The following is a 72,089-nucleotide window of genomic DNA, read 5'->3' as shown; positions in this document are numbered from 1 at the left end:
AACCAGGCCTGGGGGAGGAGCCTGTTGGTGAGTGCCTGGTGGCCGGGCCTTGGCCTGTGGGGCCCAGCCCGAACGACTTACACAGGACTGTCCCCAGGTGGGCCAACCACCTGCAAGGGGAATATCAGGGGATCGGTGCTATGTGGATTGGATGGCAGCCAAGGGAGGCCCTGGTGGACTGATCCCCAGCTGACAAAACTGGCTTTCAGACATGACATGTCACCTTTCTGGTGGGGAAGGAGCCTGAGCTTGTGCGTGAGGTTGAGAGATACCAGCTAGATATAATTGGGCTCACCTCAAAACTAGAACCAATCTCCTGGAGAGGGGCTGGATGCCCTTCTAGAGTTGCAGCGGGTAAGCGACACGGGGCTGGGGTGGGGCTACTGGTGGCCCCACAGCTTGGTGTATTAACAATTAGCAGTGAATGAGAGGGCTGTCTCCCTGCGCCTTTGGGTCGGGGAGAGGTCTCTGACAGTCAAATGACAGGTCGGAGTACCCAGCCTTCTTGGATTCCCTGAGTGGTGTGCTGGTTAGCGCACCACGAGGGAATTCCATCGTGTTGCTGGGGGACTTCAATGCTCATGTAGGCAATGACAGTGTGGCCTGGAGGGGGGTGATTGGGAGGAATGGACTTCCTGATTGATGTTCTGTTGATGGACTTCTGTGCAACGCATGATTTGTTCATAACAAGCACCATGTTTGAGCATAAGGGTATCCATAAGTGGACATGGTACGAACATGCCCAGGGTACAAGTCGATGATTTTATAGTTATATCATCTGATCTGCGGCCTTCTGTCTTGGACACTTGGGTGAAGAGAACAGAGCTGTCAACTGATCACCACCTGGTAGAGAGTTAGCTCAGGTGGCAGGGGACCGGTCAGACCTGACAGGCCCAAGCACATAATGAGGGTCTGCTGGGAACTTCTGGCAGAGGCTCCTGTTCACCGAACTCGCACCTCCGGCAGAACTTCAATTGCATACCGGGGGAGGTTGGGGACATTGAGTCTGAATGGACACTGTTCTAGTCCTCCATTGTGGAAGTGGCCATATGGAGCTGTGGCTGCAGGGTGGTCAGTGCCAGTCGTGGAGGAAACCCCCGTACTCGATGGAGGACATCAGATGTTGGGCTTCGCCAGGGCTGCCCTTTTTCATCGATCATGTTTATAATATTTATGGACAGGATTTCTAGGCACAGCCAGGGTGTTCAGGGTGTCCAGTTTTATGGCCTAAAGATTGCGTTGCTGGCTTTTGCAGATGACGTGGTCCTGTTGGATTTATCTGCTGGGGACCTCCAGCGTGCCCTGGGGCAGTTCGCGGCTTAGTGCAAAGCGGCGGGAATGAGCATTCGCACCTCCAAGTCTGAGACCATGGTTCTCAGCCAGAAACGGGTGGATTGCCCTCTTCAGGTCAGGGAGGAGGTACTGCCTCAAGTGGAGGAGTTTAAGTATCTCGGGGTATTGTTCACAAGTGAAGGTAGACGAGATCGAGAGCTGGACAGATGGATCGCAGTGGTGTCTGCAGTTCTGCAGTTCTTTGTGGCCAAGAAAGAACTGAGCCGGAAAGCAAAGCTCTCAATCTATTGGTCCATTTTTGTCCCTACCTTCACCTATGGTCATGAGCTGTGGGTAGTGACTAAAAGAATGAGATCAGAGTAGAACCGCTGCTTCTCCAGGTTTAAAGGAGCCATTTGAGGTGGATAAGAACCTGGCGTGGATAACTCCTGGGTGGCTACCTGCAGAGCTTTTCCATGCATGTTCTAGAGGGAGGAGGCCCGGGGCAGACCCAGGAAGTGCTGGAGGGATTATATCTCTTGGTTGGCCTGGGAACACCTCGGCACCCCCCCCCGAAGAGCTGGTAGAGGTGGCTGGGGAGAGGGATGTCTGGGTATCTCTCCTGAAGTTGCTACCCCCGTGACCCGAACCCCGGACTAGCGGATGGTAATGGATGGATATATTCCATCAATAATTTGCCATTTATCTGGCCTACAAAGATGCAGACCTTGTGCTACAGGAACCTGGCAGTGAGGAACGGGTTGAATTAAAACATATTCCCATTTAAGGATTAGACTTGGATGAGATTGGATTGGGAATAATGACAGAAATGGAAATAACCACAATATGAGCAAAGTTCTCATACATAGTTCTCATTTTTTGTTCTCAACAAAAAACAGGTAAATTGATCACATGGGAAGTGGTAGACCTTGGGACTAATATCCTACTAGTACTCCCAGGTAATGGGGGCAAAGGAAAACAAAAGACATAGCCTTTGAGGGGTAGCTAGAATGCATCAATACAAATAACCTTATATAGACCCCCACCTCATAAAGAATCTATAAGCCATAATAATAAATTTCTCCTGTTTATAAGTGAAATCTGCTGTGTATAAAATATGTGTGAAAATAAAAAGGGAAATGAAATCAAAGGCTTGACAGAGCTGACAGTGATAGAAAACAGACATTGTTTATTCTAGTGGAGGTACACTCATTTTACACTGCTCAAAAAAATTAAAGGAACACTTTTTAATCAGAGTATAGCATCAAGTCAATTAAACTTCTGGGATATTGACGTGGTCAGTTAAGTAGCAGAGGGGGTTGTTAATCGGTTTCAGCTGCTTTGATGTTAATGAAATTAACAACAGGTGCACTAGAGGGGAAACAATGAGACAACCCCCAAAACAGGAATGGTTTAACAGGTGGAGGCCACTGACATTTTTCCCTCCTCATCTTTTCTGACTGTTTTTTCACTAGTTTTGCATTTGGCTACAGTCAGTGTCACTACTGGTAGCATGAGGTGATACCTGCACCCTACAGAGTTTGCACAGCACAGTCCAACTCCTCCAGGATGGTGCATCAATGCATGCCATTTGCCAGAAGGTTTTCTGTGTCTCCCAGAACAGTCTCAAGGGCATGGAGGTGATTCCAGGAGACAGGCAGTTACTCTAGGAGAGCTGGACAGGGCCATAGAAGGTCCTTAACCCATCAGCAGGACCAGTATCTGCTCCTTTGTGCAAGGAGGAACAGGAGGAGCACTGCCAGAGCCCTACAAAATGACCTCCAGCAGGCCACTGGTGCGAATGTCTGACCAAACAATCAGAAACAGACTTCATGAGGGTGGCTTGAGGGCCCACGTCCTCTAGTGAACCCTGTGCTCACTGCCCGGCACTGTGGACCTCAACTGGCATTTGCCGTAGAATACCAGAATTAGCAGATCCGCCACTGGCACCCTGTGCTTTTCACAGATGAGAGCAGGTTCACACTGAGAACATGTGACAGATGTGAAAGGGTCTGAAAAGTCGTGGAGAACGTTATGCTGCATGTAACATTGTTCAGCATGACCGGTTTGGTGGTGGGTCAGTGATGGTCAGGGGAGACATATCCATGGAGGAACACACAGACCTCTACAGGCTAGACAACAGCACCTTGACTGCCATTGGGTATCGGGATGACATCCATGGACCCATTGTCAGACCCTACGCTGGTGCAGTGGGTCCTGCGTTCCTCCTGGTGCCTGACAATGCCCGGCCTCATGTTGCGAAAGTATGCAGGCAGTTCCTGTAGGATGAAGGAACTAATAGCATTGATTGGCCCCCACGCTCGCCTGACATAAATCCAACAGAACACCTCTGGGACATTATGTTTCAGTCCATTCGACGGCGCCAGGTTGTACCTTAGACCATCCAGGAGCTCAGTGATGCCCTGGTCCAGAACTGGGAGGAGATTGCCCAGGACACCATCCGGCGTCTCATTAGGAGGATGCCCCGACACTGTCAGGCATGCATACAAGCACGTGGGTGCCATACAAACTACTGAGTACAATTTTGAGTTGCTGCAATGAAATTTCGGCAAAATGGACTAGCCTGCCGCATCATTTTTTCACTTTGATTTTCGGGGTGTCTTTGAATTCAGCCCTTTGTAGGTTGATAATTTTCATTTCCATCAAACAATGTGGCATCCTTTCATTCCTAACACATTACCTAGTCCATATCAGTATAAATATCCAGCATGATTTTTCTCCCATTGAAATCTGATGTGTTCTCAGTGTTCCTTTAATTTTTTGAGCAGTGTACATAGCAACTGTTAACTGTTCAGTGAAAAGCCATTTCCTTTTTCTAGCATTTTTTTTTATTAATTCAGGATTAAACATTTCACTGCAAGTAAGGCATTGGTAAGATACAACTATATTTTTCTAGTTAGTGGTTAAAACTTAAGCTATTTTGTGAATGCTGTTTAACTTAAGTAAAATTTTAGCTAAGACTGTGACTTTACTGTGAAGCTCTGATCACTGTCTGACCCAAAAGTTGATGGTTTCATTACCACACATAGGAGAATACTGCAGAAGGTCCAAAGGAGACAAGTATCCCATAAGTGCTAACGAAGAGAATGGTGATGGTAGAGTTTAGGGGTTAGTATTCACTGACAAAGCTCTTTTCCTGGCAGGCGCTGCAACAGACCACCTGCTCTGCAACCCCAATCTGGCTTAGCTGACTTGGGGTGGGGGGAGCTAAATTTTCTTTTAGTGAGAGCCCAAAATATGTATTGAACAAATATGGCATAAGGAGCCTCCAGCTGAACAATGCAAGCCAGCAAAACATACTCCCTCTCTATCACCACCTTTCTTGACTGATATACCACCTTCCTTTCTCTCTGTAACTCTTTGTCCTATCTTCCTCATTCATATCCAGGGCTACTCCAGTCATTTGCTTAATGGGTTACCAAGGAAACCCAGCAGGCATCTGGGACATCGAGGAAGCTTTCCAGAAAGGTAAAGACTTAACCCTTTAAGCCCTTGTTTCATCACACCACCGTACATGCAATAGCTCACATGAAGCTAAAAGGCTTTTAATTGCATTAGAGCAAAGATGCCTCAGAACAGGGTCCTTTGCATGGAATTAATTCTCACATGGAAAATAGAAGTCAAGCTGAAAGTAAAGGTAAAAAATTTGCTCAGTTTGCAATATTACTTGTCCGCTTGCTATTTGCTAACAAAATCCTTTAATGGCTTCATCTAAAAATACCAAAATTCTCCTGAAATATAGTTACCAGTTAGGCATACAAGTCAGTTGGAACTCTCCAATTAAAAAGCATGTACTTACAAATTTACATTCAAACTCTTACTATACAGCATTTTGGGTCATTGGATCTTCTTGGGTTATGAGTCTTTAAATACCATACTGCCTGACCACCTCTCCCAGACCTAGCCCAGTCAGAGGTCATGTTTAACAGCATTTAGTGATCAGCAAATGTTGATAACTTTGTCCAGTCTACCTGTATTATGACTGCATTTTATTAATTTTTTGAAAGTCAAGCCATGTCTGGTTTCCAAATCCAGCCAGAACTGTGTAGTACAAGTGAGCCATTATACAATGCCATATATGTAGTGCAAACCCTTACACATGTAACACAATAACTCCCAAAGAAATTCCAGTGATGGCTGTCACCAATGCACCTCAATATTATTTACTGTAAGCAGCCAGGCACATGGCCTGTGAAAGAAGCCCAGTATGGCTGTAAGAAACAGAGACAGTCAAGCAAATTGCCATCACTCAGCAGGGGACCATGAACCCCTGTAATGTTATTAATATGAAAATACAAATCAATGGACCATATCAACAAAAAGAGACCACAAATGTAAATATATAAATGTATAACTTAGAAATATTTCTAATACAGAAATATTTGAAAAAATTATTGCGCTTCCTGAGTTATTTGGGATTCCTAATATATGCTATTATATATATGTTGAAATCCTTTCAACAATATGCATAATTCCAGCTCCCTCAGTGCATTTCAAGCTAATTTTTCCGCTTAGCATGACACAGTGTAGTTGGTCTCTATGTCACTAGGCATATCAACATCTGTGTCCCTTCTACAAGCGATATGCTGTGTGGAGTCTACAGCAGTAAAGGATTGTGTGTTTAAGGTAACATGGGGCTCCCAAGACAAGCAAATATTTAATCATTAGATGACTGCAGCCCATTATAAGACCCCCCACCCTCACGTCTCACCCAATAACTGGCCTGTTTGGTGCTCCCCCACCTTCATAAACAACAGAAAGCATGCATATTGCTGCAGCAGGAACAAAAATGTCACAAACAGATATCCACCCAAAACAGATGCATTCAAGCCGTCATTCCCATTCATGCATCATAATACAAACACAAAGGTTCAACCCCACCATAACCCCCTCCCTGCTTTCCAGCTGCCTGCAGCCGCAGACAACCTCAGATTATGATGCACATTCGGCAGTGATTTGATGCCACTATCCCTGCTTCTCCTGCAAATTCTACAAACTCACCACTTACCTACCACAAGCCGCTGACTCCACAGGAAGCGCTTGGCCGTCACAGGGGGATGACCGGCAGTATGCAGATTTCTTTCTTGCCAGTGATACAAGCTACTGCTTGAAAAAGCGGGAGGGAGGCAGGCGTAGTGCTGGATGTCTTCTTCAGCCCTCAAAAGGAGACAGGCACTGATGAAACAAAAGCCTGTACAACAGCAGCAGTACTATAATGACTGAGCAGGTCTAGGCAGAGATTCTATACAATAACAAGCATCCCTTCCTGGTGAGAGGGATGGATAAAGGAGGGAGTGAGACAGGGGGAGGGGGTGTGGAGCAGACAACGCTACAGAGCATGCCCAGTGAAAATCCCCATGTATAAAAAAAAAAATCACATAACAACATCTCCAAAAAGACACTCATTTGGGGGAGGGAGGCAGAAAAACCATGATGCTCAACGCTGCAGAAAAAAAGAAGAGGTGACGTCAAAGCCACTATCCCTTTCATGAAAAAGACCTGCAATCCTTGACTGCCCTCCCCCAGGCATCCCAGACAGCCAATAAGATTCACAGTGATGTTTATCACAGCATAGTGGAATGGATTAACCCCTTTCCAACCAAAGAGGCTGCATCAGAAAGCCTTTTACCAACAAAGGCTCTTGTGACATAAGTCATCTTAAATGACCATGATGAAATGGACAAAAACATTTCTTGAATCAGAGAAAGGTTTGCTGCAATGATACAAAATAAGCTATATAACAACAACTGCCCATATGATCTATGTGCCTAAAACATTAAAATTAAATAAATGGCAACAAGAAGAGCATACCTTCATCAGTGGGAATACCCCCCAAACTGAATGCAGTAGCAGGTGATTCCAGTGAAGAGTACATACCCAATACACAATTCTCTGAATGTAGTTAGAGCACAGTCCCTTTACAGATAGACGGATGTCAAAGTGGGCAAAAGTCAGGCAGGTTATAGTACTGTTTTTTTCCCAGTCCATTTGCAGTCCTGCACTTAAATATGAAATATATCCTGTCTTCATCTGAGAGGGTTGTTATATAGGCTGCTATATATTGCCTGTAAAACCTGAGAGCCAACCAGAAAAAGACACATGTATTATGCTTATTCTCCATTCTTTCAAACTTTTCAAAAATACAAAGCATCATACTAAATACTCTACATTGTATTACACTAACTGGATAATATTTCTCTAAGTGGTAAGTATATATTACAAAATATTAAAACCGACACCAATTAAATGTTAAAAGAAAAACTTTTTTATCTGACATTCTTTCATACAACTCGGAAAGGTTTCTATTCTTTCCTTAATATTGCATTGTATTATTACAGACTCAGATATACATTAGCCATTCTTTGACCCAATGTGAAAAATTACAGCAGCCTTGCGGCATCTTGACTGAAATCTTCCACCTGCTATCAGACAAAACATGACATTGGTATGTTTGCAAAAATTAAAAAATGAATGCCCTTCTGGTATTACCTAGAGCTCGATCTGAATCTCAGAAGTAAACCGTGAACGCCGACCTAAGATAACTTGTACGCGCGGAGGAATGAGTCACGCGGCACGTCTCTCAGCAGAAACAATGGGTAACGCTTCAGTCTCAGCCTAGCATTAGCTGTGATAGCACCGTGCATGTTTACACTAACTGAATACATATATTTAGACAGTAAAAATACATTTAGACAATGATAAACAGTTCCAGTAATTATTATTATATAATAAAATACATTTATAAATAAAGATTTCTTATTCATTATTTTAATATTAATAATAAACCATTAATACGTTTTTTTTTTTTTTTTTTTTTTTTTTTTTTTTTTTTTTTTTTTTTTTTTTTTTTAATTATAATAATATTGTTGTGGCGAGCGGGACGGAACAGAGACAAAGGCACAGATGTCAGGGTATCGGGGAATACGGGGTTTAATTACAGGTAAGGCAGGCAAAATGTAGACTGACAATACAATGACCAGACTGGGGAAACAAACTGAAACGAGGCCGAAATACAGATCGAGGATTAATGACAACAACCAGAGAGAGCTGATCACATGTGGATTCCACACGGGGTTAACGAGAGGGCGTGTCACACGGAAGGAGCGGACGATCGGGATTCATTTATTTTCTTACTTTACAAATTACTGTTTTGATAAATGTGCTTAGATGTGTTTAGTACAGTATATGCTCTTCTTGTTTTATCCGGTTAATTTTGTGTTTAAATGCTAAAAAAAACATATTTAGGTGTAATTTTTTGGGGCCGGGAACCAATTAATTATAGTTTTCCATTATTTGTTATGGGGAAAATTCGATAACAACTCGAACTTTTTAGGATTCGATCTGGAGTTCTGAACGGATTAAATTCAAGTTCTGAGGTACCACTGTACAATATTAACAGAGTAGCAACACGATAAGTAACTAAGACTTATATAATTATATTAATTATTATATTAGACATATTAATATCAGCATGGGATTTTAGAAGGACAAAGTCTGTACTCGTGTTTTCCTCATGCCCAAAAATACAATTCGACTTCAAATAAAATAATGAAATGGTAATCTTGATATCAAATGTGGTCTTGTAATGTAATAGTCTTGGTATTACTACTGGAAAAAATGCATCCTAATTCACAAAAGAAAATGCTGTCCTGATAGTCCAGAGATGAAATCATGCTAAATGCTCATAGCACCCCTCAGTGGTACGCCAAAGCATATCCATGCATCTTCCATATATGTTCATTTTGTACAGGCCTGGATACGGTGGCCGAGAGAGCTCAACGCGCTGCAACTTCAGAAAACACATGCAAACAGAAAAAAACCACAACAAATTAAGAAAACGTCTCCATCAGTTTGACAACACAGGCGCTGCAAATATGGAAACGTGCTGCAAACACACGAACGCGCAGCAAACACACGAACGCGCTGCAAACAAAAAAAACGCGATGCAAACACAAAAAACGCGCTGCAAATAGCAGGGACCACAACGGAAATGTTTCAGGGGGACCTCAAAAAGTGACGAACCCATCTGGGAGCTGATTATTTGTTCATATTACCTCTGGGCACAGCCTGGCATGACACCGGTGGCCTGTACTACGAAGTGGGGTTACTGGCTTATCGAGGTAACTTGTCGGATTTAAGGTACCACAGTTTAAATGGACTTCATATTCGTTCACTTACATTTTGCCCAGACTACCTTAAATCCGACAAGTTACCCCGATAAGCCAGTAACCCCGCTTCGTAGTACAGGCCACTGGTCCTCACCTGCAGGTTTAGGGTCATTCTCCACGACAAAACTAACATTTCGCCCACATGAGCTACAAAATTTGTGCAAAGTTGGCCGCTGAAACCCACAGAACGGACAATACATTTTGATCTGAAAAAACAAAAAACAACAATGTTACCGATTTTAGCATGCTTTATTTGTATTCCGTTGTTCTTTATTATTAAGGGTCTGAATAAATTGTAAAATATATTTTTTTCTATCAATCTGTAATGAATTTTGACCTGATTTTAACCATTAATGAAGCACTGCAGAATTTTGTCATTTATTTGCATATATTTATTTAGATATTTATTGGCAATTAAATTAATAACGTTCCACAGTTAAGTGTGTGATTCGTCAGATTAGTCTAATAATATCCAAAAGACCAATGAATCGTATAATCAGATTGTTAAAAAAAAAACACCTTTTAGTTCACGCACAACACCTCTGCTCTGACCAAAAGCCACTGAACAAATAATCAGCTCCCAGATGGGTTCGTCACTTTTTGAGGTCCCCCTGAAACATTTCCGTTGTGGTCTGCTATTTGCAGCTCGTTTTTTGTGTTTGCAGCGCGTTTTTTGTGTTTGCTGCGCGTTCGTGTGTTTGCAGCGCGTTTCCGTATTTGCAGCGCCTGTGTTGTCAAACTAATGGAGACGTTTTCTTAATTTGTTGTGGTTTTTTTATGTTTGCATGTGTTTTCTGAAGTTGCAGCATGGTTTTTTTCTGTTTGCATGTGTTTTCTGAAGTTGCAGCGCGTTGAGCTCTCTCGGCCACCGTACCTGGAGCCTATCTCAAGAACACAAGACAGGGTACACCCTGGAAGGTTACCAGTACTCAACAGCACAGAATAATCAAATATTGGTATCCTGTTAATTCGCCCCCTGATGTTTTTCTTTCAGCTTGTACTACATCTCAACTCAAAAAGATAACTGCTTCTGATACCAAACCCTGGGTGTGAAAGGCAAGGGTATTATCAAATGAGCCACTATGTCGCTCTCGACAGACTAGTTTTTGGTTTACTAAAATATTTCCAAATTAACGAAAAGCATATTTCATTTAACATCATGCAGCCCATTCCGAGCCACATCCGTGCGCCAAAATATGGCGTTTACCTCTCGCGAGAACATGACGTCAATCGCTTTTTTTTTTTTTAGGAAAGGCAATGCACGCATATTCGAGGTGCAATATTTGTATCTCGGTAGCAAGTGTAATATTACACAACAGTCATTAAAATTAAATGAAACTAAAATTACCACAACCCGCAAGTACGACGTGATATTAAAGAAAGCATCAGCACCATGGCAAGGCACAATGGCAAACGTATTTACGTGTCCGGAGTAAATATACCGTAGTGCGACAATGGCTGTTTATGTGACCATAGCGACCATTACAACATACCCGAACACTCACGATCATTTTGCATCGACAGTTTTGTCCTGTTCTTGTGTTATGAATGTTTATAAACCGAAGGATAAGTGAAGTGAAGGCTTAGGAAAGCAAATACGCCCAGCTCGCCAGAAAACGTTGCTTTAAAGCAGTCAATGTGCTTGTTTCGCATATTCATTTTTTTTATTGCATCGGGCATTTCCTTTCATGTCCACTTTATCTGCTTCTGCCAGCAAGTGTCTATTGACATGGCGTACACATCATTCAGAACTAATACAAGAAATACCGAGTATATAGTTATTCTTGAAAGGACAAATGTAGCTTCGGAGCTCATTATTATTTTATGTTTTTAACAATGCAGCACCCAAAACCACTACAGACTGTCCCTTGTCTATTTTCACTCCGTTCATAAACCAAAACATTTTTATTACGAGTCCGTCCTACCCTTTCATAATCACTATTCCTTTTTCACATTACATTTAACACAAAAAGCAGAATAGTCTTAATTATTCTAATTCAAGATTCGCAAATGAAACAATGACTTGGTAAAACTGGTTTTACATTCTACAATAAACATGTTTGGTGACTCAACATGTAAGACACCTGTCTTTATCTTGGTCACTGGTCCTACAAGACAAAAACAAATTTTGAGACAGTACGAGGCAAACCTACTGTACATCTTACACAATAACTGATTCAATCGCCAGACACAGGCACACATACTACATGTAATTTACTGCGTATGTTTAAAACACTGGGGAAAACAGTAAAGATACAGACATCCCCTGGGTGGTTGTTTTGGGTCATGAAAAGGGGAGTACTTCAAAATTAGTTTAACTACCTCAAAATTAAAAATGTAATACATTTCAAAAGCTCTTGTATGTGCTAGGTTCCAAGTATGTAAAGTAATTTTGAAATAAAGAGAAAAAAACTGACTCAAAAAGAAAACTTCATCAATACATGTTCTTCATTGATTTATTAGTATATATCATTTTATTTATACAGTAAATGAAGCAATAACTTCTTCCACAAAATCTCAAAGGATGCAGAAGCACTAGAAAAATAAAACAATTTAATGATGCAATTAAACAGAAATATCACTCATTTTGGTAATATCCTTTAATTAAAAAAATCCACATTTTGCTGGCTGTTACCTGCCTAAATTTATCCGCTTTCATCACACCTGTCATTTTCAGAGTACAGAGAAACAAACCCTTTTAATTGTCCACATCACTGTGAAAGCACCAAACTATCAAAATAACCAAAGGGAAGACTTTCTACAATAAATTAGACTAAATTCATAGCTGGTTTAATTGCTCCCATAACACGAAAGAGAACTCTCTAAAGTCAAATACTGAGGAACTCAAGATGTAAAATTTAAGAGTTCAATTGTGTTTTACCTTTGGCCTTAAAATCAATTCACAAAAAGTAATACTTTCCATTAATCAATGTCATTGAGAAACCACAGACCAATACCCTTGTACTCTGTACAAGTGAAGTTTAGACTGATGTAGGTGTTAAACTGGTCCAAGTAGTTAAATCTCTAGGAATTGTAAGAGTTGCAAAGTTAGGGTTTCCCCAGTACTATGCTGTTATTTATTAGTAATGTTTTTATTAAATACCATTTTCAAACTTCTCTTAGGTTTTACCACAACCTAGCCATATCCACAATCCCAGTGCAAGCCAACCTGAGCAAAACAATCCCCTTTGTCAATTCTCACAAGTTTCTCTAATAAATGACAAAGGAAAGGTGACAATACATGGTATTCTCAATCGAAAAAAGAGGTTATGAGACTGTTAAGTGAAATATATAGAAAACTTTGTGACAATGGTATGATGAAGGGCATTGTTAATTGCACAGTGAAGGCTGGTAACAAGGGAGACTGTCACCTATGGGAAAGTGCTGCAAAGAATTATACTAAGAGTCAGGGTCAGGCTGTACTTGAATTACGATTTAGCCCTTAGCCATTTAGTTCTTAGCATATTTTTGTGTCTCCTGCTGCCACGACAGTCCAGAGTCCAGCAATTACTAGATACTGAGACAGATAAACAACACAACAAAGGTAACAGCAGCAGCAACTCAGGAGCTCTGATGCAACCTCTGGAAGATTAACTGCCGGAAGGCAGGGGCCAGGCAATATCCAATGACATCCTCTGTTTCCTGCACACGACGAAGGAAGCGGCAGCGATCACGGGCAAACTCTTCCCAAGGACCCCGTCGATCTTCATCACAACTGGCATAGAATTCTTCTATATCTTCCACAAACCTCACCTGGTGGACAAAAATAGGCCTTGTCACATTAAATCACAATACTCAATAGACGTTTACTGATCTGCGGTGCAAAGAAATTCTCCCAGAAATTGAAAGAAAAAAAAAATCATGCTTCAAATAAAAGCAACCAGAATGACACAGGGCTGTAAATGCAGGGAAGCATTACAGTTTGTCCTGCTAATCAAAATGAAGAGGTAGCTGATAATCCTTATAAGTAAGATGTGCAAGCACAATAATTTGGAGTGCAGACATTTTCCTGGAGACCCAGGGATAGAAGCATCATCTGAATTAAAATCATTAAAATCATGGGAGGGGGTTTGTTTCATCACATCTGCCATGGCTGTAGCATTACACAAAATCATGTGGATAAAAATATTCATGACATTATATCACTCTTCTAAATGTTTATGAAAAAAATTATTCTATTAAAATGGGAAAAATATAATTTTCATTGCATATCAAAAAATGTATCCACCCAAAACAGATGCAAGGAGTCTACAACTCACATCCCTAGTCAGTAACTTACTTTAGCAGTATTTGAACTGAGGGGGACACATTTAATCTACAACTAGACCTTTTTTCTACTCATAAACTTAATGTTTAATAACATTATCACAGTTCCTATAACCTTAAAAGGTTCATTAAAATGCCACATCTCTCAAAACTCTCTTGGTTTTTTGTTATTCAATTTGCACCCACATATTAAGCAGGTAATTCTATATTAAATCTATAAAAAGAACTATCTGCAATTGTTTAAATGTCATATGAATTAACAAAAACAGTAAAACAGTGAACAGCTGAAAATCATTAGAATGTTATAACTGAAAAGATGTCATTTTAAATAAAATTTTGGGACAACAACAGTAGCAGTGTAATGTTACAGTTCATACGCATTGGCAAAAATAATACATTATTGTGATGCTGTGGGTGATAATGAACATCAGGCTGTCACCTTTTTCAGCTTGGCAGAGGATGTATTGTGGCTAGAAACATCTTCTGAAAAACCACTGTCCAGTCGTTCCTCCGCTTCCTTCTTGTGGCTGCATGGTGAAGTGAAAGATGTACCAGTAAAGCTCCGGGCTGCAGGTTGAGTCCGCAGAGGGGCCTGGAAATTGAAGAGACTGTATGGGTCTGACACACAGCTGAAAGAGTTCCATAAGCGAAGGCTATCTGCTTTGTCCACATTGCCAGACTCGTCTCCAGAATTATCCTCTTCTTTGAGGGGCTTAAGGGATGAGGAAAGGGAACTAAAGGAGCTGGGGGAAATGGAACGCTCTGCTTCCACCAACGTCACAGAAACATTCGCTTGTGTGACAGGATCCGCGGCAGTCTTCAGAGGTGCAGTGAAGTTCCAAAGATTATAACGGTCCCTGCTTTGGCAAAGAGAGTTCCAAAGCTTTTCCACCTCAGCATTTGCATCCTCTGAATCTTCCTCATCGTCAGAATCAGAATCCTCAGAATCTGAAAAATCAGAAGCTCCCTCACTGTCAAATCCATCGTCATCATCCCAATCGCAATCACCCTCTGACTCACTATCGCTATCCTCACTGCATTGGCTGCCCATGATGTAGGCAATTGTCTTGTTTTGGCACTTGGGTTTGGAGAAATAAGGCTGGGCCGGCACCTCCACTTCCTCCTGAACAGACAGCTCACCTTCTTCAGACTTAGCAACAGAATCACAATCTCTTTCCCATTCAGTGAGCTCTGCCGTAGCTTCCTTTGGTTCCTCCTCAATAGAGCAGCCTTGTACCTCAGTTCTCGTATCAGATTCTATACATCCCTTATTGAGGCAAATGGATCTCATTACATGCAATCTGGTATTTGAGTGCTCCTTGTCCAAACTTCTGTATCCATTGTCCTGATCAGGAGTCAGCACTGCCACATCACTTTGACAGGCAGCAACAGTTCTTGTGTTGACCAAACTGGCACAGACAGGTTCATAATCTAACAGCGGAATTTCTGTGCTCAGGAGGTATCCTGGCATGGACATACAGTATGCACCATTACCTGCCAGTTTTGCATGACGGAACAGTCCAGTATGTTCATTGTGCACTGATCCTTTACATTGTACAAACAGTTTTGTTGGCTTGGCAACAGAAACAGCTGTGCTGGATTTTACCTGCTGGCTGTCACTGACATTTTCTCCATAAAACCATGTGGCCGATACCTTCTCTTTCCAATCATTAAATTCAGACCCCCAAATTTCACCCTGCCAATTGCTTTTTGTTGCTGACAAATCTGCGGGCCAGCCATCGCTACTTAGCATTTGTTCTGCGGTTCTTGTTTCATTCTGAGATGAAACTGCGCTGATCAGAATTTGAGAAAGAAAATGTTTCGCTGCGGCTAAATACCCACCAGCGGTTGTGTCCCTTATGACATTCAAATCCACATCAGTAGGGTTAATTCCCAATTCATGAAAAGAGTCCGCACTAGTCCACCTGACAGATTCCTTAGAGGAAAAATCAAAGCCACTGGCTTCATGCTGGTAATGAAGGTAGGCGATGTGTGGATGATGTTCAGCTGCAGGAATAAATTTGCCAAGTCGCTCTAAAAAAGAGCTATCTCCGTCCGCAGATCGAGAAATGTCCTCATTAATCGATCCAAATCCGCCGTTTAACAAGGTAGCTGTCTGAAGCCGTCCCGGAAGATACTTTTTAGCGAAAGACAGGGCGGGCCTAAAAACCACCGATAAAAAGCCAAACCACGAACTTTCCTGATTTTTGTGTACCAGCGACGCGACTCCAAACTCGCCGGGTACAGTCGACGTGACACTCTGCTTCGAACTGAGTCTATCTGAATTCATGTTTCTGAACGTTTTTTATCTCTTATAACGAGAAATAATACGAATAAACCAACAACAACAACAATAGTTAAATCCGGACTGGGGAATTAATTATAAAAGTAACTATATATTAGGATGCATGAGCACTTGATAAAACGGTCATAGATTTAAATAAAAATACATACATAAACTAGATAAAAGTAGCTGATTTGCGACGTTAAATAGCGAATTAGTTAAACTATGTATTTAAAATGCCAGGGGCGACGTTCATTCTTCATAACATAAGTGGTTGAAAGCACTAAGATTAGTTACGTAGGTAATTGTCCTTGCACTTTTTTTGGGGAAAAAAACTATATCACTAGAAAATGGAGCTGATTATATTTAATTATTAAAGCCTTGGGAACGGACATTTTCGCTCAGCAGCGCGCCTGGACGGCGATCAGGTCGGCTTGCCTGTGAGCCCACTGCACGCCGTCTTCCATGATGCCTTCGACTCTGGCGGTGTCCATGTCGGTGTCACTCCCAATACAATGATCGGACAAATTCCGGCCAGCGCTTGTAACAGTAGAAGACAGAGACGAACGGCAAGAAGTACACGAAAAAGCCACGTAGACATAAAGAGCCATCTTAATTGTTCAATGAAGCTCAATCTAGCGATTGAATGCAGTCCAAGTTACGGTGACCAGTTTATGTGACTAACCGGTGAGTAATATCCGTAAATCTGGCAAAAAATATGAAGCGTTGTTAATAAACCATAAATAACTAGATACTTTGACAATTTACCGCTTTTTCGTGTAGCTAAACAATAAAACAGCACTATTCTTAGGAGGTTAATGGAGTAATCCTTATTGGTATTTTAGCGGTAATAGACTTCCAATAATGCAGCAGATCGCACTTCCTCCTCTGCGCAGTTCAGCCCAAATCGCCGTAAGGGTATTTCATCAGAAACGTAAGGGAACGTCGCAAAGGAGCGCAAACATTAACCGAGGATATTAGGGATCATCGCATAATTACTAAAGCACCGTAAAATGTATCATAAATTTAAAAATCGTTTTGCTTAAACCAAAGTTTCGTCTTCAACATTTGCTCCATCAGTATGCGCGAATGTTTGTACTTAAGCTGTAGCTAGAAATATATAAATATAAATTTAGTATGACTGGGACATGGTTTAGATTACATTTAACCTGTATTTAATTTGTATTTAAAAGGATGAGTCGGTCATTTTCCGTGCATGTCCTACAGGGAGGAGGCCCCGGGGCAGACCCAGGACTCGCTGGAGGGATTATATCTCTCGGCTAGCCTGGGAACGCCTCGGTGTCCTCCCCGAGGAGCTGGTAGAGGTAGCTGGGGAGAGGGAGGTCTGGGTGCCTCTCCTGAAGCTGCTACCCCCGCGACCCGAACCCCGGACAAGCGGCAGATGATGATGATGATGATGATGATGATGATGAGTCGGTCATGGGAAGTAGTCAGTTAAATTTCATCTAGTATGTATCTTTCATAGGATGCTTAACAATGGAAGCTACTCTCTCCTTTCCTGTCAGTGATGTATGGCTTAAAGGAAACAAACAAAAAACATATACTGTACATCAAAACACAGCAATAAAAACCACCGATAACAAGAATTTGATAACTGAGTTTAGAATGATCTAAAAATGATTTCCCTTACATTGATTGCAAGGATGCAGGTTTGAAAGTTGAAAGAAACCACTCACGTCTGTCTGGGTGAAACTGATCACTATAAGAGGATGATCATTATGACTGATTATTTTTTTCTTTGTCTCAGGCAGATTACCATGTACTTGACATTTGTATATTTATAACACGTATATAAGGTAATAAAACGGACAGCATCATTATTTAGCTATTGAATTTTAATGACGATTTCAAAATACATTACAGCTGTTTCAAACGCTTTTAAAATTACAGTGTTGTACAAATTACTGAACGATGTATCTTACATTTTATACATTTTCTATACATTTTAAGCGCGGATGATCTGACCGTGTTGGCAAAGCACGGATAGCTTGACCGCAGTTGAGATCAATGGTTGCGAAAATCGATGCATTTTGCGTTTGCCGCGTTCTAAGGGTTGAGGAACAGGACAGATCCACTTTCTTTCCAGAGTCGAGATAACTGTTACATCACAGTTGGATGTCTTATCCCATTTGCTTCCATTTTAAGGTAATGATCACTGCTGGACAAGCTAGGCGAAATCATGGAATTATTGCAGAACTTGCTTATATCCTACTGTGATTTAAAATAAACTGGGATGGCTTTTTCACCACAATACAGTGGAAACCACTTATAGCGATCACGGTTATAGTAATTAATAGATCTAGACCGCTTCTATGGATCAAAAAGCTCGGGACAGAATGATTCCTATACAAATGCTATTTAAATAATTTGTGGTAAAATTCTGGGAAAATATATATATATTGGTAACACTTTACTTAAAGCAGTCATTATATTGTATTATACATACCTTCATAATGCATTATAATATCTTCCGAAAGTATTATGAACACAGCTATAACTATTCGTAAAAAAGGCATAACACATTATATAGTCATGTTTATTATGCATCATGAATGCTCTGTGAATTAAGTCTCCATCTATAATGCACCACAAATACCTTCATAATCCAGCACAAAGCATCCTTAATTGTTATTCTGACCATTATTATGCATTATGAAGATATTCATAGTGGGTTATAGATAAGACCTTAACAGAGCATTCATAATGCGTGAGAAACATGGCTATAATGTGTTATTTCTTTTTAGAAATCTTTATAGCCGTATCTATAATACTTAATGAATGTTACAATGAATTATAAGAATTTATATAAGAAGTTATTAGGCTTTATGAATATGGGCTTCATAGAAAGTACTACCAAAATATTTATTTTATATTTCGTTTATTATAAGCCTATAATTAAATGGATAAACACTCAAAATGGACTGAAGTTCTACTAGAAATAACAACAAAACATAGCTCTATTTATTAGGAAGACAATTATTTGATATTTTCGAAATATTTATTCACACCAGTCTGTATGTGTATGCTTGATGTCGCGCTCCATCAAAACAGTTGAAATAGAACGCACCCATGGTATAATTGGAACACCTCCCACATGTAAACACAATGATGTGCTAAAGCGTTGGTTTGTTGTTTGAGGCTAAAATGCCGACTAAAAGTTTCATTCTGAAATTTCACTTATATAGGCGGAAAAACGATAGCGATAAACATTCAGCATTAGACTGTAAAACCGTATCTTATGTCTGTTTATTCAGTTGATCATAAACTGAACAATGCTTTTCTATTGCAATTTCTTTCTTTATAAATATTATATATTTATATAAATATACTGTATATAAAACCATGAATTGCTGTCTATCACATAACAAGTTACAAAACGTATGCAAAATCAAAAGATATTCATTTGTGCCTGGCACTAACCATGTATTCCTTCATAACACTAAGGCCTCGTCCACACGGATGTTCGAAATTGGGTCCGGACTGTCACTGGCGCGGCGCAGCCCCGCTTGCACGACGAAGACGCATGAAACGCGTATTTTAAATCAAAAATAAAAGCAAAGGTATGCGTATCTATTATACGTATCTAAGATATGCGTATCTAAGATAAAAGTTGCTGTACAGAATCATGGGACATACTCGGTCCACCAGAACGACAACCGAAAGCCATGTAAACACAATAGCATCGTTTTCCTCGCGTTCGTCGGGATTTTGACGCCAAGAAAACGTTGCATGCAGCGTTTATTTGACGCCACCTGAATGCGTAGCCGGCCGAACGCCGGTGCTGAACGCCCGTGTGGACGCTTTGATTTGCTCCAATGAGCAGAAAAATGGTCGGCGTTCAGTCGGCGCTCACCTGGCACCACGAACGCCAGAAAAACGCCTGATACAGACATCCGTGTGAACGAGACCTAATGCTACGTTCACACCGCGAGCGTCAAAGACGCCAGTCGTCGCTCCCGCCGCCCTGAAAGCGACGCTAGCCAACGCCGGAGACGCTCTCTGACATCATAGAGTGGGCGGACAAGGCCACTCAGAATGCCAGGCTCTGAGAACTTTTTAGAGGGGCCGCAAAACAAACAAACGTGTAGCTTATATCTTTGCTCCGACTCCTATAGGACATAATTTGTCAAATAAATATTGTTGTGAGCCAGTTATTTGCATTCCCGCTTAAAATCAAGCATTCTGGAGGGAAAATGTTACCTATAAATAGTGTAGCGCTTCTTTTCAAATTTACCTTCTCACAATGGATGATTGCCAAGTAGTTGCTTGTGCAGCACTGATTTACCTGCAGCGACGGAGACATAGGAGATCACAGTGGGTGCACCCGATTCTCCAGCCTAGGAACGGTTGGGTTGGAACAAAAGTTTACACGCTTATGTTCTGCGGCGCTCTCTTTAGCGGAGCATCTCTACATTCCCATTGGTTGCCGCCCAACCACGTCACAGCTCATTACCATAAAGGTGATTGGGATTCAACTTCTGTCTGACGCTCCTGCCGCCCAAATCGCGCCGTGCCGTGCCGCTCCTCGACGCCTCCCGACGCTCCCTCCCATAGAGAATGAATGAATGTCTTCGTTAGGCATTGTCTTTGTGCTCTAAATGCGTAGCCAATTGGTCTCAGTAACATCCGGATACATAATGAAATATGGATATTCATTCATTAATTCACTTATTCAAATATTTCTTGGGATGGTCCCCGTATTTCCGACGCCCCTGGAACATACACATCTCTCTAATGTGACAAAATCACAGTATATAATAAATTTGGTTCATGAAGTTAATAAGACTTGACACAGGTTTTATATTATATCACAATGTTTCTATTGGTTTGTTTTGTTTAGTATTTTTAGGCTGGTATCTCTTATCTGAAAAAAATAAACATTTGATTCCTGATGTCGTGTCCAATGTTCTTTTTTTCCATTCAGCTTTTATTAAACACAGTTTGGTACCTCATGGCATATGTAAAGTGCATTACGTATTACAGTTCTGATATATGATTATTAATTATTAATAACCCAGAATTGTACTATTTTTTTATTCCATTTTACTCTGTATTCACACACACACACACACACACACATAAATACAGGGTGTATATATAGTGATCCCCCGCCTATTGTGGAAGTTACGATCCAGACCCATCAGCAATAGGTGAAAATCCACGATATAGAAAGACCATATAAATAAACTTTTGTAGTTTGAGCCTTAAAATACCCCTCCCACATGCTTTAAACACATGTGAACTTATTAAAACGCACTTTGTAAACACATATGATATGTGGATGTTTGACTAAGGATATGAGTGATATAAAATATGAGAATTTCTGGTATCACTCTAATGTTTTTAGTAATGCATCATGTTGGTCTTAAATTTTACTCATACTGGTCTTAAAAGGTCTTAAAAAGGTCTTAAATTTTACTTACTGAAACCTGCAAGAACCCTGGTTTAGTAAGGTATATCTTTCAAGTCTTCATAAGATGCTAAGAGTCACCATATCAGGAAACCCAGCCATGGTGTATGGTGATTGTGTGTATGCGTGCCTTATGATTGACTTGCACCTCATCTAGGGCACTCAGCTGCTTTGTACCTTGTGCTGCCTAACTTAAGCTCCAGTACCTGCTAACAGGATAAACATTTAGAAGATGGATGGATGGAATGTGAGCCCCCAAAACTGTATTATGCCCTTGTTCATTGTACTTAAAGTTACAACACAAAAAAACTATTTCACACAGAAATAGTTTCAAACAGAAAATCTGTGTATTTTTTATTTAGTGCAAATGATTTTACAAAAATGATCAAATTAAAAATGCACATTATACACATAAATTTATGAAGTCTTAAAAAACTAATGAGTTCTCATAATAAACTGCAATTATGACATTAGTATTTATGATGCAGAGTTCTTTCCATTCTGAACTTACATTCTGTCCCATTCTCATTGTGCTGTTGAATGTAATCCTCCAAACTGATCATACCCCTGCACTGGCTCAAAAATACGGTCCTTACACAGCACACAAATGCAGACACTCCTGCCAGTTGTGAAGAAAATGGGGAATTTTAATTCCATTTACCTTCACTTACTATCCACAAGGCAATCCACAAAACGTTTCTCTTAGAAAAAAGGCAAAGATCTAACAATAGTACTAAATTTGAAGGCATTACAAGTTTTTATTTCCTTCTTAAATTCTGAATGCTTACTGGGTAGGAGGGTTAGACTTGTTAAATTTATGCTGAGTTCACCAAAAAAACACATTTAGAAATAAACTTGCTTTGTACACTCTGCAAACATTTTCCTTTAAAAATATTAATTTTGCTGTAAAACTTATAAAGAGGCAATCACTGAATACTGAACACATGATTTCTAAAGGCTATTAAGTTTCACACAGAAGAAATGGATTAAGAATTAAAAGATAAATATCCTACTATATTAAACAATAGAATGTGCTCCAAAACACCATAGCAAAGTATTCTATGGACATAACACCTTTTTAAAAGGTGTCATTAATCATATGGGATATGGATCCAAAGACAAAACAGCTGTCATTACAAAAAGTCTCAAATGAAGGCAAAAATCTAATAAACTGTAAGCTGTACTTGATCAAAATTCCTTTCCTTCACCCTTTTACCTTCAGTTTCAGCTCCCCTTTCAGAAATGAGGCAATGAGCATAAAAAGTTATATAACAGTAAGACGGCATTACCAATAATGAGGTTTTGTAAGCTGGAGATAAGTTTAAATCTGATATTAGATTCAGAACACTTGATTAAGGAATCCTACAATAACTAAACAGTCATAACATTCCACAGCATGCAACTGAACAAGCAATTTAACATTTTGGAAATACTTTCTGGATATAGGGATGTCTGTTTTCTGGTAATCTAGATATATGAATATTTATAGTGAACTGAAGTGGATGAGGGCACCAATTGACAGCATAGTTATATTTGTAGGTCTGACCACCTGTGGCTTATTTCCTGCATGATGCACTCAAATAATTACAGGGGAGAAGCAGACTACATCAAGTTAAGTACAGTATATACAGTACAGTCTCAAGACAAGATAGCACCAAGTCAAACTGCTGGGTATCAAACTACCCTTCCACAGTACAAAAGTATTCACGTAATTCACAACCTGGACCACATAATCAGTCGATGCACGACTGTGGCACATATGTATGTCATTTCATCTGTATACTCTATAATAAGGGCTCAAAATTGAGCTTTAAGAATAAAAAAACATTCAAGAAGAAATAAGATTTTCTTTGTGTCTTTAAAACCTTGTGAGATACGCCGCATTAAATCAACTAACAGTAGCTTGCAGATGCCTGACATTCTTTTTATGCTGGTTAGGGGACACTAATGGAGGAGCAATTGCTTGGGTTATACTGAGATGGCATTACCTAATTTACACACCACAGCCTTCTTGAATGCTTGAATTTCATGGCTCAGATCCATTTTCATTTCATGAAGCCCTGCCAAACACCAAATAATTTCTCCTTCTTTCGATCCAGGACTCAAAGCAGCTTGGTTGGTTGTAAGCCTCACGTTTAATCCTACTTGTACACTATCCACTGAAAACCATTTTGATCTCAGTGTTTTCAATGAACACAGTTCTTCAATGCACCCCCACTGGGGGGAATAACATGACTCAGAGTAGGTAGACCTTATCATTACATTCACAAGCATGTACATCACATATGCACATGTACTTCTTTCAAAATGACTTCACAACCCTGTCCTTTTTCTACACAGGTGCACACACAGGTCGCTGCTCATCATCCTATATCCTTATCCTTAGCGAGTGCCATCCGAGCCCCCAGTTCCAAGCTGGTGCCAGTCCACCCAGCGCTCCCCGGGCAAAAGGGCTGTCAGTGATATGAAGGCTTCCCCCAGCAGAAGGTTCTCCCAGAAGGCTCCCTCACTCAGCACTCTCAGATGAATCACCCTCTGCTGTAGGTCTCCCCATGGAATGCCATCATACACCAGCTGGAGGTGGGATGGGATACAAGGCAGCGAGGGTCAGTACTTATCGCAGTCTGCATGTACAGAATCACATGTTTCTGGTCCTTAAGGTTAGCAATGAACTTGAACTATGAACATTGTTCTAACAAATAGCATGACAATCACTTACACAAGCTTTCTTTTTGTCATGATGGAAGACTTCCATAACAGATTCCATTTTGTTCTAGAAAAATAAATCTCACCATCTCATTGTAGGTAGGATTGCATGTGCGTTTGGCAGCTTTGGTTTTTCTCTTGCTGGTTTTCTGGGGGTCTGGTAGGAGGTACAGCTTGACATAAGGGTCAGGATCTGTCCCATCCTGCAAGGGCTGCTGTGTGACAGTAAGGGAAATATAAATATAAAGTGTGGTAATCCATACGTAGCAGATTGTAGGGATAACAGAATGAGACTGAACTTTATTTATGTACAGCCTAAGTACAATTTGTTTTTGTGTAAGTCAGGGGTGCTCAACTCCTGGAGGGCCAGAGCCCTGCACATTTTTGGGTTTCCCCTCATTTAACACACCTGATTTAACACTTTGTGCTAATTACCCCATAGCTCTTGAGCTGAATCATTTATGGTTGAAAATGGAAAGAGCTAAGCTACACAGGGCTCCGGCCCTCCAGGACTGGAGTTGGGCACCCCTGGTGTAAGTGGTACCACTAAAGTAAAGGAATTAAAAAAAAGAACACAAGAGAAAACACTCATGGACAAGCCCACAAATGCAAACACTGCTTGAATGTGAATGCAGTTAATAGACACTCCCCCCCCGATTGTTATAGCACCCTCTTTTGCTGTAGGTAGGGCCCCAACAATAACTTTGACCCAGGGCGTCTACCCTCCTATACTCACGCCTGCATGTAAGGCATCCGAACACATCCTCTTTCAATAAAATACTTATAATGGCATGTAAAAACTTACCAGCCCTCGGATGTGCATGACCATGATGAAAAGCTTGTTGCTCTTGTAGGAGATAGAAAGCTTCACCTCTCCCACAATTTTGCCAGCAATGGGAGCCCATGACACCTCTGCCAGGAGGAATGGCAAGAACGATAAAATGTTTCAACAACTCACTTCCTGTATATTTTAAGGCAATGTAAAGTTCTGGTTTTCTTGTTTGAAAATGACCTGATCATGTGTTATAATGGACATTTCAGTTTAGTGTTCTTTTGTTTGTAAACTTTCTTTTTTCCAGTTCACAAAAATACTTTTTCACTGCTAGTTTTCATTAACGTTAGTGACCTTGCACTGAACCTCTAGGTCCTTGTTGAAGGGGACACATTGTGTGTGATGACTGGTAAACGGTATGCAATTGTGTATAAAGAAGCAGATAGGTTTCCAGTCTCCTACTGGCTGAGGGTATCAGGCTTCAGTAATATCACCTAAGATAGCACTACACCAGTCCTTCAGTGGAACTACTTTAGCAGACAATAAGCACTGGGTTTTGCCTCCATCTCCCTATATTTCCAAACAATAATTGACTCCTTGAATTTGAGTTGTGCTATTTTGCTGTGTTTCCATGAAAACTAATATTTCAGGAAGCTGATTTACATGACACAAGTAAAGTCACTATCGATTACAGTATAGCATCACTTAATCACTGGGATACATTCTGAGAAATGTGTTGTTAGGTGATTTTGTTGCCTAATGTAATAGTGTGTACGTACCCTCATAAGAACATAAGAAATTTACAAACGAGAGGGGGCCATTCGGCCCATCAAGCTCGTTTGGGGAGAACTTAACTAATAACTCAGAGTTGTTAAAATCTTATCTAGCTCTGATTTAAAGGAACCCAGGGTTTTAGGTTCCGCTACACTAGCACGAAGACTATTCCATACTCTAACTACATGCTGTGTAAAGAAGTGCTTCCTCAAATTTGTTTTAAAATGTTCTCCCGCTAATTTCCACTTATGGCCACGAGTTCTAGTACTTAAACTAATATTGAAATAGCCATTTGGCTGAACAGCATCCAGATCCGTTAGAATCTTATAGACCTGGATCATGTCCCCCCTTAGTCTCCTTTGCTCAAGGCTAAACAGATTCAGCTCAGCTAACCTCTCCTCATAAGACATTCCTCTAAGACCAGGAATCATTCTCATAGCCCTCCGTTGCACCTTTTCTAAGGCCTTCTTAAGGTATGGTGACCAAACCTGCACACAATATTCTAGGTGGGGTCTTACCAAGGAATAATATAAATGTAACATCACCTCCCTTGACTTAAACTCCACACACCTAGAGATATAACCTAACATTCTATTAGCCTTTTTTATTGCTTCCCCACACTGGCGAGAGTGGGACATGGAAGCATCAACATACACACCGAGATCTTTCTCGTAATCAGCTACCTTTATTTCAGTGGAACCCATAAAATATCTGTATTTTATATTTCTGCTCCCTGCATGGATTACCTTACATTTGTCCGTGTTAAACTTCATCTGCCAAGTATCAGCCCAGTCGCTAATTAAATCCAGATCCCGTTGTAGCCTCTCTGCTGCTAAATCAGTATCTGCTACACCACCCACCTTGGTGTCATCTGCAAATTTAACCAGTTTACTGTATGTATTGGTGTCAATATCATTAATGTAAATTAGGAACAATAGTGGTCTTAAAATTGAACCCTGCGGTACCCCACTATGAACGCAGGCCCACTGTGACATTGTGCCTCTAATAACTACTCGCTGCTTCCTGTCAGTTAACCAGTTTTTGATCCAAGCTGCCACAGCTCCTAAAATCCCTGAGCTTTGAGGCTGTACAGCAAGAGCTGTTTGTGGGGGACAACATTAAAGGCCTTCTGGAAATCTAAGTAGATCTCATCGTAGGCCTTTTTGTGATCAATTTCACTTGTAGCTTCCTCAAAGAACTCAAATAGATTTTTTAAACAGGATCTACCTCTCCTAAATCCATGTTGGCTATCCCTCAGAATGTTATTTGCATCCAAGTAATCTACCATTTTCACTTGGATTATAGCTTCCATTATTTTTCCAGTAATGCTAGTTAAACTGATTGGCCTATAGTTTGCTGGATTACTTCTATCCCCTTTTTTGAATATGGTGTTATATTAGCATGCTTCCAATCTGAAGATACCACACCCGCAGATAACGATTTCTGGAATATTAAAGTTAAAGGTTGGCTAATAATATCCCTCATCTCTTTTAAAACTATGGGTAAGATGCCATCAGGGCCCTGCAATTTATTTATTTTGAGTTTAGCTAGGCTTAGTATCACATCAACCTCAGTTATACATATATTGGTCATAGACGACGCTGAATTCATACTAATTGGTGGTAAGTTACTTGTGTTCTCTACTGTGAACACCCGTGAAAAATAATCATTAAACTCATTTACTATATCAATTTCATTTTCAATTATAAGCCCCTTACTATCCTGCAAATTAGTGATTTCAGCTTTTAGAGCTCTTTTGGAGTTAAAATATTGGTTCCACTGTGATATTTAAGTTTTGCTCTGCAATACTGACAGATGACTGTATTTTCACTTTTAATGTGAAGTGCTTCCACACAACTGAAGCTTTCCTCTTTATTTGGACTCTCATTTGCTATGATCCATCTTCCTTCAGACATATTGCACAGTAAACGAGAAGGCAAACTTTAGTCAATGCTTTTTTGAAGTTAAGTTTAAATCGAGTAATCATGACGCTTTAGACAAGTGATGAAAAAGTTTCATTTACAACCTAAGTCTGCAATAAAACTAGGCAGGAAATGTGCATGAAGACAAATTACCAAGAAGCGTAAAGGAAGCACTTTTACCTGAAGGTTTGTTCTGTAGTGTGTTGTAAACAGTCCCTGGTCTTTCATCTCTTGGAAGTGGGTGGAAGAAAGTGTAGATGAAGTCACACTGAAACATTAACCATTAAGAAAAGTAGTTAGTGACTGATCTGTATATATACCTGTTCTTGAAGAACTCCTGAAAATGAGTGTAACATCTGAACACTTTGTGTACCACATGCACTTATCCAAAACTGTGTATATTATTTCACAATGCAATGGATAATTACAGAAGAAATTCTGTGTGGCATGGTGGCTTGGTGAGTAGCACTGCAGCTTCACAACTCCAGGGTCGGTGCTTTCATTTCTGGCTCAGACTCCATGTGTCTGTGTGTGCAGTTTGCATGTTCTCTCTGAGTTTACATGGAATTCCTCATATAGCACAAAATTAAGAATTTCAGCTTGAATTTGGGTTTCTGAACTGCCTATAGTATGTGACTGTGTGTTTGCCCTTGAATATAGTGGCATTCCATCCAGGGAACACCTCTACCTTATGTTTTCTGCTGCTTTGGACAGGCTCTAGGCCTTCCTTGACCCAGTTCTGGATAAGTGGCATTAGAAGATTGATGGATACTTTAAGTATGTTTGAGGTTACAGTCTCTGTCTGTTTTTGTTGAACCTTCAATTATTATATAATTATCATGCTATAAAAATATACTTTGGTGATCTATCCTAGAAACAATGAATTTCATTCCTGGACACCGAACGTCATAGAGTCTTTCGTACATGTATGTTTATAACACTCTCAAAAATCATGTCATAACTAATAGAATAAGGTATTATGTTAAAGGGTAAATAATCAGTGTATTTCAAATATGGGAAATTACACTGCCATGTAGGGGTATAATTTCTTTATCAAACTTGCCTAAACAAATCTTTATAATTGTGTCGTTATGTGCACTATTTTTGGTCAATGACTGGGTGTCCAGGAATTTTACAGGACTGAGGTGGCAACCCTAGTTATGACTGGTATTTGCTACCAGATCCTGTGCCACACCATCATGACTGCTAGTAAAAATCAGTGTACAGTTTCCAAAAAGAGCACAGTCACAAACAAAACATTTATGTATCTCGAGAGCAAGCTACAATTTTCAGCACGAAATACACACGAGAGAAAACTAGTCTTACAATAACATTCAATTCAATTAAATTTTATTTATATAGCGCATTATCACAACATTACATTGTCTCAATGCGCTTTACATTTCTGCCTCGTAAGGACCCCCCATTGAGTAAGCCAAAGTTACTTTACAAAGTTATGTTACAATAACATAATAGATTAGATTCAAAGCCAAAAATGATATAACATGTATATAACAGCGTTGTAGTACTCAACTCCAGTCTTGGTCTAAAGACAACTTTTTCACTTACTCGGACTTGTCTTGGAATTGAAAGTATTTCCACTCAGTTTTGAATCAGTGTCAGACTACAGCATCTAGTGTTGGACTTATTTAAAAGCAAGACCAATTTTTTTCATCAGTGATGAACTTTCTAATTTCTCTTACTTTCGAAATAACAATATACAGTGGTACCTCAGTTCTTGAATTCATTAGAATTCGAATTTCTTAAAAGTCGAACCAACCAGTTCGAAAAAAATTTACCTAGAGCTCGATCTGAATGTCAGAAGTCAAACCGTGAACGCTGACCTAAGAAACTTGTACGCGTGGCGAAATGAGTCACGCGGCGGAAACAAAGGGCAACGTTTCAGTCTCAGCCTCGCATTCACTGTGATAGCACCGTGCATGTTAACACTAGCTGAATACATGTATTGATACATTTAGACAATGATAAACAGTAACAGTAATTATTATTATTATATAATAAAATTAGTGCTGGGCAACGATTAAAATCTTTAATCGTGATTAATCGCATGATTTGTCTGATTAATCGTGATTAATCGCAATGTTATGCGCAAAATTTAATAATGTAATTGTTTTGTGCACTTTATTTTAACCCTCTGGGGTCGGGGGTCCCGCCTGACAGAAATTTCGCCAAATTATTTAAATAACACTGCGAGTTTTTGTCATATACACATTTAAAAAACACCCTCAGAAACCTTGGACGGTCTACTTTTCAAATATATATAGGTAGAAATTGTTGCCATTTTCAGCAGCGATTCTTGTACCTGTGTCCATGGCTCAGTGTGCTAAGCCTGTCTGCCTGTAATCACAAGATCGCCAGTTCAAACCCATCCTATTTAGAATGTGAATAGTGATCTTCAGCTGAGAGCAGTCCTATACACTCCTGATGCAAGTAAGACAAAGAAAGGTGGTACAGTTTGCTTTTTTGCCTATTTAACCTAATTTTAAAAACTTTAATACTTCCAACAATGGAAGTTTTGAAAAGAAGACCGATTACAGATTTAGTCAGTGTTTTTTTCATGATTCTACATAATGATTTCAGCGAGATATAAACTGAAATACACAAGAAAGATACGCGGTTGACGATGCCCTCGTCCCGAGTGTTAATAATAGTCACTGCATCATATTTATCGCTTTCTATATTTATATGGTCACAGTTTCATTTTTCATTCCATCTAATGTACCAATAAACTGTGAAAGGGATTTTATTGTTGCTACTTTCTTGCGTTTCAATCAATATTCATTGTGAAAGCCACTGACTTTGAGGAAAAAGAGTGTCACTCCAAAATTCTAACACGTTAGTAACCAAACCACATAAAATTTCAGAATGTCTCTTTCACCTATGTGTAGCCAACCCCTGTGTCTAAGCTTCAGAGCTCAAAAGTCTTACCTAGAAATGTCTATAATGTGATTTTTTACAATTTCTCAGCATGTCTGAAAATAGGTTTTTGAAAAGTATATGTTTAAAGATTTTAACAAAAAATAGAATAATAACATTTTAAGTGGTCTCAGATTATTGGTGCTGAGTTTGTGTTGAATAAAAGCACATGTAACAATGCAGCAGTCTTAGCCCCACCCCAAATGCTCTCATTGATTGAAACGCGTGATGAAGCCCATTCCAAGCCAGTACTGATCAACATCCCTCCCCTCCTATGACCCATGGTTTGTAGGTGTATTCAGAGCAGAGCATGTGAGCGGAGTGGAGCGGTGAAAATTTCCGCTCCTCGCTCACGAGGCTGTTGGCTCCGCCCGCTCCTCTGCTCTAATTCGCACTAAGCCGCTCCGCTCAACACCGCTCCTGGCTCCACTAAAATTTCCTCCCGCTCCAGTCAAATCGCTCCACGCTCGCTCCAATTTAAAAGAGGGACAAATAATCTGCATGCCTTACAAAAGTCACCTTAAACCGAAGCCTTATGTCATAAAGAAATATGAGCAACGGCAACATTGCCACTCAGAACAGAAAATATTTATTTTTAAGCAACATATAGACAACAACAGACAGGTTTGGCAATGGCATTCCACGCAAAAATAGGCTTAAAAATAAAGGAATCAGTGGGCTTAATAGCCTAAATATACATGCACGTTTTAAATTTCTCAATTTTTTTCTGTTGATGCTGCTGCTGCGTCTCTATAAAATAAAATTTCACTGACAGCGTTACGTGAAATTTAAAAAATCCTATTAGACCTACTTTGAATGACAAAATGAATTTATTTGATTACCGATCTTTACTTTATAGGCTTTTATACTTTAATTTACTATAGACTTGATATGTTACAACCATATAAAACTTGCTCGCGTTTTGCTTTGGCTTCCGCCTGTTCGTGTAGCACCCTCTCATGTTTCTGAGAAAAGTGATTCCAAAGTGAATCTTTACTCACTGAAACAGTTTCACCACATTATTGTTCTTGCTCTACATTATTGTCATCTATACGTTTGATAAGAATAGTACACTTGTATGATTTATCAGTTTCCTTTGTGAAATACTTTGCGAATTCCATCTCGTTCCAATTTGTGTAACAGTCTTGATAGTTGTACAGATGAATTCTGGGTAGATTTGGGCGCCTCAGAATCGTAGTGTGAGCGGTATCGGAGCGAAATTGGAGAGATAGAGCGATTGCTCCAGCCTTAATTAAAAAACCACTTCGCGCTCCCCTCCACTCCGCTCACATGCTCTGATTCAGAGCCAGCGAGCAACAGACTTTCAAAATAATACTACTACTAATATAATAAACTGCGTTAATTCGCGATAAAATAATTGTCGGCGTTAATAAAGTACTGCGTTAACGCGATAATAACGCGTTAACTTGCCCAGCACTAAATAAAATACATTTAAAAATAAAGATTTCTTATTCATTATTTTAATATTAATAATAAACCATTAATACGTTTAATCATAATGATATTTTTGTGCTGGGGATGGAAAGGAAACAAAGGCGCAGACGTCAGGGTATCGGGGAATATGGGGTTTAATTACAGGTAAGGCAGGCAAAACGCAGATGGACAATACAATGACCAGACTGGGGAAACAAACTGAAATGCAGACGAAATACAGAGGACTAATGACAACAACCATAAACAGCTGATCAGACGGGGATTCCACACGGGGTTAACGAGGGGGTGTGGCACATGGAAGGAGCGGACGATCGGGGCAGGACACATTGTTTGGATACATTTATTTTCTTACTTTACAAATTACTGTTTTGATAAATGTGCTTACTGTAGATGTGTTTAGTACAGTATATGCTCTTCTTGTTTTATCCGGTTCATTTTGTGTTTTCAATGCTAAAAAAAAACATATTTAGGTGTATTTTTTTGGGGCCGGGAACCAATTAATTGGTTTTCCATTATTTCTTATGGGGAAAATTCGATCACAACTCGAACTTTTTATGAGTTCTGAACGGATTAAATTCGAGTTCTGAGGTACCACTGTATGTAAATAAAACAGAATACAATTAAATTCAATTAAATACAATTACATTAATCTGTTTTCCCATTCGTTGCATTAGCTGTATACTGCAGCTATTTTATTTATTTATGAAAAGACCGGAGCATGATGTAGTTGTCAGTCTCAGTTGTCATTTGATTTGGCTACATTAATTACAAAAGTGATTTCTCACATGCAAGCAAACTTTGCTGTACAGCAAGCTGTAAACTGCTCAGTCCAATGGATATTGTGAGAATTGGAACGGGTGTGATCACCATTTAGGTTTCATGTGGTTAGGTCTCCCCAGAAGCATTTGCAAGTTACACAGGTATTATGTTCACTGCTGTTTTTATGCTGTTTATATGAGTTAATTGATTGGTTTGACTAATCATTACATGTCTGCTTTATATAAGAACATAAGAACTATACAAACGAGAGGAGGCCATTCAGCCCATCGAGCTCGCTTGGGGAGAACTTAACTAATAGCTCAGAGTTGTTAAAATCTTATCTAGCTCTGATTTAAAGGAACCCAAGGATTCAGCTTGCACTATGTTATCAGAAAGACTATTCCATACTCTGACTACACGCTGTGTAAAGAAGTGCTTCCTTAAATCCAGTTTGAAATGTTCTCCCGCTAATTTCCACCTAAAAAACAGCAGTCATACTTAGACATACCACAAATCATGGGATCACAGGATCTTCCCGTATTAAATAATAAAATTTTGTGTCCCTTTTTGAAAAGACACAATGTCACGTATGGGAAAAGACTCGACACGGTTTATCAATTATTTTCGCACCATGCTTAAACACTACAGGATCCAAATTACAGTGTGTGTTGGTTACATTATTCTACATCTCACATAAACAGCCAGTACAACCAATGAAAACTCGCTTTGACTTATTTGTACTTATTTGTACTAGTAAAATGTAAATGATGCATGACTTTGAGTATGTTATTGATTAATTAAAACAATGGTTTAAAAAATTGGCTTTTTGTGCATTCCATTTGCCCTCGGAACTCGGATTCCGAGTTGGATTCCGAGTTTTGAAGCTGGAAGTGACGACATGCACGCTCCCATTTCTCGGAGATCCAAGAAATATCTCGGACAGCACAGAGGATCCCGAGTTCAGAATCCAAGATGGCTGCGCCCTTTATCAACAGAAGGGAAAGTTGTAGTTTTATCCTGTTTAAGCACTACTTCTCATTTGTGGCTCATTAAATCGGTCGCACACACTATACCGTACAACTTATCTGTGGATGTGTTGCTACGGAGTTTTATATGTGAAGCACCACGCATAATGTGTTATCAAGTGATATTGCTAACAATGGCTACCAATTAACTGGGCTAGAATTGGATTTCATGATTAGTCGGATTATTTGTCGGATTTAAGGTAGTTCGGGCTAATTGTAAGTGAACGAAGATAAAGGCTATTTAAACTGAGGTACCTTAAATCTGACAAATTGTCCAGCTAAGCAAAAAATCTTGCTTTTTCATATGGGTCCATGGTATTGCTACTTCTGTGGCAAATGGAACGCATCTGACTCAGTGTTCCTGAGTTTTTAGTGGATGTGACGTAATATTGGAATCCGAAAAACGGATCCCGAGGCAAATGGAATGCCCGATTTTTTTTGGTCACAGTCTCAAACCCCTGAAAGCCACTGTTTTGACTATCTCAACCCTCTCAAAGTCTTGATCTTGACTCAATCTCAACCTTCTCAAAGTCTCTGTTTTGTCTTGACTTGATCTCAACCCTCTGAAAGTCTTGTTCCTGACTGGGCCTCGTCCCCATAAATCGTATGTAACCAAGTAACTTGATTAATTAACTCATATTTCTAACTTCTGAAGATGAGATATATTGTATACATGGATAAAGTGGAAATATCAAACAACCTCATGTATTCTTTCAATGAATTAAAAATAATATTGTTTTAAGCAGCCCAAACATAGTCAAAAAATGTCAAAGTTCAAAAGAAGCATTTACCTGGGCCACCTCTCGGGCAGCATGGATAAGGTGCCAGACATAGCCATTCAGCTCATCTTTCCTTCTGTCAGCCATGGCTTCGCCACGTGACCGGCCAATCACAAAACGGCTGGGAAAACTATTTGGGGAGGAGAGGGAAGTGTTAGATTGCCATGAGATTACATCACAGTAATATAGCCTCACAGGAAATGCTAGTTAACATGGCTTGCATGGTCCTTTAACATATAATGCTTGTTTTCACTTAATTGCTAACATTGTGTGCATTACCATGGTAAGAGAATGCAGACGAACAATAAAGCAAACCCAAGCTATCCCTTAAAATAAAAAAAACTGTTGCTTTGACCAAATAAGCAGTAATTTCCTATAATCATGCAAACATATTGTGGAGCTCAAATAAAATATGACAGAGGTAGCACAACAGGAACACAAAAATATGTTTGTCTATTTTCATTTCAGCCTATTAACTCTTAACATGAACAGACTATAAGCAAACAGGAACATCTGTACATGGGGGGAAAAAACCCAGACTAAGCATCATAGATTTAGAATGACCATAGAAAACAGGTGATAGGTTACCTAGGTAGTTTAGAGGACGGGAAGATAAGGCGTAGTTTACTATGGAGCTCATGGAACTCCTCAAAGCTCCTCTGAACAAGTGTCGCCCCATGCTGGCAATCACGTTCCACCTTCACAACATAAGCCTGTGAATGGAGTACGGTAATTTCTTCATATAACAGGGTTTGAGAATGCGTAGGTCATCGCTTCCTTGTGAAACTATTAGTCAAGTGAAATGGAATATATCATCACATTAGCAATAGTAAATATATCGGATTTTTAAAAAACAAGCGTGATACTGAAACAAATTACTGTACATTCTGAATGCAACAAAATATCACAACCATACATTACACTTCCGTCACTACAATGACAAAAGAATATTCTCATTCCAGAAAAATAACAGTTTAAAGTATTAGACTGCCATATAATGCAACAACAGTGCAACAATACATACAATCCATATGTATATGCATTAGATTTGTTGTTACAGTAAAAGTTATCCAATTTTAACCAGACTCTCACTACAATGTATTGGCAGTGTACTGAATTATGATAAATTAAAAAAACTGGGCCTGTAGTGTAGGCCTGTAGTGTAGTTTATGAACTTGAACAGGCGACTGCAAACATGGATAAATCCCTTCGTAGCACACTACATCTTGTAGCTCCACTTAAGAAGATAAAGCATAGAGATAAGAAACCTGCCCCCTGGTACTCTGAACATACACGTGAACTCAAACAGGCATCACGCAAGCTAGAGCGCAAATGGTGCTCAACTAAACTAGAAGTTTTCAAATCTGCATGGAAAGAGAGCCTGTCTAAATACAGACAAGCACTAGTGACTGCTAGGTCTGTGTATCTCTCCAGATTAATAGACGGGAACAAAACCAATCCAAAATTGCTATTTGAATCCGTGGCTAGGTTAACACAGAATTCTCCATTAAACTCGCAAGTCCCACAATCTCTTAAGAGTAATGACTTTATTACATTTTTTAATGGTAAAATAACTAAGATTAGACAGACCATCCAGTGCACGTCCATAGCTACCTATGACTGCCAGATTCCTGCTAGTCTTATGCCTATCAATAATGAGACTTTTGAATCTTTCATTCCTATAAAACACTCAGAACTCCTGAGCTTAATTTCCTCCTGTAAATCCTCTACAAGCCTCACAGACCCAATTCCTACAAAATTCTACAAGGAAATTGCACTGCAGATTAGCAATACCCTGTTAAATGTGCTAAACTCATCTCTTAAGCTTGGATATGTTCCAAAACCTTTTAAAATGGCTGTTATTAGACACGTCCTAAAGAAACCAAATCTTGAACCTAGTGTTTTAGGAAACTATAGACCTATCTCAAATCTTCTTTTCATTTCAAAGATCATGGAAAAAGTTGTAGTTCGTCAGTTGTCTTCTTTCCTACAAAAAAATAATACTAATGAATAGGGATGGCACGGTTCATGAAAAAAAACCGAACCATTCGGTTCGCTTGTCTCGGTTCGGAGCATGCATGCGTCGCACGGTTCGACGGTTCATGACATGCGCAATGTAGCCTCGTGCCCCGTATGTGACGGCAGTGTGTTTCCCTTTCGCGCGAAAGAATAGGCTATATGCACAGAGCGGTGTGACGTAGTTCCGGTAAAAGTTCAGCCAGCTAAGTAATTTCCGGTAGCCTTTCGTTTGCTGCGTTTAGCTCGTGTTTTCGGCGTTACCACCCTGTCTCTGAAGAAAACGTTTAAATTTCAGCCAACCGATAGCACAACATCTGAACACTGTTGTGCGCCTTTGTTGTGTGACTTTATTTAATGTGCGGTTAGGCACTTTGTTAAAGAAAATTAAGTTATCTGTGACAAAGCACTCCAGTGAGTGTCATGCCTCGATCGTCCGCTCTTTCCGTGTGCCACGCCCCCTTGTTAACCCTGTGTGGATTCCCCGTGTTTACCAGCTGTTCCTGATTGTTGTCAAATTTGTCATTACTCCATTGTATTTAGTCCGCGTTTCCGTTTCTTTCTCCAGTCCGGTCATTATATTGTAATTCTGCTTTACCGCTCGTCTGTGTTCCTTTTGCTCATTAAACCCCGCATTCCCCCGATCCTAGGTCTCCTCGCCTCTGCTTCCCCGGTCAGTGTTGTAACAGTGAGCCTGCTTCCATGCTGCAATGTGAACATTTGCCATGTTCCTAAAAATTCTGTTTATTGCACAGTGTCTGACCACACAGACCTACAGGCTATTGCCAGATGATCATACTAGACATATCAACTGGACATATTTTGCACTATTACAGATTGATGTCTTGTACATATACAGAAACTGATTTTATCGATTACTCAAGAACATTCAATATAATTAATACCAATTTTTTATATATATATAACGAACCGAATCAGGCTTAATCAAGATAGGTGATCTGTCATTTTAACGATCCCCAATTAAATTAACCCCGTGGACCGGACAAATACAAAACGAATGATTAAACATTATATGCGTCTCTTTTTGTATGTTTTCTAAATAAGACCGCGTGCCCATACCCAACTGTAATAGCGATTAAAGCGATCTATTCTCTTAGCATTTATGTTAAGGCAAGACTTTTATTTTATTACTGTTCTGGGATTAATAATGTTTAATAATTTTAATAATGTGCTTTAAGTCAAGTCAAATTCAGTTTATGCATGATTACATGATATAACTTTTTTAATACTGTATCCTAAATTGTGGATAATTAAGCTATATATCATATGCTGAAGTACATTTCTGGAGTGTTAAAGATTAAAAGAAAAAATTACAAGGACCGTACAGAACCGAAAACCGTGACCCTAAAACCGTGATATAAACCGAACCGTGGTTTTTGTGAACCGTGCCACCCCAACTAATGAATTATATCAGTCTGGCTTTAGACCTAACCATAGCACAGAAACTGCTCTAGTCAAAGTAATGAATGATTTACTTATGGCTTCTGACCATGGCTTTATATCGCTATTGGTATTACTAGATTTAACTGCAGCATTTGATACTGTGGACCATAATATCCTCTTGGACCGATTAGAAAGTGTGGTTGGCATTACAGGGACAGCACTCTCTTGGTTCCGCTCATATTTAACTGATCGCTATCAGTATGCACATGTGAACAACGAATCATCCAAGGCCACCAAAGTCACATACGGTGTCCCACAGGGATCAGTACTGGGCCCACTACTGTTTACCCTATACATGCTACCGCTTGATAACATTACTAGAAATCATGGTGTTGGGTTTCATTGTTATGCAGATGATACACAGTTATATATATCTGTTAACCCTGATGATACATCACTCCTATCTCGGTTAGAAGATTGTCTGTTAGATATCCGGTGCTGGATGGCAAAAAAATTCCTAATGTTAAACACAGAAAAAACAGAAGTACTGGTGATTGGTCCCAAGGCTGCAAGAAATAAGTTTCACCACCTCAGCATTAGTGGCCTTCCTACACAACCTAACACAGTGGTTAGAAATCTTGGTCTTCTAGTAGATTCAGATCTATGTTTTGATGCTCACATAAGAAGTATTACTAGAACTGCGTTTTATCATCTACGAAACATAGCCAAGCTTCGTAAGATGCTCTCACTTCGTGATGCAGAAAAATTAATACATGCCTTCGTAACTTCCAGACAGGACTACTGTAATGCCCTCCTTTCTGGTTGCCCGTCTGGTTCCTTACATAAACTTCAGCTGGTACAGAATGCAGCAGCCAGAGTTCTCACAAACACTAAAAAATTTGATCACATCACACCAGTCTTATCCTCCCTTCATTGGTTACCAGTTAAGTCTCGGATTGACTATAAAATACTGCTATTAACCTATAAAGCACTGAATGGCCTTGCACCAGAATACCTTAGTGATCTGCTGACCACATACAACCCCCCACGCTTGCTTCGATCTCAAGGTGCGGGATATCTGTTAGTACCTAGGGTAGAAAGAGCTACGGCAGGCTGCAGAGCTTTCTCCTACAGAGCTCCTCAGCTGTGGAACGGTCTTCCACCGGATGTGCGGGTTTCAGGCTCACTCTCAATATTCAAGTCTAGACTAAAAACATACCTATTTAGTTTAGCTTATAGGGACACTAGTTCTAGCTCTAGCTAGCTTCTCACTCCCAGTTTAACCTATAGTGTGAGGTGTAGAGCTGGGTGGGGATCGGTGCCATTGGCTTTGGATAAACTGAATTGACAGTGCTGTCACTCTAGCTTCACAATTGCTTGTGGGATTGGAGTGCTGACATTTCAGGGACTCCCCATGCCTGCATTCCCACCTGCCTCTCCCTCCTACTACTATGCCATAGCCATATCTGCCGGAGCATTGCACTTCATATTGCACTCATCTACCTTTTAGCACTGCCTATAGTCTCCCTTACTTTGACTAATTGCATTTTTTTTCCCCTACTTCTCCTGGGGGGTGCTGCCGGGAGACCTCGATCTATCAAGATGTCCAGCCTCTAGCAATGACATCCGTGCATCCAGCTTGCCGATGTCCGTGCATCCAGCTCGCCGTTCTGCCTGTGTCATCTTCCTTGTATGACCCGCTCCCTGCCTTATGGTTGCCTGGCGATTGGAGGGAGTGTTGGTACCGGCTTGCCATCTCCCCCCTGCTCCCCGTTTGTGTCTCAGATTTAACTGTATTTGACTCTCCCTGCCGGCCCCTGGAGGATGGGCTCCCCCTTTGAGTCTGGTCCCTTCCAAGGTTTCTTCCTTCTAGGGAGTTTTTCCTTGCCACTGTCGCCCATGGCTTACTCACTGGGGGCTTTGGGTGGGGATGCTGTAAAGCGCTTTGAGACAATGTAATGTTGTGATAATGCGCTATACAAAAATTAATTTGTTTGTTTGTTGTTGTAGTGTGACTGGCATGAAGCATGACTTACGTAACCCTTGTTGGGGCTGTAGGTTCTGATGTGCCGGCACACAAAAAGGCTGCGGATGAGCCCATCACTCTTCAGGGTGTGCACACGCGGGGCAAATGACAGCACAGGCTGCTCTTCGGAAGAAGCAAACTTCATCTGCGCCAGGTTGTGGATGAAGAAGTTCAGCTTGGTGGCTACACTGCCTAGACTCGATTCAATTAGCCTGTGAGAAAATCCAGAAGGGGTGGCAATTCTTCAAAAGTTTAGGACTGTGATTATTGCACTTTTCCTGAAACTCCAGATGGAGCACAGGTTATACTGAATAAGGTTATAAAACTGACAAAATGAGAAAAACAAAATCTTTTTATTGAGTTAGCGATTGCTTTGTGGTTACCATTTTCAGTGAGAAAATACATATCATAACTTCCATATGTCACGCCCCGCTCCGTCCGATCCTAATGTGTGCCACGCCCAGGGGCGGATTAAGGTGCACAGAGGCCCCTAGGCTACAGTAGTCTGTGGGCCCCCCAACCCCACCCCCCTCCGCGCCAATGGGGGCCCCCTTGCAGGCAGGCACACGTGGGGCCCCTAGGCTTAAGCCATATCTAGCCTGTGCGTTAATCCGCCCCTGGCCACGCCCACCTCGTTACCTCGTGTTCATACCTAATTGTTCTCATCTGTGGCCTGTTCTGTTCACCGTATTCTGTCCATATTAGTCCGCGTCTCCCACTGTTTCCCAGATCGGTCATTAATGTTGATTTGCGTAGTGCCTGTCCTGTCCTGTTCTGCCCGTCTGTGACCATTAAATCCATGTTTATTGGACTTCACGACTCCGCTTGCCTGCTTCCCCGTTCACCTGGACGCAGATCATAACAGAATGACCGATCTCTCGAAAGACGCAACGCAGCGGGACGAGGACATCTGGCTCGTCCTGCTGCATGAGGTAGCATACTGGAGAGAGCAGCCAGAAATCCAAGACGACCCAGCTCTGTACGGCTTGGTGGAACAAAGCTGGGATCTCCTCCAAGGAGTGAACCCCCAGACAGAGGAACGCATCATGGCGGAGGTGCGTTCCCTGCTACAGCAGCTTGTCCGGCAGTTCGATGAGAAGCGGCTCCAGCCACTCGCCTGCGCGGAGGCAACCCCGCCTCCTCCAACAGGTTCCGGGCGGCGTAAAAAGAAGAGGCGAAGGGGAAAAGGAGAGGCAGCCACCCTGACGTTCTTCCTGGGAGCCTGCTCTCTGCTCCCCGCCTGGGAGCTAACTGGTGAGCACGAAAGCTCACCGCCCGCCTGGGACAACACCGCCGCTGCCCGCCTGGCGAGCTTCCACGCGGAGAAGCCATCACCGTTGGAGGCTTACTATTACCGGCCGGCGCGTCTGGGTCTAGGCGGGATACGCGCCATAAGGGACGCTATTCCCCGGGTCCCTAGAGCCCTTAAAGGGGTAGCTCCGGACCTGCCTGCGCCGGACCTGCCAGCACCGCCTACTGCTGCTGCCGCTGATCTGCCCGCGGCACCGCCTGCTGCTGCCGCCTCTTGGTCAGCCTGTCCTGCCTGACCCGCCTGTCCTGCCTGACCCGCCTGCCCAGCCTGCGGTCCCTGCAGCTGCCGCCGTTCTGCCTGCGGTCCCTGCAGCTGCCGCCGCTCTGCCTGCGGCACCGCCCGAGGTGCCCGCGACTGCGCCCCCTGCTGGCCACATGATCCTCGGTCCCGCCTCCGTGTCGGCCGCCTCCGGGCCCCCCTGCTTCGGCTTGGCGTCGGACGGCGCCTTCCCCGGCTCCGGCTGCGCCTCCGCCTGCTGCGACTTCCCCCTCCTGCCTGCCTGCACTGGTGTTCCCTCCTGCTCCCTCCGTGTCCCCTCCGTCACTCCCTCGTCCCGTTCCCTTGGCCCCTGGGTGGTCCCCTCCTGCTCCCTCCTCCCTCTCGCCTGCGGCCCCTCCGGCCGCTGCCTGTCGAGGTTCCTTCGGGCTCCCCTAGTTCCACCTCCCTTTGCCTTTCTCCCTCCTGTCTCTGCTCCTCCTCCTCCTGTGGGTCCTCTGTTCACTCCTGGCCCCTTCGTGTCGCCTGTGGGTGTTCCTTCTGTGCCCTCTGTGTCTCCCTTCTCTGTCTGTCTGTCTGCCTTTCCTGTGCTCTGTTGGGTCCTGTCTTTCTTCTCGTCCCTGTTCCTGTTTTGTGTCTTCCTGGTCCTGTTCCCCGGTCTCGTCTCGTCCGTCGCCTCCTCTCGGGCGCGCCCGGTGTGCGTGCCTTTGGGGGGGGTTATGTCACGCCCCGCTCCATCCGATCCTAATGTGTGCCACGCCCACCTCGTTACCTCATGTTCATCCCTAATTGTTCTCATCTGTGGCCTGTTCTGTTCACCGTATCCTGTCCATATTAGTCCGCATCTCCCACTGTTTCCCAGATCGGTCATTAATGTTGGTTTGCGTAGTGCCTGTCCTGTTCTGCCCGTCTGTGACCATTAAATCCACGTTTATTGGACTTCATGACTCCGCTTGCCTGCTTCCCCGTTCATCTGCACGCAGATCATAACACCATAGGTATAATAATGAAAAGGAATCCCCCTACTGTACAGCCTAATGCTTTTGTTTTTAATACACCATAAATATTATTTACAAGGAGAACAATATAGAGCTGCAGGTAATGGTGACCAAAGTGATACAACAAAAGGACAAGAATCCACCAATGTTTAAAAGCTCTTTGTCTACCTGGTGAAGTACATGGTGGCATCAGACTCAGACTCATGAGGCCGCAGGGCATCATAGACATACTTCAGATCCTGCAGATCAGACAGCTCCGGAATGCCGCAGGACAGCATCTGCACATTAAAAAGTCAAACAGACAGACTCTTGCTATAAGTGATGTCATGAATGTAAATACTGAATGCCTGCATGGTTTTACTTTGATCTACTTAACACTTGTACATTATTACAGTTCCTGTTTTTCATATTTTGCTAGTAAATAAGTAAGGCAACTGGGCAAAATATCTGTCACATCAATAAGAGAAAAAGCATTGAGACAGAGACTAATCACTCAGTCAAGAATTTCTTATGTTGAGTCATAAACAAATATCCAAAATGTCAACAGACTAAAACACCCATTGCTGACATAGGACTATAATTAAACACACAGCCATGCAATCTCCAGCAGAATGGGTGGTTACAGAAAAACAGTTACTAATGTCTAGAACATTTCTGCACTGGTCAATGTGAAGTGACTAAAGTAATTGTGTAGTGGCTGTAGTGTCTGTGTAGAAATGTCTGGGAGCAAGTTCAGCTGTGAAGTGGTAGCCAAGCTCACAGAAAGGGACCTGGGGCCTCATGTATAACGACGTGCGTAGAATTCACACTAAAACATGGCGTACGGAAAAAACTAGTGATGTGTGTACTCAAGAAAAAATCCAGATGCACAAAACTGTGCATAAGCACAGATCTATGCACATTCCCTTTATAAATCCCAATGAGCGTGAAATTTTATGCACGTGAACAAGCCCACAACCACCCCCCGACCCGCCGATAATTATATATATTTGCATATGTAAATTTGTATAAATACCCACTTTGTTCTATGTTTTTCTTTAACAACAATGGATAAACCACGTAGGAAAAAGAAGTATTTCAGCAAGTGCGAAGTGGAGGCCATGTTAACAGAAATCGAGAAATTATTTCATAAGTGTTATAAAAGTGATATTATTTGGTGGTTTAAGTAGTGGCATTAGCAATAAACGGAAGTTGATGGAGTGGCACAGCGTGGCGGAGTCAGTTAAAACTGTTGGTTCCAAAATTTGTACAGTGGGCAAAATTAAAAAGAACTGGTCGGATATTAAAGTTGACGTGAAAAAATGAGTGGCCGCTAACTGTAACAGTCTTCACACCACAGGCGGAGGTAGTGGAATTCCCGGTGTCACACTCTGAGCAACGAGTTGCTGCAATTATTGGGGATACACTTTAATCAGGTGAGGGGGACGCCGATGTCAGCGCGGGTGAGTTTTTCTCGTACCATACTTTTCTGAATTACTTGCATGTTTATGAATAACAAGTAGGGCGCAGATGAGGTGTTGCTTTTGTTTATTCTGTTTGTTTATTCTTACAGACAATAGTACAAGAGGTGCCCCCAGTGCCGAGGAAGAAACAGGCGGTGATGGTGCTGCTGTGCCGAGCACATTTTTGGGTGCTGGCTGCACACATTCCAGTGCCTCAGAAACTGGGGGGCGACCACCCGGCCGTGTGATGATTGAAGCTGTGATGCAGTCACAAAAAGAAATTGTGAATGCTGTAAGATGTTGCCAATGAATTAAAACACCTAAATACGTTGTGTGATTGACGTTGTAACGCTGTTCCATTTGGCGGAAAATTTGGTGGGTCAGGTTCATCTTGCCTAAGCTCTTCAGATACCGGCAAGCCATGATTTTGTGCCAGATTATGCAACAGTGCACTCTACCACCGCCCAAGCCCGAGAATGGGCATCATTATAACGCCGCGCTTGTTCATTCTGTGGGTTTATGAGCGGCGTGAGAAGCCAAGACTTCAGTGGGTACCCACTGTCCCCTAAGGAGTTGTCAAATAGTTAAATCAAACAAAGCTTACAATATTGGGCCAAATTATAAAATGGGAAAAATCTTCTTACCGAGCAGCCAGCCATCACGTACCACCCCATTTTCAAGTTTGTTTCCAACACTAATGTTTCTGAGAATGAACGAATCATGGGTTGAGCCAGGCCGTCTAGCCACAACATTAATGCAGGGGTGTCAGAAGCATTTTGAATGTGGGGGGACACACTGGCATAAATCTAATATTTTATGTTAAATGTGGGAGGATCCAAACGAATAATTATGAAATGTGAGGGGGACACGTTTAATGGCGGTGACGCCCATGCATTAATGAGACACATGTTCGAATCACACATAATTTGTACATTAATAGAGTGAAAGTGCTTTCTATTTACATAAGCAAATTCGTTCTCTGAAGGTGCCTTTATAGCAATGTGCGTGCATTCGATAGCTCTGATTACATTGGGAAAACCGGACATCGCTGCAAATTGCGCTTTAATGTTTGCCTGTTCAACCACAGTGTAAGGAAATTTTATATATCTGGGTGACAAGCGGATTATGCCGTCCCATACAGCTGGCATGGCGCGACTTGGTGTTGACTGAGAAATACTCGATCGGTCTGCAAGTTCTCGCTGAAAAGCACCTGTGGCTAAGAACTCAAGAGTGGACAGAACTTGTAAAGAAACAGGTAAAGCGCAATTCCTCATTGTCTGCTTTTGTAATGCTGGCCCCAGTTCAGCACACAGCTCCAAAAGGATTGCTCTTGGAAATCTGAATCGACTTAGAAGCCAGTCATTATCATGGGCCAAGAAATCACTATGATCCCTGAATACGCATTCTCCTCTAATTCCTCCATAAGCTAACATGGTAGTTGTAATAGTTTGGTCATTTTCTGCACCGTTTTATTGTTGCAAATTGATAAAAAATCAGGTGCCGTACATTTGTAAACAACATACAATTAATGTCGTTGTATTGGATAAAGTAAGCGTCATGAGTTTAAAAAGGGAAACCACAGTAGCAATGACTTGCCACTGAGTGCCGTCCGTTTACAAAACTGAGCAAAAACGTGCGTACACCATGTCTGGAGCTGCCGTGAGAATATGTATAGCGGCACGGCAAGTTTAATTTTAGTACATCTCGACATGAGCGTGGAAACGGATGTACGCAACATTTTTGTGCATACGCACCATTTATACATGAGGCCCCTGATCACCCAACATCAATACTCAACCTGAATGGCAGCACACTTCAACATCTAATGGAAAGCCTTCCCAGAAGGGTAGAGGCTATTCTACTGACAAAGGACAAACAAACTTCATATTAATAACATTGGTTTCAGAAGATGTTGACAAGATGTTGACAAGCTTGTGTCTGAATACTTTTGGCCACATGTAATGCAGGAATAATTTAGCCAAGTGAATTTGTGACTTGGGAAAGAGAGAAAGATCATACCAATCCAAGCAGGTTCAAGAACAGGTGCGTGTGTTTGCGGATGAGGTTGTAGGCCTCACAGCAAAGGTCCACAAAGTCATGAAAGCGACTAGATGGTTTGTCACCCCCATTGATGACATAAGCCATGTCAGATGTAAAAACAAATGGAGCCCGGTCCCTGCAACAACCAAAGTCAATTTCTGAGCTTAAAAACTTAAAAAGGAGCATAAACACTGTTCTGTAGTGTAATTTTAAAAAAAAATTATACCTGTTACAGAATAAAAAAGGTAAGAGGTAGCAGTTATCTTCTCCCCAATTTTAAGACACTGCAGATATTATATACTACATACAGTACTGTGCAAAAGTCTTAGTCAAAGATTATATTTACATCATCTTCATGTTAATGTAAAACTATTACGTCTGTCATAGTATGTTAGCATAACCATTTAAAAGGCTTTCAAAGTCACCCCTTTACTTGCAGTAAAATATCCAATACTCCTATTTTTTTGGCTTGACCACTAGCAGATCATATTTGGATAATCAATACCTTATCAAATTATTATCAATTAATATAACTAATTATATGACAATATAATTAAGTTAATTAAATGAGCTATTGGCGAAAGGTTTGAAGGTTTCAAATCTTATGACTTAGACAGTGTGACTTGGCACTTAGCCATCTCTCTGATTTGACTTTCCCTGCTGGCCCCAGGAGAATGGGCTCCCCCTTTGAGTCTGGGCCCTCCAAGGTTTCTTCCTTCTAGGGAGTTTTTCCTTGCCACTGTCGCCTATGGCTTTCTCACTGGGGGCTTTGGGTGGGGATGCTGTAAAGCGCTTTGAGACAATGTAATGCAATGCAATGTAATGCACTATACAAAAATAAATTTGTTGAGAGGCTTGACGTGGTGTTCTACTGGCTACACAACAATATATCAGCAACTTTTTGAAGAACAGAAGAAATACTTTTTTTAATTTGTTACTGCCCATTTACATGTAATCTAAGGTTAGACTCTTTTTTTCCTGAGTACATATACACCTAGATAAATCTATCTTTACACATATTTGCCAAAGACATTTGCACCATATTGTTCTTGTTTAGAAGTGGCGATCCATCAGCCACCATCACTCAGCATCCACTCTGATTTTCTCACCGTTTTATATTGCCGAACATCTGTGCATGGCCAAGGAACTTGCCAAAGTCTATGTGGAACATATGGCCACTGGACTTCAGCATAATATTGTCATTGTGTCGATCACAGATACCCAGGACATAGGTGGCCACGCAGCATCCCGCACAGGAGTAGATGAAATTCTCCACAGCCTGAGAAATTCCGGGAAGGGAAAAGTAGTAACATCTACATGCACCAACAATCTTAATTCTAGGTGAGATGTCATCAGAAACTGATTTACATGGTCTGAAATGTGTCTAAGCCACATAGAATATTGTAACTTATGATTATAATACTTGTCCAAAGCCATTTAAGCAGCCCTTTGGAGTTTCTAGTAAAGAAAACAATGCAGATATGTATACCAGGAAGAAGGTACCCACTGGTTATTACCTTTTCATACTCATCCTCAGAGGGATTATGCTTCTGCAGCCAGTCTGCTAGTGGCCGATCCTTGAAGGACCCGGTGACACCATGCTCAACCTGAATCTTACGCAGGGTTTCTGCGTTGGGAATCATCTCCACCATTCCTTGAGGCAGCAAAGAAAGAGTACAGATTATTTGTCAAACAGATCCAGGATAACACAAGCAAACATCCAATTAGTCCCTAGCCTAACATTTCTCCAGAAGTCTGGAGAAAGTCCCTAAGAAGGACTGACCTCGTCCACGTCCTGTAGAGAAGCAGCGAAAGTTGACCATCCTCATGTCCAGGCCCTCCTGAATCCAGATCTTATTCATAATACGGATGATCTGAAGGGTGAGCATGTCCTGTCTCAGGTCATCCCCAGACTAAAATCACAAATTTCCAATATCATAAGGAAATGAAGAAAACTAATATCTTTTCACAAAACAGTCATAAAAAAGACCTTCAGAAAACTGTAAAAAATACCTTGAATATGATATTGATGTTGTCTCCTAGAGGGTCCAGGTTCTGGAAGGAGAGTTTGAGGGGGACGGCATTTGAGTTGAAGTAGGAACAGCCCTGTAAGAGTGAAGAGGAGAGTGGCTGAAGAAGCAAAGTTGTCTGAATGGGCCACATTTCTTAAAAAGACTATATAATATTTGGTGACATTAATATTACAAAAATTTATATCTAACTTTTGCTGATCTTAATTACGTAAATAAGCATTGTACTGTTGCCATCCAAATGACTTTTGTGGCTGTTATCCATGATAACACACAATCAGGTGCAAAATGGCACTGAATGAAATAAACATAATGAGATTCTTATAAAAATGTCATTTTCATGGCACTTTTCTTTGGCTTATTTGAGGATGTATCTGTTGTGTAAAGTGACACATACCTAAACCCTGATTTATGGACACCGGAAAGGTTTACCTGGATGTTGATGTCCTTCACCATTAGGCCAGGGTTCAGCGGGAGTCGGCAGCTGCCACTGACGCAGAAGAAGTTATGGACTTCTTCCAGCCTGTCTCGCAAAGTAGCCTGTAACACACACCCAACAAGGGTCAGCAGGAAATGAGCATTACCACAAGTGTCATATTCACTAATGGCACACAACATGCTACATGATATTAGGGCTGGGTGATATGGCCAAAAATGTTATCACGATAAAAATTTTCTTAATGGTCAATATTGGTAATTATCACGACAAATCATTATATACACTCACCTAAAGGATTATTAGGAACACCATACTAATACGGTGTTTGACCCCCTTTCGCCTTCAGAACTGCCTTAATTCTACGTGGCATTGATTCAACAAGGTGCTGAAAGCATTCTTTAGAAATGTTGGCCCATATTGATAGGATAGCATCTTGCAGTTGATGGAGATTTGTGGGATGCACATCCAGGGCACGAAGCTCCCGTTCCACCACATCCCAAAGATGCTCTATTGGGTTGAGATCTGGTGACTGTGGGGGCCATTGTAGTACAGTGAACTCATTGTCATGTTCAAGAAACCAATTTGAAATGATTCAAGCTTTGTGACATGGTGCATTATCCTGCTGGAAGTAGCCATCAGAGGATGGGTACATGGTGGTCATAAAGGGATGGACATGGTCAGAAACAATGCTCAGGTAGGCCGTGGCATTTAAATGATGCCCAATTGGCACTAAGGGGCCTAAAGTGTGCCAAGAAAACATCCCCCACACCATTACACCACCACCACCACCAGCCTGCACAGTGGTAACAAGGCATGATGGATCCATGTTCTCATTCTGTTTACGCCAAATTCTGACTCTACCATTTGAATGTCTCAACAGAAATCGAGACTCATCAGACCAGGCAACATTTTTCCAGTCTTCAACTGTCCAATTTTGGTGAGCTCGTGCAAATTGTAGCCTCTTTTTCCTATTTGTAGTGGAGATGAGTGGTACCCGGTGGGGTCTTCTGCTGTTGTAGCCCATTCGCCTCAAGGTTGTGCATGTTGTGGCTTCACAAATGCTTTGCTGCGTACCTCGGTTGTAACGAGTGGTTATTTCAGTCAAAGTTGCTCTTCTATCAGCTTGAATCAGTCGGCCCATTCTCCTCTGACCTCTAGCATCAACAAGGCATTTTCGCCCACAGGACTGCCGCATACTGGATGTTTTTCCCTTTGCACGCCATTCTTTGTAAACCCTAGAAATGGTTGTGCGTGAAAATCCCAGTAACTGAGCAGATTGTGAAATACTCAGACCGGCCCATCTGGCACCAACAACCATGCCACACTCAAAATTGCTTAAATCGCCTTTCTTTCCCATTCTGACATTCAATTTGGAGTTCAGGAGATTGTCTTGACCAGGACCACACCCCTAAATGCATTGAAGCAACTGCCATGTGATTGGTTGATTAGATAATTGCATTAATGAGAAATTGAACAGGTGTTCCTAATAATCCTTTAGGTGAGTGTATATACCTATATATAGGTAGAAACTAAATATATTTTTACAGCTTCGTGATACGAATAGAAATAACAAGAGTGACTGACTTAAGCGTCTGCGTCTCGAAGTAGCTCTGATCGCCCACCCACTTGCAAATCGCGCTATTCGCATGATAACAACATGATAATCCAACAGTTAGTATTGGGTAAAGAAATATGTGAATACGCCCATTGTGATTGAAATAAACAAGAGCACATGTCTGGGTAGTGTTTACACTGATCGGCTACAAAATCGCACACGGATACGTCTCTGCCGCTGAAGCTTTGCGCCAGTGTTGCCACTTTCAGCAGCGAATCTCATACCATTGTTCATGGCTCAGTGGGCTAAGCCTATATGCCTGTAATCATACGGTCGCCAGTTCAAACCCAGCCTATTTAGAACGTGAATAGCGGCACTATACGCCCCCGATGTAGGTAAAACAAAGAAAGGTGACGTGGTTTGCTTTTTTGCCGATTTAACCTAATTTTAAAAACTTTATTACTTCCGACAATGGAAGTTTTGAAAAGAAAACAGATTATGGATTTAGTCAGTGTTTTTTTCATGATTCTACATATTGATTTCAGCGAGATATAAACTGAAATACACAAGAAAAATATGCAGTTGACAATGCCCTCGTCCCCAGAGCGTTAATAATGGTGAATTATTTTATTTCCATCAACTCTGCATAGGCACTGCATCATATTTATATGGTCACAGTTTGAAATTTTTCATTGCATCTACCAATAAACTGTGAAAAGGATTTTATTGTTGCTACTTTTCTTGCGTTTCAAACTACCTTTCCAAAGTGATGGGTGTGGGGTGGAATGGAGTGACATTCCAGACTGATGGGCCATTGATAGTATGCAAACTACTACAGGTGTGGGGACACCTATCTCATCAATATTCATTGTGCACGCCACTGACTTTCAAAAAAAGAGTGTCACTCCAAAGTTCTAACACTTTAGTAATCAAACCACATAAAATTTCAGAATGTCTCTTTCACCTATGTGTAGCCAACCCCTGTGTCTATAAGCTTCAGGGCTCAAAAGTCTTAGCTAGAAATGTCTATAATGTGATTTTTTCACAATTTCTCAGCAAGTCTGAAAATAGGTTTTTGAAAAGCATATGTTTGAAGTTGATTTTAACAAAAAATTGAATAATAACATTCTACGTGGTCTCAGATTATTGGTGCTGAGTTTGTGCTGAATAAAAACAAATGTAACACTTTAGGATAAATGTTTTTTAGACAGGTGAAATTTTTTAAAATGTCAAGGCATGTCAGACTACCCGGAAAGTGGCTGAGAGGCCTCAGACTCCCAAGGGTTAATATTTCACAAATTTGAGGCAAAACAGGTTATTTTAGTCAGCACTGAAAAAATGCCTTCGCTTGCATTCTTCATAGCGATTCTGAATTTTCTGTGGATTATTACTGTGTGGATTTCTTGTGAACTGAATTTTACTGTGGACTTTCATTTTGGATTTTACTGGATTACTCTTATTGGACAGATTGCTTTGGAGTTGCCCTGTTGTTTTGACTGTGTTGTTTTTTGTCTGCTAGCCTGCCCTGTTACAATCCTATATTTGTTCAATAAATCTCCCATTTGTGTTTTTTACGAATGTGCCTGGAATTGTGATCCATTGCCGGTCCCGACATGCTGTTACAGAGAAAGTGACGTAATTTTGTTGTGATGCAAATTGTTTTGCAGATGACATGTTAGGTCTTAAATCACATAGATAGATAGATTCTTTATTTGTCACATGTAGTTATAACTGCTACAACATACAGTGAAATGGTTTTTCTGGCAAAAAGTACCCCCGGCTGTGCTATACATACAAAAGAAATAAGTACCAACATCACAGAAAGATAAAATATATATAATACACATAAGTATACATAACATTGCACTGTGAAAGTATAAATTGCACTGTATACAGATTGCACTGTGAAGATATAAATCTCACTGTAGGTGTGCCATAAAATGCAGATATGCAAATCTTTTATAAGTTATGGAACTGGATAGTAGAAGACTGTGTGTGTGTTATGTGCTGTGGTTGAGAAGTCTCACTGCTTGTGGAAAAAAACTCCTCCTAAACCGTTCAGTTCTTGACTTCAGGCTGCAGAGGCGTTTCCCTGACCTCAGTGGCCTGAACAGTTTGTGGGCGGGATGGCTGGAGTCCCTAGTGATCCTGGTAGCCCGGGATCTGCACCTTTCAGCATAGATGTCCTGCAGGGCTGGTAGAGACGTTCTCATGGTGCGTTCCGCTGTGCACACTACCCTCTGCAGGGCTTTCTGCTGCTGTACAGTGCAGTTCCCATACCACACCATGATGTTGTTAGTCAGGATGCTCTCGATGACTCCAGTATAGAATCTCCTCTGGATGTTGTTGGAGATCTTGAACCTCTTTAGACGCCTCAGGTGATAGAGGCACTGTCTGCCTTTAGTGATGAGGAAGTCTGTGTGTGTGCTCCAGGTGAAGTCCTCATTGATGTGGACACCAAGGTATTTGAAGCTACTGACTCTCTCCACGGGGGTTCCATTGATCTGTATTGGGGTGTGAGTTCGCTCCCCTCTTTGTCTCCTGAAATCAATCACCATCTCTGTTGTTTAGTTGATGTTCATGGAGAGGTGATTTGCCTCACACCACTTCACTAGGCCCTCCACCTCACACTGGTAGGCCCTTTCGTCATTCCTGGAGATGATTCCTAACACCACTGTGTCGTCAGCAAACTTCACAATGGAGTTAGTGGGGTATCTGGCCGTGCAGTCCGCGGTGTAGAGGGAGTAGAGAAGGGAGCTCAGCACACATCCCTGGGGGGCCCCTATGTTCAGTGTGAGTGTACGGGAGTACACATCCCCTACTGTCACTGTCTGTGGTCTTGCGGTCAGGAAGTTGTACACCCATTTGCACAAAGATGTACTGAAACCTAAGTCCTGGAGCTTATCCAAGAGGGTGTGGGGGATTATGGTGTTAAATGCTGAGCTGTAGTCTATGAACAGCACTCTTACATAATGACAACATCCCTCATCAAGATGGCTCAGTGTGGAGTGCAGGACCTGTGTGACGGCATCTCCGGTGGATCTGTTTGTAAGGTATGCAAATTGCAACGAGTCAAAGTTGGAGGGAAGGAAGGAGCTGATGAAGGGTTTCATGAGTCTCTCAAAGCACTTCATCACCACAGACGTCAGGGCTATAGTCATTGAGGTTGGCTGGGTGGGTGTTTTTTGGTATGGGGACAATCACTGATGTTTTAAAGCAAGTAGGGACCACCTGCTGAGCCAGGGAGGCATTGAAGATGTTGGTGAAAACCATGGCCAGCTGATCTGCATATACCTTCAGTACACGTCTCGGGATGCCATCTGGTCCCGCTGCCTTCCTGCAGTTAGTGGCCCTCAGAGCTGTCCTCACGTCATGCTCAGAGTGTCAGTGGTGCCGGTTCAGCAGCGGGGGCAGATGCAGCTCTCTGATTAGCCGCCATAGCAGGTGCCTCGAAACGCGCGAAGAAAGCATTAAGGTTGTCAGCTAGTTCCAGTTTCGTGCATCTCACAGTGCTGGGTTTATTGTCCGTAGCCCGTCCCATATACGTCGGGGCTCGCTGTGTTGGAAATGCGACTCCACTTTGTCCCTGTAGCGCCTCTTAGCCGCAATCACAGCCTTTCTTAGTCCATATGAAGTGGCCTTGTAGCCTGACATATCGCCCGACGTGAGTCCTGTGTTGTAAGCAGTGGTCCGTGCTTTGAGAGCTGTGCGAACAGTCGAGTCTATCACACTTTTATTGAGCATATGTCATAATGATATTAATAATCGTTATGATTTTGGTGTCCAGCCCTACATGACACTGATCACATAACTCAGGGAAGGCAAGGTGCCCAGTACATGGGAACACAGCATGCTGAACGCAACAGCAGTCTTTTTTCATTGAACTGCTTTATAAAGATTTTAAATAATTAATTTCCATTGCAAGATATTGTGTGGATAGCAGAACCATGCATGCAATACCCCAGAACTCAGTGCTGTAAAACAAAAAACCTTATAGCTGATGTTCATATGCTAGACAGCTGCATATCCCCACTTTACGGATGTTCAATTTAAGCTATTTCACTTTTACAAAAGACCTTTTACAACAGACCTACTGTATATTATAATATACTGTAGCTCGGGCTGCAGCTCAACGGCAGCGATTCGAGACGCTCCGGCGCCAGCGAGCACGGGGCGGGTGGCGCTTCCGCAGGACGCCGAGGGCGGTGCCTTGAAGAGGAGGAGCCGACTGCGCACGGCGTGAGCCGCAGCGAATGGGCTGACGGCGGCGGAACAACGCGAAGAGCCGGGGCGGCGGCAGGCCCAAACCTGCCCACGTATTCTGGCGGTGGGCCACCGGATGCGTTCATTACAGCAGAGGGTGTGCTAGGCGACCGCGCCACTTCAGCCAACAGTGACGCGGAGCCTCCGGAGCCGGCGGGGGAACGACGCAACCCATGGCTGAGCCGCCGCTGTTTCGGCTGCGGGAACGCAGGCCACTTGATCTGCGACTGTGATGCTATCGAGCATGGACAGCGTACTCAAAACCGGACACGTTTAAACGGGGAAGCGGCGCCGAGACGGGAGCCACGGTGCCGAGACCAGTGAGAGCTCCCCACACAACGGAGTTCAGCGCGCGGCTGGGACGAGCAGGCCTGTATGTCAAGGGGGTCTTTGGGGGTGTAGTGGGTCATGCCCTCCTAGACACCGGGTCCACAGTCTCACTGTGTAGGGCAGGCTGGCTCATGGCATTTCTTATGGAGGGGGACGCCGGGGGCACTGAGGTGGCTCCAAGTTGTGCACAGACGGTAACATCGGTAACAGGTGAGTGCTTACGCGTTCTGGGGGTATGGCGCGTTAAAGTGGAAATCGGTCGAGTCTCCCTTTCGCACTCATTTTTAGTCTGTGACATACGGGACCACTGCATTGTAGGGATGGACCTTTTGGACCGCCTCAATGCAGTGATCCACGTCAATGGAAATAGAATGAAGGTGGGACGCAAATGGGTGGCGTTGGCGAAAGAACGCGACGAGCTGGGGAACGGTTTGCCGGTAGCGACGGTGTGCGAGGGAGGGGCGAGCGAGTCCAGGATCACTAGCACACCCGGAGTAGCCATGCGTACCGGGGGGGAGCACGCGATGGCAGAGCTGCTGGTTCGCAGTAGTGAGAACCTGGAGCCCGAGCAGATAGAAGCGTTGCGCGAGCTATTGGCGGAGTTCGAGGACATTTTTGCCGTGAACGAACTCGAATGCACGCGGACCGACCTGGTGCAGCACACCATTTACACAGGGGATGCCGCCCCCATCCGGGAGCGCCCACACCGGCTACCTCTAGCGAAGCGCGAGGCCGCCGAGGAGAAAATTTAGGAAATGGCGCGCGCAGGCGTGATTGAGCCGGCGAGTGGGCCTTGTGGCCTGTACTACGAAGGGAGTTTAACCAAATCAGACTTAACCCCGAGGTAATTTGCGAACGCGAGGTTAACAAAATCAGGTTGAATCAATCGGGGCTAATCAGTACTACGAAGCCAGTTAAGAAGTTGATTTGTTAAATCGGTGTTAACTGCATTGGAGTTTGTGCGCGTTCACATATATGGAGCACATTCGGCAAGGCAAGGCACCGTTTGACTCATAGCGCGATCTCCATATGTTTCACGGAGGAAGACTGCATGCTAATTATGCAGCGTTATGAGGAGTTTAAATCAACCCTTTAAAGAAAGTCCAATACCACTGCAGGTAACAAAAGCAGGCAGGCTTGTTGGCAACGTATTGACGACGAAGAAAATGCATACGTACATTTTCACGGTCATAAAACGTGGTCTAAAATATCCCACGACCGAGTATTAGACAATGTATTTTAGTGTTTTCTGAAAAGAATTGAAATACTGTTAATAAATACGTACAGAGGCTAACAGATGCGACACAATTCAGAAGTCACCTATTATATGCTGCTAAGTAATATAATGCTCCCTGAAGTTCCATTACTATATGTTACTCATAATGAAACCTAATGTTAACAATAACTGATCCGATTTCAAATGCAATAGTAGTGGAAAGCGTTCGTCGCAGCAAGTCAAGATGAAATATAGAAACATCATGTCAAGTGGTAGGGCTATGTATTTATATTTCTACTCATTATGAAAGATTTGTTGTGTCTAGCCTCCACTAATAGCGTGTTTCTATGTTTTACAGCTAATAATAAAAGGTGTCTGTTAATATGACACTTAATAGAAGGTGAGCCACTGTTTAACAAACAATTAAATGATTTACAACAGGAAAAAACGAAAAAAAGAAGCATGTGTGCAGTGAGAAAACGACTTGGAACCTGTCACCGCGGTTAAGTTAGCCTCATATTCGATATTCAGTTTTCTGGCTTTAATATCTTTACGGAATTAAGTAAGGTGGCCGTTTTTAATGACAGAATTGTGATGTCCAGTACACAGACATCGATGCACACCGATTATTTTTCTGCTTCAAAACATTTTGTGATTTGTGCCAAATCATGTTAATCGCTAATATAATATAGGTCCTTTCAGCTGTAATGATATATGGTGGTTTAGTATTTTGGGCTCATGGCGACTGTTGCACACCCCTTTGTTTCCCAGATTGCTTTACATGCAAATTTTAATTACTTTTTGTATCCGTATACTGTGCAGTCGACAATACATGAATGGGTTAATAACTTTAAAACTAGACAAGACAGGCACATCTAGTGAAGTGTGCTTTGATCAGTGGACAACAGGGAACAATGCACACCCCTTGGGTTTTCAGAATAACTTTCTCTGTAACAGTTATTAATGAATACATTGAATGCATATTATATGCCATTGCTCCATTTCATACATATTAACAGAGAGAGCCCCTCACGATTCGCGCGCCAATGTGGTACGGATCATCCAGGTACGCCGGCATTGTTTTCGGAGAAATTGTAGTGGGAGGGGCGGTGCTCATATAGGGCTGGCTTACGCAGAAACCTCGACTTAAACAAGAACAAAAACTGCTCGGAGCAGTTTTGAGACTTAGGGTAAATTGCCATAGCAACATGTCTCGACTAAAACCTACCCACCTTTCGTAGTACGGGTTAATCGCGAAGTTACACCACACGTCATCAAGTTACTCGCAAAGTTACCCCGATAAGCCAGTTACCCCGCTTCGTAGTACAGGCCACCGGTCCGCACCGGTCGTGTTAGTCGCGAAGAAAGACGGCTCGTGGAGATTTTGCGTGGACTACCGCCGGTTGAACTCGGTGACACGCAAGGACTCGTACCCCCTGCCCCACATCGATGAGGCGTTGGACCGCGTGTCCGGCTCCTCGTGGTTCAGCTCGCTGGACTTCAGGAACGGATACTGGCAGGTGGGGCTAGCGCCGGACGCGCGGCCCAAAACCGCTTTCTCGATCGGGCAGGGACTCTGGCAGTTCACGACCATGCCGTTCGGTCTCTGTAACGCCCCAGCCACCTTTGAGCGGCTAATGGAGAGGGTACTGGCGGACGTCCTGGTGTCTCGGTGCGTGGTGTACCTGGACGACCTGCTGGTACACGCGAAAACGTTTGAGACCGCGCTCGCGAATCTGAAGGAACTATTCGGTTAGGAACTATTACATCCGGGCAAGTGCCACTTATTCCGGCGTAGGGTTACGTTCTTGTGGCATGTGTTGACCAAGGACGGGGTAGCCACCGACCCGGCTAAGATTGAGGCCGTTAAAAACTGGCCAGCGCCAGCGAACATCAGGCAGCTGCGTAGCTTCATGGGTATGGCATCTTACTATAGGCGGTTCGTGAGGCACTTCGCGACCGTGGCGAGCCCGTTACACCGGCTGACGCAGAAAGGCGTCGCGTTCGACTGGGATGAGCGCTGCGAGCATGCTTTCTCCGTGCTGCGCTCATCTCCACGCCGATATTAGGCCACCCCGATCCACAGCGCGCGTTTGTTCTCGACACCGATGCCAGTGATGTAGGACTAGGGGCAGTGCTAGCGCACGAAAGAGGCCCCGTGATAGCCTATTACAGCCGCACGTTGTCACAGCCAGAACGGAACTACTGCGTGACTCGGAAGGAGCTGCTCTCAGTAATTAGCGCGTTGAAACAATTCCGGCCCTACTTATACGGGCAGAAATTCACGCTGCGAACTGATCATGCATCGTTGGTGTGGCTAATGCGGTTTCGCGAGCCCGAGGGGCAGCTTGCGCGGTGGCTAGAAGTCCTCCAGAGTTATGACTTCGTGGTGGTGCACCGGGCAGGGCGGCTGCACGGGAACGCAGACGCACTCTCGCGGAGACCGTGTGTGGATTGCCGCCACTGCGAAAGGAAGGAGGCAGTTGAGATTGTGAGAGCGCTTAGCACGGGGCCGCACTGCGACATCAGCCAGGCGAGCATAAAGGAGGGGCAGGCGGCGGACTCGGAGCTCGAGCGGCTCAGTCGTTGGGTACAGACGGGGCAGCGGCCGGCGTGGGCAGACATCAGGGACGTAGGGCCCGAGTTAAAAGCGCTCGTGTCCCAGTGGGAAAACCTGGTGGTGCGCGAAGGAGTGCTTTATCGTCGTTGGGTGCGTGGGGACGGTAGAAGCGTGCTGTGGCAAGCGGTCGTGCCGAGGGCACTAAGACCGAGCATTCTAGGCCTCGTCCACGGAGCTATTGGTATGGGACACTTTGGGAGCGCGAAGACGTTGGGGCGGCTGCGCGAGCGTTTCTATTGGCCGGGCGCGCACGAGGACGTAACGATGTTCGTGCACCAATGTGATCGGTGCACAGCCAAAAAGGGGCCGACACAGCAGGCACGCGCACCGCTCCAGGTTTACCGCGTAGGGGCACCCATGGAGCAGGTGGGGGTTGACGTGCTGGGCCCATTTCCCATCACTGAGCGGGGAAACCATTACATCGTAGTAGCCATGGACTACTTTACTAAGTGGCCTGAGGGTTTCGCCGTACCTGACCAGAGCGCCGCACGGTACTCGTGCACGAGATGTTCGCGCGATTCGGAGTCCCCGAAGAGCTCCACAGTGATCAGGGCCGCAACTTCGAGGCCGAGGTTTTCGGCGAGGTCTGCGCGCTGCTGGGGGTGCAGAAGACGCGCACCACACCTCTGCACCCCCAGAGCGATGGCCTCATCGAGCGGTTCAACCGCACGCTCGCCACGCAGCTTGCGATTTTGTGCAGTGATAAGCAGAAGGACTGGGATCTTCACCTCCCATTCGTGTTATGGGCGTACCAGTCGGCGGTTCAGGGGTCCAACCAGTGCACCCCGGCGTCACTCATGTTCGGGCGGGAGCTCCGCACACCTGTGGAGCTGGTGTTTGGTTCCCCTCCTGAGCCAGAGGTAACAGGGGAAGCAGGTTTGGGCTATCTGGGCCACCTCAGGGAGCGCCTCCGCAAAACACAGCAGATGCCGGCACCAAACAGAAGCGTGCCTACGATGTGCGTGCGCGCGGGCGCAAGTTCGTGCCAGGGGGGCGAGTCTGGGTGTATAACCCCATTAGAAAGAAGGGGGTGTCGCCCAAGCTCACCTCCCACTGGCTGGGGCCGTGCGTTGTGCTGGAGCGTCTCTCTGAGGTGGTCTACAGGGTTAGGCTGAAGAAGCGGGGCAGAGATGTAGTGCTCCATGTAGACCGACTGGCTCCCTATCAGCCAAGGGTGGCACCAGATGGGGACTGTGGGGGCCAGGACGTGCCTTCTCCCGCGGACACTGGGGATGCTGCCACTGGGGACTCTGGGGGGGATGCCCCCGCTGAACTGAACTTTCCCTTCCCCCACCAGGTTACGTCGTTTGGGCCGCGTCCGGCGGCTTCCCCCCCCCTCTGCAGGACTTTGTGCTGGACTCTGTGGCTGGGGACAGCCACATGTATGAGGGGGGGGGCAGTGTAGTGACTGTGGGGGCGGGGCTGCCTCCTCATTGGCTACTTCCACGCTGGCCGCACGGAGCTTTATGGGAGTTCATGGTTTGGGAGCGGGTTAGCGCTATATTGTTCCGGTATCGTGCTATGTTGTGCTGGGTGAAGGGCATGGGTTCATTGTGTGTTATTGTAATGGGTGCTGGCACCTTTGAGGCTGCCTGCCGGGGAAGCCGCGCCCCACCATCCTCGCGAAGCGGAGCCTGGTTAACACTTAGGAGTTCGGCGGACCCGCCGGCGGGGACACTTTTTTTCTGGTAACCGTGAAAAGAACTTAAAATGCGTCATTATGTTTGATCATACACGTAAGTGTAGTACATAATTTTAATCTGTAAATGGTCTACTTTTATTCATGTATACTCACAATATCCACGAAACATTGTGCTTTTGTAAAATAATGAAAATAAACAGGGTGCGCTTTCAGCCGTCTCAGTCTCCGTGAAAATCTTTTTGAAACACATCACTAAAATGAACTGAAACTGAAGCGAATACTGCACAGACAAACATGAGAAATATATCTATAGAAAACTTAAAGTGTCTACTTTTAAATAAAGCAATTTAAATGAAAAATAAATATTTTCAGTTTATGTAATCCATGTGAAACCAAGGAGAGGCACAGAATTTCTGTCGCACTTCATTATCTGCTAATGACCCGAGGCAGGGCACGCCCACAGCCATTCACACGGAAAACAGTCCGGGCAGCATGCGTACAAGGCCACGCCCCCGGCTTAAAAACACATACAGTCTAATGGTGCGTTCGTTTTTCTCTCGGATCTCGGAAATTCTGAGTTGAGTGACATTATGGTGCGTTCGACTATTTCTCTCCAAGTCGGAACTCGGATGAAAACGTCACGAAATGTCAAGAAAAACGTCGCTTCCCGTCGGAAACACGCCTCTTTCATGACGTTGAAGTCGGACAAGATTTGCCCCAAGAGCCTGTCACTTACCAGCCAATCAAAAAAAAGAAAGGGCCTACACAATAGCCAATCAGAAAATAGTACTATTGTATCTGGGTAAAATACAACACAACAACCAATGAAAAGGCATCCTGTGGAATGTCACTCTTGCCTGTCTTCAAAACTTTACAGCCCTGGGGTAAGTTATTAAGTCTTATATAACTCTTATTCTGATAATATTAAACTAATATTAGTAAATATTTTCCTCACTTCAGCTAGCTTTTGTCAGCTCTCAATAATCACGCATAACTGTTTTTTTCTCCAATATAACGACTTGTACATACATGCTGCTCATATATTACTGTAGCCCAGTTTCTGCTGAATACAATGTTATCAGACTTTAGACATTTATATGTTTATAAGTAACTGAAAAATACACAAATGTCAGGACATGTCAGAATCTCTTCAGGGCTCCAAAACACCTTCAGACTCCTAAGGGTTAATGACAGTGAGCGCGGCTCGCTCGGCAAGGGGGAGAGAAAGGACAGACTTATGAGGTGAATCAGTGCAGTGCAACCTCCAAACGCAAGATGGCGCACACGTTCCTTTAGCCTTGTTCAAGGCTGGTAAATAAATGGTCAAATTGCACTTGAACTCCTTGTGTTGAGCCTTCCTTTCTGTAGTGAACTTGGTCCCCCTCAAAGTTCATTACAATACTATATTCCAACTTTCATTAACGAAATATAACTGCTTTTATAAAAAAAAAAAACCATGCCATGCATAATGACGTTTCGGTCAATAACGGAAGCAGTGCTCCCATAAGATTATAATGGAGATGAAAAATCCCTATTGCTTACCGACTTCACAGCCATCATAAGGTCACAGCACCATGCATTACGTGTTTGTGGTGATACTGGTGTACTCAATCCTACTGCACTGCCAATCGTATAAAAGTATAGCACATACAATTATGAACAGTACATAATACATGATAATTATAATTATGTTACTACTTAATGTATTTATTATACAGAATTTCTTGTCATTTAGATTATATAGCTAAGGTGTGTAGTAGGTTATACTAGCTGAGTTTGTATAAGTACACTCTATGATGTTCTCACAATGGCATAATGACCATTTCTCAGAATGTATCCCTGTCATTAAGCGACACATGACTGTATTGATCCTGGTAAGTAAAACTACACTGTACATACACTAATTCTACTTTATACAAACTATATATATATGCATTCCTGTTATATGTTAGTGTTATTTGGTTTGATTTGGAAAGTTATTTTTTTTGGTCTCAGAACACAAAATTTTCCTATATAAAATAACACTAATTGCTTCTTCACTTTACACCATTTCAGCTTAGGAATGGTTTTCTATGAATACTCTATTTTCAGATAGCAGGGGAAAGATGTATAAGGACACGGAATAGATGAAGATACTTTTAAATGTCTTGTACAAACATTTTTCATCCATGCTTAAAACAGCCAATATGTGCTCAGTACTGAGGATACTCCTTTCTAGGATGACAGTAAAGACAAGTTCACAGAGGAGCCTAACCTGTCTGGTGGAGGGGGAGGTGTCCCTCACGTTCTGGGCTACCTTAGCCAGGATGCTGACCAGCCAGCCCTGGCGATCCAGCTCTTCCCGCAGGCCTCGGCCTGTGCAGCACAGCAGTGCTGCCAAAAGGTACTGGTAGCGCATGCTAAATTGTGAATCCTGCAGAGCATCTTTCAACAGCCTAAGAAGGGAGGAAATGTCATGCATAAAGAGAAAAAAATCTGAGTACCATGCAGAAATTAAAACTAACTTCAAAATATCTCAGTTATTTCATTTACACATGAAACGCACCAGAAGAGGTAGTGTGCAATGCGAATGTCTCCTATTGCTCTCCGTAGCAAGAAGCGCACCAAAGGACTGTCCAGGTAGCATTCATATTTCAGGGCCTGAGAGGTAAAACAAAATGCAAAAAAATTAGGCTATGCAACCAGAGCATGTAATAGAAGAAGACCCAAAGCAAGACCCATTTAGACCTGCACCAGCTGAGGAAGGAAATCCAGCAACTCAGAATCCGAGATTGAGTCCATCCATTGGACAGCTGTGTGCCTCAGCTCTTGATCTGGGAATCTGGAATATGCCGCATAGGAAGGGCACTTGTAAATGTAAGCACACACTGGCATGGCTGTAGCTTCTTATCAATGACAACAGATGTGCACATTGCCAAAACACTTTTTTAAAAACACACACTATCATATGGAGAAATTCATCAAAACTGTCACCCTTTGTGTATGTAAGGGGCTCTTACATAGCATGCAGCAGGCCCAGTGAGTCCAAGTGGTTCATGCAAGCCCACTGATGGAGCAGGGCATAGATGTCTGGCAGACAGGCCCACTCCCAGTTAGGGGCACTGGCCAACACCAGAGGCAACCCGCTGCTCTCTGCATGGCAGAAGTAGCGCTTTTCCCACAGTAGCTTTCGGTCCTCATTGGTCAGCCTGTGCAAGGACAAACAGAGGCAGGTTTCAACGAGTAGCAATGAAATATGGATACCATAAGGATGGTACAGATAATAATGCTTGGAAAAGAAAGGTGCTACAACCTCACAATGCATAAGTGATTGAAATTATGAGACTTTTGATACCATAAAATTGTATTTTAGTTAAAACAAAAAGTTTTGTCCTTCAGAATTTTAACACAGACCAAAATGAAATGCAGTTAAAAGCACCTCCATCTTCTGTCAAACTTTACCAAATTTATAAATAGGCATCAGGTTCCCGCTTGCCTTTTGTATCTCAATGTACTGTCCAATATCCAGGTACTGTTCTGTTATATGTCAGCATAGTGTCCATGTCTCACAGCCAACAGGAAGACACCGATATTCACCCTATATACTAAAGGTATTCAAACTGTGGGTTTCCCACAAAAAAAAACATAACTGGGGTGGTGGGCTGAGTTGGGCATAGATCTGTTGTGAAATTGTAACCTTCAGAAATATTAAAAATAAGTAACACCTAAAATGAGTACAAACAGAAAATATAACAACACACACCTGGAATTCTATTTTGCGAGTGTGTGTGTGCGGAGATTTGAATCCCCAAGCTCCTGGTTGTGTGCACAGGAGAACTGCTGGCATAATACCAAATTGTGCTTTAATATTTTATTTTACAATACAGGGCGATCACACAATATAAGGGGCAGATGACAAAAAAAGAACAAAAAAAAAATCTTGTTTCCAGTATATACAAAAGATTATCCAAAATCAACAAGAACAGTATTTACAAATCAAAGTGTTTTTAACTTTTGGCTTTCACTTAGAGTATGCCAATTATTTTCCCCACAAAACAACTAATATACAAGCAACAAGTAACTTTGTTTTACTTTGTTTTAAGGGTGCTTCTACTAAATACTGAGCAAAGGGTCTGAATACTTATGACCATGTGATTTTCTTTTTTAATAAATCTGCAACAATTTCAAAAATTATTTTTTTTGTCTGTCAATATGGGGTGCTGTGTGTACATTAATGAGGAAAAAAAATATATTTTAAATGATTTTAGCAAATGGCTGCAATATAACAGAGTGAAAAATTGTAAGGGGTCTGAATACTTTCCGTACCCACTGTATATCATACTTAGCTTCATGCGTAATGTACAGCTTGGAGTGCATTAACCCATACATATGCCATAGGCATTTGAACATTTTACAATTACTCCTTCATTTTATCTTGTACAGAACAGTTCTATTTCAAACTACTGAACATTGCACCATTGAGACAGATTAAATTCATACAATACATAAACAAATAAATACAGAAAATGGTTAATGTTTTCATTTTGAAGTTATGGTTACTTCAGCATAGCATCTAATGTTTACAGAAGCACTATTTGCAGAACTTTTGGACTTGCCCCTCAATATCTGTTGGACCTTCTTCCCTAGATGCCAGCTCGCAAATTAAGATCATCGGGCTCCAACCTTCTTACTAGGGATGGGCCGATCCACATTTTTTCAGTTCTGATCTGATTCCGATACACAACTGCCGATACCGATACAGATTCCAATACAAGAGCACTTTTTACTTTGTTATACTTTATATATTCATTTTTTAAGATAGTAAATACAGATGGAAAAAATGTATGACAAAAAATATTTAATTAGGCTACTACAAACATACCTAACGTACTGTTCCACCTCGTTTGTACGTCTTGTTTTAAGCATTTTTGAGGCATTTGCAGTTCAATATCAATATCTTCAAAGCAAGTATACACAAGTGGCGAATTCTTAAAATTTTAACACAATTTTTCTCTCATTGGCGTCAGCTGTTACACTTTGTTGCGATGGCAGCCCCTCTTGTATCACAAGCTGCAGTGAGTTCGCAAGACAGTGCAAGTTAACGACTCCCAAATGATCCATTGCTTTTTTTGTCTTGCACAGTTGCGTGCTCTTTGTTAAGTGGGATTGTCCATTAAACGCTATTCCCACCTATCAAAACTTTATTTTACAAAGATTGCAAATCGCTGTGCTACTGGTTTCTGTTAAAAGCGTAAAATAGTCCCAGATCGTCACGTCTTATCTTACACTCCTCGTACTGCAAAGGGTATGCGCATGACGTCACAGCAGGCGGAAGTCACTGTACTCACACCCACTGAGTAGCAAAAAAGACTGAGGGGCAGCGTTAGCGTTCGATTTGAATGCCACAAAAAAACCCATGTAAAATGGGAAAGAGTTGTCGTGCGATTGATTGTACAAATATATTTAACACGAAATAGGAGCTATCTTTTTAGAGATTGCCAAAAACTAAATAAGTAAGTATAGAACGTGGATCAAATAGGTCTGGATTGGCGCCGATACTCTACTTCTTACTATACCTAAATTCAGATTATCCTCTATGGGTGGCAGGGCGTTCTGTGTGACAGCAGCTACACTCTGGAATACCTCAGAGCCTGTGAGAGGTATAGTCAGTTCACATTTTCAAGCATTAATTGAATTTTTTTTTTTATTTTTAATGCATCTACCGGCCCCTCCTGGAGTCGAGATCTTATCGTGGTGGAGGGGTTTGCGTGTTCCAGTGATCCCAGGAGCTAAGTAGCCTGGGGCTTTATGCCCCTGGTAGGGTCACCCAAGTCAAACAGGTCCTGGGTGAGGAACCAGACAAAGTGCGGCTCAAAAAGACCCCTTATGACGAGTAAAAACACGGATCTACGTTTTCTCTTGCCCGGACGCGGGTCACTGGGGCCCCCCCTGGAGCCAGGCCTGGGGGTGGGGCTCGATGGCGAGTGCCTGGTGGCCAGGCCTATACCCATAGGGCCTGGTCGGGCACAGCCCGAAGAAGGCATGTGGGTCCCCCCTCCAATGGGCTCACCACCTGTAGGAGGGGCCAAAGGGGTCGGGTGCAGTAGTGCAAGTTGGGCAGTGGCCAAAGGAGGGGACCTTGGCGGTCCGATCCTCGGCTACAGAAGCTAGCACTAGGGACATGGAATGTCACCTCTCTGGTGGGGAAGGAGCCTGAGCTAGTGCGCGAGGCCGCGAGGTTCCGACTAGATATAGTCGGGCTCACCTCGACGCACGGCTTGGGCTCCTTGAAGGGGTTGGACCTTCTTCCACTCTGGAGTTGCTCACGGGGAGAGGCGCCGGGCAGAGGTGGGCATACTTACCGCCCCCTGGCTGGGCGCTTTTTTAGCCTGTGGGACTCCGGAGGCAGCTGATGAGTACCGGCGGGCTAAGTGGAACGTGGCTTTGGCGGTCGCTGAGGCAAAAACTTGGGTATGGGAGGAGTTTGGCGAGGCCATGGAGAACGACTTCCGGACGGCTTCGAGGAGATTCTGGTCCACCATCCGGTGTCTCAGGGCGGGAAAGCAGTGCAGCATCAACACTGTTTATGGTGGGGATGGTGCGCTGCTGACCTCAGCTCGGGATGTTGTGGGTCAGTGGAAGGAATACTTCGAAGACCTCCTCAATCCCACCAACACGCCTTCCAATGAGGAATCAGAGTCTGGGGACTTGGGGATGGACTCACCGATCTCTGGGGTAGAGGTCACTGAGGTGGTTAAAAAGCTCCTCGTTGGCCGGGCCACGGGGGTGGATGAGATCTGCCCGGAGTTCCTCAAGGCTCTGGATGTTGCTGGGCTGTCTTGGTTGACATGCATCTGCGGCATCGCGTGGACATCGGGGGTGGTGCCTCTGGATTGGCAGACCGGGGTGGTGGTCCCCTTCTTCAAGAAAGGGGACCGGAGAGTGTGTTCCAACTATAGGGGGATCACACTTCTCAGCCTCCCTGGTAAGGTCTATTCGGGGGTGCTGGAGAGGAGGGTCTGTCGGATAGTCAAACCTCGGATTCAGGAGGAGCAGTGTGGTTTTCGCCCTGGCCGTGGAACAGTGGACCAGCTCTATACTCTCGGCAGGGTCCTGGAGGGTGCGTGGGAGTTTGGCCAACCAGTCTACATGTGTTTTGTGGACTTGGAGAAGGCATTTGACCGCGTCCCTCGGGGAGTCCTGTGGGGAGTGCTCCGGGAGTATGGGGTACCGGGCTGCCTTATAAGGGCTGTTCAGTCCCTGTACAACCGGTGTCAGAGCTTGGTCCGCATTGTCGGCAGTAAGTCGGACTTGTTTCTGGTGAGTGTTGGTCTCCGCCAGGGCTGCCCTTTGTCACTGATTCTGTTCATAACTTTTATGGACAGAATTTCCAGGCTCAGCCAGGGCATTGAGGGTCTCCGGTTTGGTGACCTCAGGATTAGGTCTTTGCTTTTTGCAGATGATGTGGTTCTGTTGGCCTCATCAGACCGTGACCTTCGGCTCTCACTGGAGCAGTTCGCAGCTGAGTGTGAAGCGGCTGGGATGAAAATCAGCACCTCCAAATCCGAGACCACGGTCCTCAGCCGGAAAAGGGTGGAGTGCTCTCTCCGGGTCAGGGAGGAGGTCCTTCCCCAAGTGGAGGAGTTTAAGTATCTCGGGGTCTTGTTCACGAGTGAGGGAAGGATGGAGTGGAAGATCGACAGACGGATCGGTGCGGCGTCAGCAGTGATGCGGGCACTGCATCGGTCTGTCGTAGTGAAGGAGCTGAGCCAAAAGGCAAAGCTCTCGATTTACCAGTCGATCTACGTTCCTACCCTCACCTATGGTCATGAGCTATGGGTAGTGACAGAAAGAACAAGATCGCGAGTACAAGCGGCCGAAATGAGTTTTCTCCACAGAGTGGCTGGGCTCTCCCTTAGAGATTGCGTGAGGAGCTCGGTCATTCGGGAGGGACTCAGAGTAGAGCCACTGCTCCTCCGCATTGAGATGAGTCAGATGAGGTGACTCTGGCATCTGATTAGGATGCCTCCTGGACGCCTCCCTGGTGAGGTGTTCCGGGCATGTCCCACTGGGAGGAGACCCCGGGGAAGACCCAGGACACTTTGGAGGGACTATGTCTCTCGGCTGGCCTGGGAACACCTCAGGATTCCCCTAGAAGAGCTGGATGAAGTGGCCGGGGAGAGGGAAGTCTGGGTTTCCCTGCTGAGACTGCTGCCCCCGCGACCCGACCTCGAATCCAGCGGAAGATGGATGGATGGATGGATGCATCTACCGGTACATAACATTGTTGTTCTTAGTTAGTTTGCTGTTGCTGCTGTATGTGCATTTCTTTATTGTATTATTGTTTGCATTAAGTATCCTTGAGTGTGAGAAAGGCGCTATATAAATAAACCATTATTATTTTTGTTGCTATTGTATTGTTTTAGATATTAGTACAGTGATCCCCCGCTATATTGCGGTTCAGGTATTGTGCCCCCGCTATATTGCAGATTTTTCCCTGCCCCATCACAGTTCTCTGCGATGTGTGTGTGTATATATATATACACATTACATATTATTATTGTTACTCATATCCTTAGCCCGACATCCACATATCATATGCGTTTACAAAGTGTGTTCTAATAAGTTTACAGCAAAACTAAATCTAGGAAACGACAACCAAGGTGGTTTACTAAGGAAATTAAGAATAAAGTCAGGAGGAAAAGGGCTCTGTTCCACAACTGGAAAATAACTAATGATTTCAAAATCAAGCAGGAGTATCTAAGTCTACAGGCAGAGTTAAAAAATGACATTAGGCTATCAAAGAGGGATGTAGAAAGAAAAATTGCATTGGAGGCTAAGCATGACAGTAAAGGTTTCTTCCAATATTTTAACTCCAAGAGAGCACTAAAAGCTGAAATCACTAATTTACAGGATAGTAAGGGCCTTATAATTGATAACGAAATTGATATGGTAAATGAGTTTAATGATTATTTTTCAAGGGTGTTCACAATAGAGAACACAAGTAACTTACCACCAATTAATACGAATACAGCATCGTCTATGACCAATATATGTATAACTGAGGTTGATGTGATACTAAGCCTAGCTAAACTCAAAATAAATAAATCACAGGGGCCTGATGGCATCTTACCTTTAGTCTTGAAAGAGATGAGGGATATTATTAGCCAACCTTTGACTTTAATATTCCAGAAATCGTTATCTGCGGGTGTGGTACCATCAGATTGGAAGCATGCTAATATAACACCCATATTCAAAAAAGGGGATAGAAGTAATCCGGCAAACTATAGGCCAATCAGTTTAACTAGCATTACTGGAAAAATAATGGAAGCTATAATTCAAGTGAAAATGGTAGATTACCTAGATGCAAATAACATTATAAAGGATAGCCAACATGGATTTAGGAGAGGTAGATCCTGCTTAACGAATCTGCTTGAGTTCTTTGAGGAAGCTACAAGTGAAATTGATCACAAAAAGGCCTATGATGTGATTTACTTAGATTTCCAGAAAGCCTTTGATGTTGTCCCCCACAAACGGCTCTTGTTAAAGCTTAAAGCTGCAGGAATTTTAGGAACTGTGGCAGCTTGGATCAAAAACTGGCTAACTGATAGGAAGCAGCGAGTAGTTATTAGAGGCACTATGTCACAGTGGGCCTCCGTTTATAGTGGGGTACCGCAGGGTTCAATTTTAGGACCACTATTGTTCCTAATTTACATTAATGATATTGACACGAATACATACAGTAAACTGGTTAAATTTGCAGACGACACTAAGGTGGGCAGGGTAGCAGATACTAATCTAGCAGCAGAGAGGCTCCAACGGGATCTGGATTTAATTAGCGAATGGGCTGATACTTGGCAGATGAAATTTAACACAGATAAATGTAAGGTAATCCATGCAGGGAGCAGAAATATACAGTACAGATATTTTATGGGTTCCACTGAAATAAAGGTAGCTGATTACGAGAAAGATCTCGGTATGTATGTTGATGCTTCCATGTCCCACTCTCGCCAATGTGGGGAAGCATTAAAAAAGGCGAACAGAATGTTGGGTTATATCTCTAGATGTGTGGAGTTTAAGTCAAGGGAGGTGATGTTACACTTATATAATTCCTTGGTAAGACCCCACCTAGAATACTGTGTGCAGGTTTGGTCACCATACCTCAAGAAGGACATTGCTGCCTTAGAAAAGGTGCAATGAAGAGCTACGAGAATGATTCCTGGTCTTAGAGGAATGTCTTACGAGGAGAGGTTAGCGGAACTGAATCTGTTCAGCCTTGAGCAAAGGAGACTAAGGGGGGGATATGATTCAGGTCTATAAGATTCTAACGGGTCTGGATGCCGTTCAGCCAAATGACTATTTCAATATTAGTCTAAATACTAGAACTCGTGGCCATAAGTGGAAATTAGCGGGAGAACATTTTAAAACAAATTTGAGGAAGCACTTCTTTACACAGCGTGTAGTCAGAGTATGGAATAGTCTTCCTGCTATTGTAGTGGAAGCTAAAACCATGGGTTCCTTTAAATCAGAGCTAGATAAGATTTTAACAACTCTGAGCTATTAGCTAAGTTCTCCCCAAACGAGCTTGATGGGCCGAATGGCCTCCTCTCGTTTGTAAATTTCTTATGTTCTTATGTTCTTATTTCTTATGTGTTTAAAGCATGTGGGAGAGGTATTTTAAGGCTCAAACTATAAAAAAAAAAATGTTTATATGGTTTTTCTATATTGCGGATTTTCACCTATCACTGATGGGTCTGGAACATAACTTCCACGATAGACGGGGATCACTGTATTTTAAATCATGTGACCCTAAAATGCAAATGGATGGATGTACTGGTTAGCATGATCATCAGTAACTGGAGCAACTGCCACAGGAGGGCAGCACGGCCATACGGCTTAAAGCCTACGACAATTGTTACCCCAGGGACCATACTCAACACCTCCAAAAACTAAAAGAAAGTATTCTTGCAAGCAGCAGCACCTGTTACTATAACGGCATAAAAACAATCAATCTGCTGTAAAAATTATGACTTTACTATTATGAGTAGTGTCAGACCTGACTAATAACTGAACTGGGTGGAGGATATGTCTGCTCAAGCTCTGAGAAAATAGTTAAGGTTGCTTCATTGCACTTCCTGTGTCACTCATGTTTTGCTCCTGCACTCAACCTCTACCACTCATAACTGAGTCAAAAGCACATCCAAAAATGTAGAAGTGAATTTCCTTCTTAAGAACATTAAATAACTTAACAAAAAGCAACACATTTAAGTGAGATTCAGGCCAACTTGGTCAATGCTATAATTCTCATATGTTAAACTTTCTAAATTTCTAAATGAAGACTTTCATCTGAAATCTCCCCAAAGTAATCAGATGCAGTTTCTCAGAAATCTTAAAGATTGAATTATGTCACACAAAAATTAGTGAGTGCAGTTTACAGTGTTTAACAAATCTTGTGAATTACGATGAGATACAATACAGAACAGACACCAGCTACAAGAACAAAGTGAAAATAATGAATCAGCAGAAAATATAAATAACTGAGGCAGCAGTGATGTGAAACATAATATGCAAACAGGTACGTGCACACAAGCAAGCTGTGCCATAGTATGCATGAGCATAATGCCCATAATGGCTTGGTCCTGTGATTGATCAATGGTGTGTAAATAGTGGTTCCCAGTCACTGATAAGCCCTTGAAGCTGGCAGCTCTACAGTACTGCTACAGGATATAAAGGATTGACCCTGGTCACGCAGTGCTCTGGATGGGATAAAAGGTGGATGGCATGGCCACTGACCCCTCTCCCTGTCTAGTGTTCTGGTACAGCACACCTTACACACTTGGCAGAGCCATACATTTCAGCACCTGATCAAATAGCATTTATTATGGATATCTGAAAAGAGAAGCTCTGAGCTTTAGGCTGACAAATTAGACATATTCCATGTTTCTATGCTTATCTGAATGTTGACCAGAACAGTACCCGGATACTGGACA

At 42.7% G+C, this 72,089-nt stretch overlaps 3 protein-coding genes across 5 annotated transcripts in view; 1 reads left to right on the top strand and 2 right to left on the bottom strand.

Annotated features, from left to right (window-relative positions):
• The window catches only part of LOC140592260 (uncharacterized), a 31,127-nt gene extending 30,945 nt beyond the window's left edge, over window positions 1-182 (top strand). The window contains exon 14 of the mRNA XM_072715168.1: window positions 1-182. This exon is cut by the window's left edge and continues 22 nt beyond it. Within this exon, the coding sequence (XP_072571269.1) occupies window positions 1-182 (182 nt within the window).
• An 11,721-nt stretch (window positions 183-11,903) lies between these two features.
• LOC111838685 (uncharacterized) lies at window positions 11,904-16,939 on the bottom strand. The gene is made up of 2 exons (XM_023801916.2): window positions 14,167-16,939; window positions 11,904-13,214 (listed from the first exon to the last, which is right to left on the bottom strand). Exons 1-2 carry the CDS (start codon window positions 16,015-16,017, stop codon window positions 13,023-13,025), a joined length of 2,043 nt encoding a protein of 680 aa, XP_023657684.2. The 5' UTR covers window positions 16,018-16,939; the 3' UTR covers window positions 11,904-13,022.
• Window positions 16,940-21,767: 4,828 nt separating this feature from the next.
• On the bottom strand, window positions 21,768-63,572 carry LOC140592352 (phosphatidylinositol 4-phosphate 3-kinase C2 domain-containing subunit beta-like). 3 transcript variants are annotated; one of them, XM_072715854.1, is made up of 18 exons: window positions 63,120-63,572; window positions 62,848-62,941; window positions 62,666-62,760; window positions 62,375-62,555; window positions 48,488-48,595; window positions 48,039-48,131; window positions 47,809-47,899; window positions 47,543-47,679; window positions 47,135-47,304; window positions 46,005-46,161; window positions 42,712-42,821; window positions 40,028-40,229; window positions 35,160-35,284; window positions 34,584-34,701; window positions 27,797-27,884; window positions 24,954-25,060; window positions 24,235-24,363; window positions 21,768-24,016 (listed from the first exon to the last, which is right to left on the bottom strand). In XM_072715854.1, exons 1-18 carry the CDS (start codon window positions 63,422-63,424, stop codon window positions 23,825-23,827), a joined length of 2,502 nt encoding a protein of 833 aa, XP_072571955.1. In that variant the 5' UTR covers window positions 63,425-63,572; the 3' UTR covers window positions 21,768-23,824. The 3 variants fall into 3 exon arrangements, with proteins under 3 accessions (XP_072571955.1, XP_072571953.1, XP_072571954.1); XM_072715852.1 differs by having other exon boundaries at window positions 47,809-47,938; window positions 63,120-63,569; XM_072715853.1 differs by having other exon boundaries at window positions 47,809-47,938; window positions 62,854-62,941; window positions 63,120-63,519.
• Between the last annotated feature and the right edge of the window lie 8,517 nt (window positions 63,573-72,089).

This window comes from Paramormyrops kingsleyae, chromosome 8, assembly GCF_048594095.1.
Source record: "Paramormyrops kingsleyae isolate MSU_618 chromosome 8, PKINGS_0.4, whole genome shotgun sequence".
In the NCBI taxonomy this organism is placed as follows: domain Eukaryota; kingdom Metazoa; phylum Chordata; class Actinopteri; order Osteoglossiformes; family Mormyridae; genus Paramormyrops; species Paramormyrops kingsleyae.
The sequence above is the reverse complement of the archived record's forward strand: the minus strand, read 5'-3'. Positions and strand labels throughout refer to the sequence as shown.

Bases quoted from the DNA above. Each gene is read 5' to 3' on its own strand.
- LOC111838685 (XM_023801916.2), bottom strand. From the start codon at position 16,017: ATGAATTCAGATAGACTCAGTTCGAAGCAGAGTGTCACGTCGACTGTA. The intron at 13,215-14,166 runs GTGACAGCCTGA...TTTGTCCACCAG, and splicing joins CCTCTGCCAAGCTGAAAAAG to GTGAGGTTTGTGGAAGATAT.
- LOC140592352 (XM_072715852.1), bottom strand. From the start codon at position 63,424: ATGCATTGTGAGGTTGTAGCACCTTTCTTTTCCAAGCATTATTATCTG. The intron at 47,305-47,542 runs GTAATAACCAGT...GGAATTTCTCAG, and splicing joins CTGAGGATGAGTATGAAAAG to GCTGTGGAGAATTTCATCTA. The intron at 34,702-35,159 runs GTAACCTATCAC...CTCCCCAAATAG, and splicing joins CCGTCCTCTAAACTACCTAG to TTTTCCCAGCCGTTTTGTGA.